The sequence below is a fragment of the Nicotiana tabacum genome, chromosome 8 (genome assembly GCF_000715075.1).
Source record: "Nicotiana tabacum cultivar K326 chromosome 8, ASM71507v2, whole genome shotgun sequence".
Taxonomy (NCBI): Eukaryota; Viridiplantae; Streptophyta; class Magnoliopsida; order Solanales; family Solanaceae; genus Nicotiana; species Nicotiana tabacum.
This window is the reverse complement of record NC_134087.1, coordinates 177,135,336-177,207,424: the sequence shown is the minus strand read 5'-3', so window position 1 is coordinate 177,207,424 and position 72,089 is coordinate 177,135,336. Positions and strand designations below refer to the sequence as shown.

At 39.2% G+C, this 72,089-nt stretch overlaps 1 protein-coding gene and 1 long non-coding RNA gene across 2 annotated transcripts; both read right to left on the bottom strand.

The window, feature by feature from the left end:
* Positions 1 to 32,134: 32,134 nt before the first annotated feature.
* On the bottom strand, positions 32,135 to 44,002 carry LOC142162873 (uncharacterized). The gene is made up of 2 exons (XR_012694362.1): positions 43,295 to 44,002; positions 32,135 to 34,781 (listed from the first exon to the last, which is right to left on the bottom strand). It is a non-coding gene; the product is annotated as an uncharacterized LOC142162873 (long non-coding RNA).
* A 13,780-nt stretch (positions 44,003 to 57,782) lies between these two features.
* On the bottom strand, positions 57,783 to 63,269 carry LOC107812737 (uncharacterized). Its single transcript, XM_016637897.2, has 9 exons — positions 63,206 to 63,269; positions 63,036 to 63,090; positions 61,734 to 61,836; positions 60,877 to 60,972; positions 59,586 to 60,764; positions 59,438 to 59,501; positions 59,088 to 59,227; positions 58,669 to 58,980; positions 57,783 to 58,291 (listed from the first exon to the last, which is right to left on the bottom strand). Exons 2-9 carry the CDS (start codon positions 63,080 to 63,082, stop codon positions 57,992 to 57,994), a joined length of 2,241 nt encoding a protein of 746 aa, XP_016493383.2. The 5' UTR covers positions 63,083 to 63,090; positions 63,206 to 63,269; the 3' UTR covers positions 57,783 to 57,991.
* Between the last annotated feature and the right edge of the window lie 8,820 nt (positions 63,270 to 72,089).

The window sequence follows — 72,089 nt, the reverse complement described above, 5'->3', positions numbered from 1 at the left end:
ATCATTATTCAAAGGGCACCATGGTTCGGAGGCACCACCCTCATAGCCCGAGAACATCATTTCATGGCCTACGAATCCTTTATTGTACGCTTCATGGCCCAAGACTTCATGGTCTAAGGACGTCATCCTAACCGTCCAAAGAAAACCTTCATGGTCCGACGGAAATTTGCATCATGTTTAAATTTGGCACAATATATGCATGTATAGCTTATTTGCAGATAAACCGGCAAGCAATGGCCATTTTGGCAGGAGCGATCCTGCTCTAGTTTCCGGGGCCCTATTAGACCTTAACCATTCACCCCGTCTTAGATATCGCGTCCGTTCTTGAAAGTCCCTATCGGCATACTCCAGCGACGGATTCTGAACTACATATGGCCTGATTCTTGTAAAATCAGGGATATGTAAGCAACTCAAAAGCCAGGGCATGGCCTAAACCTTTTCGAACCATTCGCTCGATCAAAATTGGCCATCATATCTTTACCCGAAAACTCTTTCATCCTTCCCGGGTAAAGAGAGGCAGTTGTTGATACCCAATTTTTCCCTGTATATTTTTATATACGAAATACTTTCAAAATAGCATATGTATACATATATAAGTATGTCCAAATGTTTTTGTGACGACCCAAAGGGGCTCATCACCTGTTTTCTTACCTATTATGTGCTTTCAAGGCCTTGAAAACCTCATGTAGAGTAGCTTCGATTTGCGTGCGCAGTCCAGGCGCATAGCCAGAAAGCTTAAATATGAAATTCTGTGAAAAATGTTAAGTCTTGACTTTAAAACGAATAAATTTGACTTCGGTCAACATTTTGGGTAAACGGACCCGGACCCGTGATTTGACGGTTCCGGAGGGTTCGTAGGAAACTATGGGACTTGGACGTATGCCCAGAATCGGAATCTGAGGTCCCTAGCTCGAGAAATGAATTTTTAAGTGAAATTATTTTCAGAAATTGTTTAAGGAAATTTGAAGTGAAAACTGATTAGAAAGCAACGGTATGAGGCCCGTATTTTGGTTTCGGCGCCCGGTATAGGTCTTATATATGACTTGAGTCATTTCTGTGAAATTTGGTTAAAAACGGGCGTCGTTTGACGTGATCCGGGCCTTAATTGAGAAATTTGATGTTTAAAAGAGTTTTGAGAAATTTTATTGATCTCGAGGTTTAATTTGATGCTCGTGATGTTATTTTGGTCATTGGAGTACATGAATATGTCCGTAGGATCTTTTTGAGGTTGTGTGTATACTTGGGTTGGAGTTTCGAGGGCTCGGGTGAGTTTCGAGTGGGCTCCGAAATGCCTTAGGTTTAGAAACTCAGATGTTGCAGGTTCAGGAAGTTGCAGTCTCTGAACCCTATAGTGCAGTCCGCGAGAAATCGCGTGCGACCACGGAGGGGCCAGCGCGGCCGCGCTCGCCTTTGTGCGGTCTGCGGTGGAGGTTGTGCGACCACAATCACCTTTGTGCGGTCCGCTCAAGATGCTGAACTGCAGGTCTTCAGGGAGGGGCTACCGCGGTCGCGGTCGCCTTTGTGTGGTCCGAGGTGGAGGCTGTGAGGCCGCGGTCCATTTGATGCGGTCCGCACTAGGGGTCTGAGAGGGGTATAAATAAACGGGAATTTCAGTTATTTTTTACTTTTTCAAAACCCCAAAACATAAGAGGCGATTTTTCAAACAACCTTACTTCTCCAAAACGTTGGTAAGTGATCTCTAACTCATTTTCTTCACTCCTTAACATCTTTTAACATGATTTCAACTTCAAATCAAATATTTTCACGGGGGAAATTGGGTGTTTTGGGTAGAACCTAGGTTTTCTAAAATTTGGGGATTTGGACCTCAATTTGAGGTCCGATTTCAAAATAAATTATATCTTTGGATTCGTGGGGAATGGGGAATCGGGTTTTGGTCCGAACCTCAGGTTTCGACCACGTGGGCCTGGGTGGTGATTTCTGCCTTTTGGGTAAAACTTTAGAAAACTCATTTCATGCATTGGGGTTGATTCATTTAGCACTTATTGATGTAATTAAGTAACTTATGACTAGATTCGAGTGGATTGGTGGTGGAATCAAGGGGTAAAGCTATAGTTGAGACTTGAGTGGTGATCAAGGCATCGAGGTAAGTGTTTGGTCTAACCTTAGCTTGAGGGATTATGAGTTGAGTCATACTTGCTACTTGCTTCTTGTTGAGTACGACGTATAGGCATGGTGACGAGTATCTATACGTTGGTGTCAAGCATGACCGTGAGTCTTAAATTGAAAGTTTTTGTGTTCTTAAATGACACTTGGGTGCTTTACTTAATGATCTTCTATGATTGAGCATTTTCAATAATTGAACTGAGTACAAGTTGAGTTGAGGTTGGTTATAGCTGATTCTCCCTTGCCGGGATGACTAACTCAATTTTGTTGTTCCCTTGCCGGGAAAATTATAACATTGTTGTGTTCCCTTGTCAGGAAGTTATTATATTATTTATGTTCCCTTGCCGGGATTTCTTGTGATTGTGTAATGAAATGTAAAAGGGAGTGGGTGGTATGCCTACCACAAGATATAATGAAATGGGAGCGGGTGATATGCCTATTACAAGATATAATGAAATGGGAGCGGGTGGTACGCCTACCACGAGATATAATGAAATGGGATCAGGTGGTACGCCTACCACGAGATATAATGAAATGGAAGCGGGTGGTACGCCTACCACGAGATATAATGAAATGGAAGCGGGTGGTATGCCTACCACGAGATATAATGAAATGGGAGCGGGTGGTACGCCTACCACAAATATAATAAAATGGGAGCGGGTGGTACGCCTACCACAAGATATAATGAAATTGGAGTGGGTGGTACGCCTGTAACAAGATATGAGAAATTGGATCGGGTTGCACGCCTGCAACAAGATGAAACTGAAAGTGAAAGTTGCCTTATTTCTCTTTATCCGTGTTAGAAGTTAAATTGTAGTTTCCTTACTATTCTTTGGTATTCTGTTTTATCTGCTACCCCCAGAGCATGTTTCCCCTTTCCCAGCTTTGATTGCTTATTACCTGTTTACTTTTTCGCCATATAGTATATAACTGCACAAGTTTATATGGAGTCTGGTACTAGCCTCGTCACTACCTCGCCGGGGTTAGGCCAGACACTTACCAGCACATGGGGTCGGTTGTGCTGATACTAAAGTCTGTGCTCTTTTGCACAGATCCAGGTCTTGGATAGCAGCAGTAGCGCGGGAGCTAGCTTTCAGTCCAGTGAGATACCGAGGTAGCCTTGCAAGCGTCCGCAGGCCCGACATCTCCTCTATCTTTATTTCAGTCTGTTATCTCATGTATTCGAGACAAACAGTTTATATTTTTCTTTCAAACGGTTGTATTTAGTACTCTTAGAAGTTCTTGAGTAATGTGACACCAGTTCTTGGGTAGAGGCATATGTTGATTTCCGTATTATTGTTCAGTTTCTTTAATTTAAGTCTTTCGTACATTTATTAAATTCCGTTGTTTTCATGCTATCACTGATAATCGTTAAAAGAAGTGATTTGTTAATAAAGTAAGCTGTTAAGGATTGGCTTGCCTAGCTCACATTACTAGGCACCATCACGACTCCCGAGGGTGGGAAATCCGGGTCGTGACAAGTTGGTATCAGAGCTCTAAGTTACATAGGTCTCACAACTCACGGACAAGCTCAGTAGAGTCTGAGAGATCGGTACAGAGACGTCTGCATTTATCCTTCAGAGGCTACAGAGTTTGGAAAATCTCACATTTGTTCTTTCTTGTCGTGCGGATTTGTTCCACAAATGCTAATTGGATTTCTACTCTGTTCTTTTGCAGATGACGAGAACATGTGCTTTCTCATCTACCGCTCAGCAGCCCGAGCCCCTAACAGTAGCTCCCACTAGGGGCAGGAGGCGAGGCCGTGCTAGAGGCCGAGGTAGGGGCAGATCTCAGCCCCGAGCAGCAGCACCAGTGGCGGAGCCTCAGGTTGATTTTGAGGAGGAGGTTCTGGCCCCAAAAGTTCCGGTGGGCCCAGCTCAGGTCCTAGAGGGGTTTATTGCTACCCCAGTTCTTCAGGACGCTCTGGTCCGATTGGTGGGCCTCATGGAGAGTGTCACCCGAGCAGGTTTGCTTCCTGTAGCCCCAGACACTCCTCAGGCTGGAGAAGGGGCTCAGACTCCTGCTACACGCACTCCGGAGCAGGTAGCTCCTCAGATTCAGACTCCAGCGGTTCATCCAGTTGGAGCAGTTTATCCAGGTGTAGTAGCTCAAACCAGTGATGGAGCGGCTATGTCTGCCAATGCTTTGTGGAGGCTGGATAGGTTCATCAAGCTCTTCACTACTACTTTTAGCAGTGCTTCTTTTAAGGATCCCCAGGATTTTCTATATAGCTGTCACGATGTTCTCAGGAACATAGGTATTGTTGAGACCAATGGGGTCGATTTTGCTTCATTACGCTTGTCTGGATCCGCCAAGACTTGGTGGAGGGATTATTGCTTAGCTAGGCCAGCTGGGTCACCATATTTGACTTTGGAGCAGTTTACAGTATTGTTTTTGGAGAAGCCCCCCCCCCCGTTACTTATAGAGAGGCCTATCGGAGGCAGTTCGAGCGCCTCCAACAGGGTTCCATGACGGTCACCCAGTATGAGACCAAGTTCATCAACTTAGCTCGCCATGCTCTTGTCATACTTCCTACCGAGAGAGAGGGGTGAGGAGGTTTATCAACGATCTTAATTAGCCGATTCGTCTTCAGATGGCTAAGGAGGCCGGGAGTGAGATCACTTTTCAGGAGGCGGCTAATGTGGCCCGCAGAGTTGAGATGGTTCTGTTGCAGGGAGGTGGTCAGGGGTCGGATAAGAGGCCCCGTCATTCAGGCAGATTTAATGGTACCTCGTCTGGAGGTAGAGATTCATACGGTAGAGGCCATCCTCCTATGCCCTTTCAGTCAACTCTTCAGGCTTTTCACGGTGCTTCAGGTGGCCGCGGTCCACCGATTCAGTATTCTGATCAGCAGTCCTTCAGTGCACCACCAGCACCTATTAGTGCACCGCTGCTTTAGAGTTTTCAAGGTCGTCAGCCCCAGCAGCCGAGGGCTTGTTTTACTTGTGGCGACACGAGGCACATTGCTAGGTATTTTCCTCGGGCTTCGAGCAGTTCTCCGCATCAGGGTTCCCGTGCTATTGTTCAGGCACCAAGTGTTCCTCAGCCCGCCCAGCCAGTTAGAGGTGGGTGTAGAGGTGCTAGAGGTGGAGGTAGAGGTCCTAGAGGTGTAGCTCAAGCCGCCAGAGGTGGAGGCCAGTTAGTAGCAGGCCGTCCCAGAGATGTAGTTTAGGGTGGTGGAGCCCACCCCGATGTTACGCTCTTCCAGCTAGGCTTGAGGCTGAGGCTTCAGATGTAGTCATTATAGGTACCATTCTGGTTTGTGATAGAGATGCTTCAGTACTATTTGATCCAGGGTCTACGTATTCGTATGTGTCATCTTATTTTGCACTGTACCTGGTCATGCCTAGTGATTCATTGAGTATTCCTGTTTATGTGTCTACACTGGTGGGTGATTCTATTATGGTCGATCGAGTTCATCATTCTTGTATTGTGGTGATTGGGGGTCTTGAGACCCGTGTTGATTTGTTGCTGTTAGACATGGTCGACTTCGATGTTATATTGGGGATAGACTGGTTATCCCCGTACCACGCCATCTTGGACTGTCACGCCAAGACTGTGACCTTAGCCTTACCGGATTTTCCCTATTTAGAGTGGAGAGGGACTCTTGGTCATTCTACCCACAGTGTTATCTCGTACGTGAAGGCTCAACGTATGGTCGAGAAGGGGTGTTTGTCCTATTTGGCTTATGTTCGTGATTCCAGTGCTGAGGTTCCCTCTATTGATTCGGTGCCCGTGGTTCGTGAGTTTCCTGATGTTTTCCCTTCAGACCTGCCGGGTATGCCACCTGACAGGGATATTGATTTCTGCATCGATTTGGTTCCGGGCACTCAACCTATTTCTATTCCACCATATCGCATGGCCCCGCCAGAGTTGAAAGAGTTGAAGGAGCAGTTGCAAGACTTGCTTGAGAAGGGTTTCATTAGGCCTAGCATTTCGCCATGGGGTGCGTCGGTATTGTTTGTCAAGAAAAAGGATGGTTCAATAAGAATGTGCATTGATTATCGACAGTTGAACAAGGTCACCATCAAGAATAAATATCCACTGCCGAGGATTGATGATTTGTTCGATCAGCTTCAGGGTGCCAAGGTATTTTCAAAGATTGACTTGAGATCTGACTACTATCAGTTGAGGATTAGGGCATCCGATGTCCCTAAGACAGCTTTCCGCACTCAGTATGGGCATTATGAGTTATTGGTTATGTCATTCGGGTTGACAAATGCCCCAGCAACTTTTATGGATTTGATGAACTGAGTGTTCAGGCCTTATTTGGACTCATTCATGATAGTCTTCATTGATGATATTCTGATATATTCCCGCAGCCAGGAGGAGCACGAGCAGCATCTTAGAGTGGTTCTTTAGACCTTGAGGGATAGTCAGTTATATGCAAAGTTCTTTAAGTATGAGTTCTGGTTGAGTTCAGTTGCATTCCTGGGTCATGTCGTATCAGCAGAGGATATTCAGGTTGACCCGAAGAAGATTGAAGCAGTCAAGAACTGGCCTAGACCAGCATCAACTACAGAGATTCAGAGTGTTTTGGGATTGGTAGGCTACTATCGTCGGTTCATGGAGGGGTTCTCATCTATCGCAGCCCCGATGACTAGGTTAACCCAGAAGGGTGCCCAGTTTAGATGGTCGGACGAGTGTGAGGCAAGTTTTCAGAAGCTCAAGACAGCTCTGACTACGACACCGGTATTGGTTTTGCCCACAGGTTCAGGGACTTATACAGACTATTGTGATGCTTCCCGTATTGGGCTTGGTGCAGTGTTGATGCAGGAGGGCAAGGTCATTGCCTATGCTTCGAGGCAGTTGAAGATTCAGGAGAAGAACTATCCAGTGCATGATTTGGAGTTGGTAGCCATTGTTCACACAATGAAGATTTGGAGGCACTATCTGTATGGCGTGTCATGTGAGGTGTTCACTGATCACAAGAGTCTTCAGTACTTGTTCAAGCAAAAGGAGTTGAATTTGTGGTAGAGGAGGTGGTTGGAGCTGTTAAAGGATTATGACATCACTATCTTGTATCACCCGGGAAAGGCCAATGTGGTGGCCAATGCTTTGAGTAGGAAGTCAGCCAGTATGGGCAATTTTGCTTATATTCCGGTCAGTCAGAGGTCGCTTGCTTTGGATGTTCAGGCCTTGGCCAATCGATTCGTGAGGTTGGATATTTCTGAGCCAGGTCGGGTATTAGCTTGTACGGTCGCTCGTTCCTCATTATTGTAGTGTATCCGCGATTGGCAGTTTGATGATCCCCATTTGTGTGTCCTTGGAGACACGGTGCAGCGTGGAGGTGCCAAGCAGGTTACCTTAGGTGATGATGGAGTTTTGAGATTGCAGGGGCAAGTTTGTGTGCCTAATGTGGATGGGCTTCGAGAGTTGATTTTAGAGGAGGCTCATAGTTCCCGGTACTCTATTCATCCGGGCGCCGCGAAGATGTATAAGGATTTGCGGTAATATTATTGGTGGCGTAGAATGAAAAGGATATTGTGGCGTATGTGGCACGGTGTTTGAATTGTCAGCAGGTTAAGTACGAGAATCAGAGGCCCGGTGGATTGTTTAAGAGGATTGAGCTTTTCGAGTGGAAGTGGGAGCGGATCACTATGGACTTCGTTACTGGACTTCCGCTGACTCGGAAGAAGTTCGATGCAGTTTGGGTCATTGTTGATAGGTTGACCAAGTCAGTGCATTTCATTCCTGTGGCGGTCTCCTATTCATCCGAGAGGTTAGCCGAGATCTATATCCGGGAGATTGTTCGCCTTCATAGTGTGCCTATATCTATCATTTCAGACCGTGGTACACAGTTTACATCGCATTTCAGGAGAGCAGTTCAGCGAGAGTTGGGCACCCAGGTTGAGTTTAGTACAACATTTCATCCTCAGACGGACGGGCAGTCCGAGCGGACCATTCAGATATTGGAGGATATGCTCCGAGCTTGTGTTATTGACTTTGGAGGTTCGTGGGATTAGTTTTTGCCTTTAGCAGAGTTTGCCTACAACAACAGTTACCAGTCGAGTATCTAGATGGCTCCTTATGAGGGTTTATATGGTAGGTGTTGTCGATCTCCGGTTGGATGGTTTGAACCAGGAGAGGCTCGGTTGTTGGGTACAGATCTGGTTCAGGAGGCCTTGGACAAGGTCAGGATCATTCAGGATAAACTATGTACAGCCCAGTCCAGGCAAAAGAGCTATGCAGATCGCAAGGTTCGAGATGTGGCTTTTATGGTTAGTGAGCGGGTATTGCTCCGAGTGTCTCCTATGAAGGGCGTGATGAGATTTGGGAAGAAGGGCAAGCTTAGCCCTGGGTTCATTGGTCCGTTTAAGATTCTTGATCGAGAGGGAGAGGTGGCTTATAGACTTGCATTGCCGCCGAGCTTATTAGTCGTGCATCCAGTTTTTCATGTGTCCATGCTTCGGAGGTATCACGGCGATCCATCCCACGTATTAGATTTCAGCACTGTCCAGTTGGATAAGGACTTGTCCTATGAGGAGGAGCCGGTAGCTATTCTAGACGGAAAGTTCGTCAGTTGAGATCCAAGAGTTTCCCTTCTGTTCGTGGTCAGTGGAGAGGTCAGCCTCCTGAGGCATCGACCTGGGAATCCGAGTCTGATATGCGCAGCTGTTATCCTCATTTATTCTCCGACTCAGGTACTTCCTTCTTCTGTCCGTTCGAGGACGAACGGTTGTTTTAGAGGTGGAGAATGTGACGACCCAAAGGGGGTCATCACCTATTTTCTTACCCATTATGTGCTTCCGAGGCCTTGAAAACCTCATATAGAGTAGCCTCGATTTGTGTGCGCAGTCCGGGCGCATAGCCGGAAAGCTTAAATATGAAATTCTGTGAAAAATGTTAAGTCTTGACTTTAAAATGAATAAATTTGACTTCGGTCAACATTTTGGGTAAACGGACCCGGACTCATGATTTGACGGTCCCGGAGGGTCTGTAGGAAAATATGGGACTTGGGCGTATGCCTGGAATCGGAATCTGAGGTCCCCAGCCCGAGAAATGAATTTTTAAGTTAAATTGTTTTCAGAAATTGTTTAAGGAAATTTGAAGTGAAAACTGATTAGAAAGCAATGGTATCGGGCCCGTATTTTGGTTCCGGCGCCCGGTACAAGTCTTATATATGACTTGAGTCATTCTTGTAAAATGTGGTTAAAAACGGGCGTCGTTTGACATGATCCGGACCTTAATTGAGAAATTTGATGTTTAAAAGAGTTTTGAGAATTTTATTGATCTCGAGGTTTAATTCGATGCCCGTGATGTTATTTTGGTCATTTGAGTACATGAATATCCGTAGGATAGATTTGAGGTTGTGTGTATACTTGGGTTGGAGTTTCGAGGGCTCAGGTGAGTTTCGAGTGGGCTCCGGAATGCCTTAGGCTTAGAAACTCAGATGTTGCAGGTTCAGGAAGTTGCAGTCTCTGAACCCTCTAGTGCGGTCCGTACGAAATCGCGTGCGACCGCGGAGGGCCAGCGCGGCCGCGGCCGCCTTTGTGCGGTTCGCGGTGGAGGTTGTGCGGCCGCAGTCGCCTTTGTGCGGTCCGCCCATGGTGCTGAACTGCAGTTCTTTAGGGAGGGGCCAGCGCGGCCGCGGTCACCTTTGTGCGGTCTACGGTGGAGGCTGTGCGGCCGCGGTCCATTTGATGTGGTCCACACTGGGGGTCTGAGAGGGGTATAAATAAATGGGAATTTCAGTTATTTTTCACTTTTTCAAAACCCCAAAACATATGAGGCGATTTTTCAAACAACCTTTCTTCTCCAAAACGTTGGTAAGTGATTTCTAACTCATTTTCTTCACTCCTTAACATCTTTTAACATGATTTCAACTTCAAATCGAAGATTTTCATGGGGGAAATTGGGTGTTTTGGGTAGAACCTAGGTTTTCTAAAATTTGGGGATTTGGACCTCAATTTGAGGTCCGATTTCAAAACAAATTATATATTTGGATTCGTGGGGGAATGGGTAATCGGGATTTGGTCCGAACATCGGGTTTCGACCACGTGGGCCGGGGGGGTGATTTCTGACTTCTAGGTAAAACTTTAGAAAACTCATTTTCATGCATTAGGGTTGATTCATTTTGCACTTATTGATGTAATTAAGTAACTTGTGACTAGATTTGAGCAGATTGGTGGTGGAATCAAGGGGTAAAGCTATAGTTGAGACTTGAGTGGTAATCAAGGCATCGAGGTAAGTGTTTGGTCTAACCCTAGCTTGAGGGATTAGGAGTTGAGTCATACTTGTTACTTGCTTCTTGTTGAGTACGAAGTATAGGCATGGTGACGAGTATTTATACGTTGGTGTCAAGCATGACTGTGAGTCTTAAATTGGAAGTTGTTGTGTTCTTAAATGACACTTGGGTGCTTTACTTAATGATCTTCTATGATTGAGCATTTTCAGTAATTGAACTGAGTACAAGTTGAGTTGAGGTTGGTTATAGCTGATTCTCCCTTGCCGGGATAACTAATTCAATTTTGTTGTTCCCTTGCCGGAAAAATTATAACATTGTTGTGTTCCCTTGCCGGGAAGTTATTATATTATTTATGTTCCCTTGCTGGGATTTCTTGTGATTGTGTGATGAAATGTAAAAGGGAGCGGGTGGTATGCCTACCACAAGATATAATGAAATGGGAGCGGGTGGTACGCCTATCACAAGATATAATGAAATGGGAGCGGGTGGTACGCCTACCACAAGATATAATGAAATGGGAGCGGGTGGTACGCCTATCACGAGATATAATGAAATGGGAGCGGGTGGTACGCCTACCACGAGATATAATGAAATGGGAGCAGGTGGTATGCCTACCACGAGATATAATGAAATGAGAGCGGGTGGTACGCCTACCACGAGATATAATGAAATGGGAGCGGGTGGTACGCCTACCACAAGATATAATGAAATGGGAGCGGGTGGTACGCCTACCACGAGATATAATGAAATGGGAGCGGGTGGTACGCCTACCACAAGATATACTGAAATGGGAGCAGGTGGTACGCCAACCACAAGATATGAGAAATGGGACCGGGTTGTACACCTGCAACAAGATGAAACTGAAAGTGAAAGTTGCCTTATTTCTCTTTATCCGTGTTAGAAGTTAAATTGTAGTTTCCTTACTATTCTTTGGTATTCTGTTTTATCTGCTACCCCCGGAGCATGTTTCCCCTTTCCCAGCTTTGATTGCTTATTACCTATTTACCTTTCCACCATATAGTATATAACTGCACAGATTTATCTGGAGTCTGGTCCTAGCCTCGTCACTACCTCGTCGGGGTTAGGCCAGACACTTACCAGCATATGAGGTCGGTTGTGCTGATACTACACTCTGTGCTCTTTTGCACAGATCCAGGTCTTGGACAACAGCAGTAGTGCGGGAGCCAACCTTCAGTGTAGTGAGACACCGAGGTAGCCTTGCAAGCATTCGCAGGCCCGGCGTCTCCTCCATCTTTATTTCAGTCTGTTATCTCATGTATTCGAGACAAACAATTTATATTTTTCTTTCAAACGGTTGTATTTAGTACTCTTAGAAGTTCGTGAGTAATGTGACACCAGTTTTTGGGTAGAGGCATATGTTGATTTCCATATTATTATTCAGTTTCTTTAATTTAAGTCTTCCGTACATTTATTAAATTCCGTTGTTTTCATGCTATCACTAATAATCGTTAAAAGAAGTGATTTGTTAATGAAGTAAGCTGTTAAGGATTGGCTTGCCTAGCTCATATTAGTAGGCTCCATCACGACTCCCGAGGGTGGGAAATCCGGGTCGTGACAGTTTTATTATTTTTCCTTAATTTTTAAAGATTTTAAAATCAATTTATTGCCCTATTTTATTCCTAAAAAAACCAAAAAATATTCCCAAAATTATTATTTTGGTGATTCATTTATTGGATTCTCATATTTATGCTAAAATATAGCTAGGATAATTTTTGCATACTTTTACAAATCTATTTGGTATTTTTAAAGCTAAATTGCATATAATTGCAATTTTAGTCTCTTTTAGGATTAATTACGTTTATATTCATAAAAATTAGGTCTGGTATTTTTAAATAGTTAACTATGTGTTATAAATCATTTTGGTTCCTTTAATGTATTTCCATAAATTAATTTTTTATTTTTTATAATCAAATAGGAAAAATTGGCCATTTAAATCTTAGCCCAATTGCATTTCAATTATAGACAAATTCTGACCCCAATTAGACCCAATTCAAAAACAATTACTCCGGCCCAAATTCATTCATACCCGACCCCCTAATCCAATTAAACCAACCATACCCGGATCCCCACCTAACCTCTTTAATCCCAGCCGTTGATCACTTAGATCAATGGCTCCCGTCCCTCCTTTCCTAATTTAACCCAAAAGACCCCTCAAAACCCTTTCATTATTCACACTCCGCCGCCTTTGAATCCCCTTCTCTCTCAATCCTCTTTCAAACCCTCTCAAACCCTAGTCGTCGCCCTCAACTACAACCCTAAAACCTCTCAAATCCATGGCTTCCAAGGTCATCGGAGGCCTGTATCCACCTCCCATGGCTTCTACGTGTTCGATTATTATGGTTTCAAGGCTAGATCTTGAAAGAGCTTGGTCCAGACCTTGGTCGATTTCAGTTTATGGCTGTTCTCCGATTGTCTTTGACCTTTCTCCGACCAGCCATGGCTATTCGAGTCTGACTCTTGACTCTTCTGCTTAGATCGATGGTTTTCAAAGCCTTTCTCACCACTTGGGGTTCTTCTGAAACCCTAACCTTTAAGGTTCTCTCGATTTCTGTTAGATCTGTTTCAGATCTATGTCTGCTCTGAACTTTTTAGCACTTTTCTCGAAGTTTCTTTTAAAACTCCACTTTCAAAACTCCTTATCCTTCTGATTAAGGTTCTCTTAAGTTATTTTGAAACCTTTCTTTGATTTCTAATATGTTTTGCTATGTTTGCTCGTATTATTCTTCTGCCTGAGTTTGCATATTAAAACCCCAAATTTCTTTTAACTATTTATTAAATGAATGATTGTTTGCCTGAGTTTTGTCCGATCTGTCTATTTATCCTCTTTTTAAAACCCTTCTATTGTTGAAAATCTTACGGTTTTGGGTCTAAGACTATTCGTTTAAGTGCAGAAGTTCTTTTCGAAATCTCTTATTCCCTTTGTGTGATTCTTCTGATTCTGGGTTTCTATCTTCTCTTTAACTCGCCTATGTTGAAAGCCCTAATTTTTAGGGGGTTCTTTGTTTGGTTTTGTGTATCAGCATGACTGGCCGGTTCTCATTTTTGAGTTTCTGTGATTCTTCGTGACTATCTTGCCTTGATTTGTTTCTACTCAGTTTCTTAGCCTAAAAAACACTTACATTGATTCTACGTGCTTGTGTTCGTCTTGACTGTTCGAAACTTGCCTCTTTCTCATCGAATCAGTATTATTTGACTCTCATGTTTGCTAGGTTTGTATGTCGAGTCTTGACCATCTGTGTCTTACTTTATTTATATGCAAAATATTGACACATGACTTTCTCTTTGATTGATTCTGATTCCCCCCGTTTCTTGGTCTAATTTGAACACTTTCCTTTAGACCTTAGATCCCTACTTTTCTACTCAATCTGATTGATTCCCTTACCTTGGCTGCTTGATCCTTACTGTCTATTTCCCTAATTAGAGTTTTTCTGAACCTAGCCCTAATAGTTTACTTTATGCCTAATATGTTCGAATTATTTCCTTGTCTACACATTGATTTCTTTCCTTATTTGTTACTCGTTCTTACCGTTTGAACTAATTCCCTTAAATTAAGGGAGTACTTGTACTGATTTTGGTTCTAATTGGTTCTGAGTTCCATAATTACTATTCAATTGTAATTCTTGCCTTATTTTACATGGTTTCGAAATACTATATATACATATTCTCTCATTAACACAAACACACGAACACTTTAGTTCTAAACTCACACTTACACTCAAAACACTCTCTCTTGCTTTATTACTTGTATTGTGGCATGTTCAGTCGGCTGAAAGCCAAGACTATATTTCGAAATCCTGCTACTTTTCTTTACTGCACTTTGCTTCTTTGATTGGTATGTTCTAATTAAGTTTTTCAGCACCAATAACAACATGCTTACTTACTAATTTTGCATTCTTGTCTGCCCACTACTTGTATTTAATTCAGTACCATTACTCAGCATGCTGTAATTTTCTTTCTCCTGTTCTGAATCAATGTATTATGAATCCCAAATCCCTACCCCAATGTGATTAATACTTGTGGTTAGTTTGGGGCATGACAGCATTGAACATTACTAAGCATGACCCAAACTTGATCATCCTAGGATCATAACCCCTATGTTTCCCTTATTTGTTGTGTGCTATGGTTGATTTACAAGCATGACAACACTCCTTATTGTTGTGCATGCCCAGAATTAACTCTTGTCTAAGTACATAGGATCCTTGCAATGGATTCCCAATCCCCTGCCCCTTTGTATGAATTTATCAATTCTGTGAAGTGTTAATGACTGCCTCATATCACCCTTTCCCTCTCCTTTATTCCTTCAGTTCTTAGAACTCAGTTTCTGCACTTCTCACTCTCTTCTTAGACTTAAGTTCTGCCCCCTCATGCGAGCCTTGCCTTGGCACCCATGAGCTCCCTCTGAACTTGGACACATGAGGGCTGACATTTCCACACTGCACTTGTCCCTATTCTGTTTATGAAACTTAGGTGTGAGCACTGTCCGGGGTCCTATTGAGGCCCTTAGGGAACTCTGACACACTCAAGGCTGAGAAAGGCTTTGGATCAATGGTATTTTGAGTTGGTTAATCTCATAACTCATAGAGGAAGTCAAGAATCAGGCTTCCTCTGGTTGTAACCTCTTCTTTTACACTTTTCTGATGTAATTCATTATTCGGTTTGTAATAATTTGTAATAAACATTGGGGCTTTGGTTAGTGAAAAGGGTTGGGAAATTATGCATGCTCAAGGATAGAAAACATGCCTATAGGACTGCATTATCTACTTGTTCAATTCACATTTATAAGACATGCCTATGGGACTGCTCTAATTCTGCATATTCACACTACATTTAGAAACCATGTCTATAGGACTCGCTTGTTCAATTCACATCTAGATCACATTCCTATAAGGGATTATCTGAAATTCTGCACATTTGTCAAAATTTAGGTATCATGTCTATAAGGGTCTAAAATTAGTAACATATAGAAATCATGCCTATTGGGATTCCCAAGTAAAAGTCTGGTTCGTTTCTATTCACATTCAATGTTAAATATCATGCCTATAGGGATTAAAATCAGCAATATTAGATACCATCACTTACAGAATCTGAAACTAGTTCAATTTAAAATCAGTTCGATTCTGAACTAGTTTGAAACAACTTTCCGTCTTTATTTAATGAAGTTTAGCAAGCATGCCTATAGGATCTCAAATAATTTGTTTTGAGTTAGTATTGTTTCGCCTCATTCTGAATTAAGTAGATATCATGCATATAGGACCCCGTCTAAACACTTAGGCAAACCTTAGAGTAATAATTGTAGAATTGAATCAGTTTTTTGTTAAACGTTACAACTAGCAGACAGGCCTGATTTGGATTTTTTATCTGAGTTATGTAATAAACTAATCTGCCTCAATAATCAACTTCCCTCGTCTTTATGTGCTTTAATCATACCCAAAAGGTATGTGCAAGTCATGCTAGTTATGTGTTTTGTTTGAGGAGGTATACTCGAGCCTTATGTGTTTATGTGTTTCCCCTTTAATGTGCAGTCTTTTATATATTTTGTATGTCGCCTTAGATTTTTACCTTTGAAGCTTCAAGTCATCCTAATATCCCTCCCCATTAGGATTAGTAGTCCTAAGTGCCTTTAGGACTGATAAGAATGGGACGGGTAATAGCATGCAATAGTGTTCGAGACCAATCCGCGCTTTAGTACCTTAAACGGGGTAGGAAAGGGTAGAAATGGATATGATGACCGGTGCGCTAATGTCATGTGTAGCCCCTCTTTTGAGGAGTGATTACCGCGCATTGCATAGATGTGATCCATATTTTTATCAAACCTAGGACCCCCTTTCTTTATTTCCCCCTTCTTTTTTTGGGCATTGTAACTCCTTATTTAAAGTCAGCTCTTGTACTTGCTCTTTCAAACTTGGTTTACTTTCCGACCATTGTGTATTGAAATCCCCTCTTTTTTTAGCCTTATCTGCTTATATGTTAATTGCACCCCAAATTCACAATAATTGTCTGGCCGGGAACCATACTAGTGGATCCTGAGGGGTGCCTAACACCTTCCTCTTGGGATAATTGAAAGCCCTTACCCAATCTCTGGTTATTCAAACAAACTTAGAATTGAATTTCTAATGGTGTCCTAATGCACCTTAATAATTAGGTGGCGACTCTTCAATTGCAAACCTAGTTCCCAAAAGGAACGAGTTGTCCCACACCAAATGTCCTAAACCCGATTTTGCGAGAAAAGGGGGGTGCGACACTTTGTAGCTATCTTATCTGAACATGTTATTGTACTCTATGTGTAGAGCACTTGAGCTGTGATCCATGTTAAAAGCCATGTCTAGGCTATATGCTTATTCTGTTGGGACCCACTGAGCTCATTTCTGTTGTTGAGTTATCTGCTTACATTGAAATTACATACTCAGTCATACACATTCCTATGCATATCATATCTCAATCTCTGTTACCATTTATTGATACATCATATCATATTGTTGGGCTGATTTCATGACATTGTGAGCCTGAGAGACTAGAGAAATTGATGACTGAGTGAGGCCGAGGGCCTGATTGTGAGGATATTGATTTATGATGGGAGCGGGTTGCACGCCGTAACAGATGTAATTTATTTATGCCATGATTAACTTATTATAGCGCTTGGGCTGAAGGAGCCCTTTCGGAGTCTGTACATATCCTGTAACGACCCGGCCGACCGCTTTAAGAATTAATGCCCCGATCCCTTATTAACTGCTTTTCCCGTGTTTGTTTCTGCTATTTTAATTTGCCGGGATGTTTGGTTTTGCGTTTCGGAGTTTTTTGGGACACTTAGTCCCTAAAACAGAGCTTAAGCTTTAGAATTTAGACCATAGTTGGAGCAGTGTGAAGACAGCCTTGGAATGGAATTCCATCAGTTCTGTTAGCTCCGTTGGGTGATTTCGGACTTAAGGGTGTGTTTGGATTGTGTTTTGGAGGTCTGTAGCTTATTTAGGCTTGAAATGCCGAACATTGAATTTTTGAAGTTTCCGGTTTGATAGTGGGATTTTGATATCGGGGTCTGAATGGGATTCCGGAAGTCGGAGTAGCTTCGTAGTGTTGAATGTGATGTGCTTGCAAAATTTCAGGTCATTCAGGCGAGGTTTGATAGACTTTTTGATCGAAGGCATAATTTGAGAGTTGTTGGAGTTCTTAAGCTTGAATCCGATGTTAATTTGGTGTTTTGATGTTGTTTTTAGCGTTCTGAAGGTTGGAACAAGTTTGAATGATATTTTAGGATTGGTTGGCATGTTTGGTTGAGGTCCCGGGGGCCTCGGGTGTGTTTCGGATGCTCAACAGGTCATTTTTGGAACTTAGGGAATTGCGGAAAAATTGCAGCAAGTCAGTTCTGGTTTCCTTCTTCGCGTTCGCGAGTGGGGTCTCGCATTCGTGAAGAGGAGCTGGCGCTGGTGGAGGTTTTATGCTTCGCATTCGTGAAGGTGTTCCCGCGTTCGCGAGGCAGTGAAGTCTTATACCTACGCGTTCGTGAAGATGGTCTCGCGTTCGCATAGGGGGGAGATGGTCACCGCGTTCGCGATAGGGATATCGCGTTCGTGATGAAGGAACACTGGACCAAGCGAAGTTGTGCTTCGCGAACGCGAGGGTCCTTCCGCGTTCACGAAGAAGGAATTATCTGGGCAGAATATAAAATTTTAAAGTCGAGGGTTTGGCCATTTTTATCAAAACTAGAGCTTGGGAGCTCGGATTTGAGCAAGATTTTGAGGAATTTTCAGAGATTTCGATTGAGTAATGATTCCTAACTCCTTTTTTTTATAACCCATTAATCTAAACATGAATTCATCATCTAATTTCGGATTTGGGGTGAGAAATTGGGAAATTTTTTGGAAAAGTTCTTAGACCTAAATTTTGAGTTTTGATTATGGATTTGACATCGAATTTGGATAATTTTGGTATCATTAGACTCATGAGTGAATGAGGGTTCATAATCCGTAACTTTTTCTCGATTCCAACACGTGGGCCTGGGGGCATTTTGGTTGTTTTTTCTAACTAGTATTAGTACCCGCGTGGATGCGCGGACACTAATCAATGCAAATATTTAAGTTATTTGAATTGTATGTAAATAATCTTAAATTTTACACTTTCTCAGTAAATATAGATAATCATTGGATATTAACTACATGAAAAAAAATTAACCATTTCTTCTATTTTGAAATTTCAATTTCTAAAACTTTACGTATATTATAATAATGATTATCTTTATAATGATGCAAGTGAAGATAATATTCTTAATTTAAAATTCACTTTAATCATCTATCTAAAAATTTAAATGATTCTTTGGCCGGATTTATTTCGATATGACTCCACTTTAAGTTTATCGATATCTCTAGCCCCAGAATTTGAATTTTTAATACCCTATATATACAAAAACTTTGTTCTTTGAATTATTAAATGTTAAATTAGTTGATTATTATTATAAAACGTCGCATATATTGTCTTAAAATTTTCAAGTATTTTTCAACACCATACTTGGCTTAACCTCAATGCAAACTACTCAAATTGCATTCCAATTCAAATTTGAATATCATATCAGTTTGTTGGTAATAGTGATTTTTAAAAACGACACATAATGTTGTCACGACCCGGATTTTCCACCTTCGGGAGTCGTGATGGCGCCTACTAATGGGAGCTAGGCAAGCCAAACCTTAACTACTTGCTGCACTTTCATTTTTGCTTCTTTTAACAAACACAAGTCGATAATATGATAAAAACGGAATTTTAAATAAATAAGCGGAAGTCAACAATTTTATATCTTAAGGCTACGTCTATTACAACTTTTAAAAACCTCAAATACCCCAAAACCTGGTGTCATAGTGTCACAGACTATCTAAGAGTTACTACATACAAGGTCTGAAGAAATACAATACACTATTTCTGAGCAGAGGAAATGAAACATGAAATAGAGATAGAGGGAGACGTCAGGGCCTGCGGACGCCTGCAGGTCTACCTTGGGTCTTCGAGTGGACTGAAGGAAGCCCTCCAGCTACTGTCAGAAAGCTGCTCCTGGATCTGCACATAGTGCAGAGTGTAGTATCAGCACAACCGACCCCATGTGCGGGTAAGTGTCTAGCCTAACCTCGGTGAAGTAGTGACGAGGCTAGGACCAGACTACCAAATAACCCATGTGCAGTTCATATATATATATATATATACAGCGGAAAAGAAATACAGAAATAACCAGTCAATGTGGGAGGGGAAACATGCTGTGGGAGCGACAATAGTTCCGAATAGATAGGCCATCGAGTAAGTAAAGAAACGACATAACTAGAATATCAACAAGGAAGCAGAAATCAACAATTGCACGGCATCACCCTTCGTGCTTTTACTCTCAGCCTCACCAAAGCAGTTATATACTAAAAACGTGCACGGCATCACCCTTCGTGCTTTTACTCTCATCCTCACCAAAACAATCATATAATCAAAATGTGCACGACATCATCCTTCGTGCTTTTACTCTCTTTCCTCAACATATGATCAATAGAATCGGCACGGAATGGTACGTCGTGCGGCACGACATCGCCCTTCGTGCTTTTACACTCTTTCCTCACAATAACAAACAATGCACGGCATCACCCTTCGTGCTTTAACGTTCTTCCTCACCCAACCAACAATCACAAACAAAGGGGCAAGGGAATAAACAAAATAATAATAGAAATTCCAGCAAGGGAACACAATTAAACAATTAAATCCTGGCAAGGGAACAACATCAATAATCTCAACATCCCGGCAAGGGGGATAATTAACAAAGAAACAATATCCCGGCAAGGGAACAATTTTATAATTTTTTCTCAATTTTACTTCATATTTCACTTCACAACTCGAGCCAATGCTCTAGAGATTCAATTATCACTTATTCTTTCACAACTCGAGCCAATGCTCTAGAAGTTCAATTGTCACTTATACTTCACAATTTCACTATACAACTTGAGCCAACGCTCCTCAATGTTCATAGGTCACAATTCTTTCCACAAGCTTTATACAATAATTAGGAATCTTCACCAAGGCATGAATAATACAACAAAATCATGAAAACCACAATATAAGACCCACGGTCATGCTTGATACCAACGTATAAATACTCGTCACCATGACTATACGTCGTACTCGACAAGAAGCAAATAGCAAATAGGACACAACTCCTAATCTCTCAAGCTAAGGTTAGACCAAACACTTACCTCGATGCCTCGAACACAACTCAAATTTCAATTATAGCTTTATCCCTCGATTCCACCACCAATTCGCTCGTATCTAGTTACAAGTTACTTAATTACATCAATAAATGTTAAATGAATCAATTTGAATGCATGAAAATGAGTTTTCTAAAGTTTTACCCAAAAAGTCAAAAATGGACCCCGGGCCCGCTTGGTCCAAACCCGAAATTCGGACCAAAACTCGATTACTCATTTTCCCCCATGAAAATAATTGATTTGAAGTTGAAATCATGATAAAAGATGTTAATGATTGAAGAAAACTAATTAAAAATAACTTACAATTGATTTGGATAAGAAAGGTTATTTGAAAAATCACTTCTTATGTTTTTGGAGTTTTGAAAAGTGAAAAATAACTGAAAAGTCCGTTTAAATATACTCCTCTCAGATCCTCTTGCGGACCGCATAAAAAGGACTGCGGCCGCGGAGCTCCACCGCGGACCGCAAGAAATCGAGCACGGCTGCGGAGGCTTGGCCTTGCTCACCGCGGACCGCACAAATCCCACCGCGGTCGCGGAGTCCCCTCCGCGGACCGCGAGACCTAGCTTCAGAGACCTGCAACTTCTCTGAATCTGCAGCTTTTTGCTCAGTGTAAAAACATCCCGAAACTCACCCGAGCCCTCGGGGCTCCAAACCAAATGTTATACTAACTCAAAAACATCATATGGATCTACTCGTGCGATCACATCATCCAAATAACATGTAAAATCATGAATTAAACCTCAAAACTCAACATTTTCATCAAGAACTCTCAAAGTTCATAACTCTTCAACCGGAAGTCCAACTCACGTCAAATAAATTCCGTTTTTCACAAAATTTCACAGTTATCTTTCAAATACTATAACAAGTTTGTACGGGCTCCGAAACCAAAATACGGGCCCGATAACAATGGTTTCAAACATTAATTCTTTTCTTTATTCCTTAGATAATTCAGTAAAATAATTTCTTTCAAAAATTAATTTCTAAGGATTTGGACCTCGGAATTCATTTCCGGGCATACACTCAAGTCCCATATTTTACTACGGACCTTTCGGGATCGCCGGAACACGGATCCGAGTCCGTTTGCTAAGAATGTTGACCAAAGTCAACCATACTCAAAGTTTTAACTCTAAAATTTTTATTTCTCATATTTTCACATAAAGGCTTTCCGAATATAGGTCCGGACCACGCACATAAATCAAGGTGGGGTAAAAAGAGAGGTTTTTAGGCCTCGGAACACTGAATGCACTTGCAACACAAGTGATGACCTTTTGGGTCATCAAAAATGTAAATTAAAAAAAATATTCTAAGATATCCTTATCTTATAATCTACGTATTTGAGTTGAAAAAATATATATATGAAATCGATGAGATTAACTTTCAATTTTTTTACGCTCAACAAAGATGAAACATAAGAAGAAATTTGTTGTCATCTTTTATTTCTAGTTTTTAGATCTTTCTAACATTTTTTTCAATATTTATTTTTTTTATCTTATTTTTATGTCACTATTATTTTGTGACAAGAAATTAATTTATTTCACTATAAAAGGATGAGTTTTAATAAAAATTGTCTACATATGAACTTTCATTATATTTTTAGTCTTAAATTGAAATTATTTCATATTTTTCTTTTGGCTTTATCTAATCAGCCTAAATAGGTTCTCACCCGACCACTTAAATTAAAAAATTGAATGACGTGTAATTTATATATAATCCATATATAATATGTGTATAATCGTGTGTTGTCGGTATATCATCTATTTATATTAGTTATAAAAAATAAACAATAAATATGGTCGGATATTATATAAATATTCCATAAGATTTTGGTTTTTTGAGTTTATCCATGATATAATTTCTACTATAATAATTTTAAAACTCTCTACTAATATTCAAAAATATCATATCTTTTTATTATCTTTGAAGTAAAAAAAAGTAAAGAGTTTTTCGAAATAATTTATTTACATTTTAAAGAAATATATTTCTTGTCATACCAAAAAAAATTATATACTCTTTGTTACACTTAAAATGTCGCTATAGAAACTATCAATTAGAAACCAATTTCTGTCTTGATAAACAAAAAAAACCTTTCACATAATCTAATGATTCAAAACTAATATTCTTCAACGAAAAAAATATTATACCCTTGCAATATTGGCTTGACTATAGCTAAATGAAGGGGTTTCAGCTTATACCCTTCAATTCCTTGAATGTGCTAAATTAAAATTAATGATAGCAATTGTATAACCAAAGTTTTGTTATTTGTTTGATGTCCATTTATGAAAATTGACTCTTCTAACAAATATTCTTCAAAAAGAAAAAATACTTTTTTTAATATTGACTGATTTTGTGATGTTTCTTTCTCCAGCATGTATGTTTACTTTATTATATATGTAAGTAAACTTTTATTTGGTTTTGTAAACTCTTTTTTGTTATTTGGATAAATATAATCGTGTACGCTATATATTACATTTATTTTTAAAGAAATTCATTTTATTCAAATCTAGTTATAGTGTTTCAAAGAACTATACTTATAGGGTTTTAAATGTGAAAGAGTTTTATAGTTATATGGAGTAGTTTTTTTTTTTTTTTGCTAGAGGCGAAGTAGTATTTAAATAATTAGAAAATATCAAAAGTTCCTAACATGATTGCATATATCATTAACCGAATTAAGTATGATAACATGATAAAAAAGATAAATTTTATTTTAAATTTAAATTCGAATTTTAAAACTTTATATATAAATTCAAAATTATCCTTTAATTCAAATTCTATATATATATATATATATAATTAACAAAAATAGTCAAATATAGAATAAAGTTACCATATATTATTGACATTTATGAGTTTGCCACTTGGCATAACCATAATGTCAATTATATATGGTAATTTTCTTGCTTTAATATATATATATAGATTTCTCGTATTAGCTTAGAATTTATTTTTAGAATCAGTTACTTGAAGTTATATTTACATTATACAATTTAATTGAATAGATTTGAGCCATTTGGAGTCGAGTACTCGTGGCAAAAACGTGGTTTCGGGTTAATTTTGAGCCGGTTCGAGGTAAGTGGTTTGCCTAACCTTGTGGAGGGGAACTCCCCTTAGGATTTGGTATTTGTTGATATTTGAAACGCCTTGTACGTGAGGTGACGAGTGCGTACTCGTGCTAATTATTGAAAAATCATGTGTTCGTTAATTAACTATAATTGTGTTTCTTTTCCTGTTTATACTGCTTGCAATTTAAGCCTACTATTAGCTTAGGGAAAAATGTTTAATTGACTTAAGTGTTTTATTTGCTCAAACTGCCTTATTTGGATTCTGTGCAATATGCTAGGTTAGAAATACCTATTTTACCTTGGTATGAAATTTGAATTGAATTGAGTATCCTTCATGTTACTGCTGTGTTTATTTTGGGACAACGGGGCGGTATAACGGGAGATCCCCCTGCATGTTTACTTTGAGACTACGGATTTGTAATTTGGAAGATCCCCTCTGCACTTTTATATTGGAACTATGGGACTGCACCCGGTAGATTTCCCCGGTACTGGATATTTACATTTGGGATACAGATCGGTATTCCGGGAGATCCCCGCGCATTATGAGTTGGACTACGGAACGACACCCGGGAGATCCACTGGATATTTATATTTGGGACTACAGGACGGTATCCTGGGAGATCCCCAGTTGTTATCTCTGTGTTGAGCTGTATTCCTTTCTCTGATTATTTTGTCTCTGTTGTAGTTGTTGTTGTTCTTTCTATCCTATGTTACTTCTTACTGTTGCACTTAATTATATTGTCTTATCCTATACTGTTATACCTTATTTTTCATTTAAACTCAGTAGGGCCCTGACCTTCCTCGTCACTACTCGACCGAGGTTAGGCTTGACACTTACTAAGTACCGCTGTGGTGTATTCATGCCCTTTCTGCGCATGTTTTTCATGTGCAGATCTAGGTACTTCGACTCAGCCCTACTACTCTTGAGGCGAGGCGATTCTCCATAGACTTCGAGGTATATCTGCTGAGTCCGCAGACCGAGGAGTCCCTTCTCATTCTCCCTTATAGTATTAACCCTTTTGTATTTACTTTTGTTTAGACATTCCGGAGTTAGACACTTGTAGTTATTCAATATCTTGTGATTTCATGAGATTCCAGGTTTTGAAAAATGTTGTTTCAGTTTGAGAGTTTGTATTATATATGCCGAGTGGCATCTTAAACGCTTCATTATGTTATTTTTGCAGTTTTGGCTAGTTTTATTCTGTTGTTTTATGTTTCCGCAATTTGTTAGGCTTACCTAGTCGTATAGACTAGGTGCCGTCACAATAGTTCACGGAGGGCGAACTGGGGTCGTGACAAGTTGGTATCAGAGCTCTAGGTTCATAGGAGTCATGAATCATAAGCCAATTTTTTAGAGTCTCGCGGATCGGTACGGAGACGTCTGTACTTATCTACGAGAGGCTATGTAACTGTTAGGAAAATTCCACTTCATTTGATTTTCTTGTCGTGCGAGATTTTTGATATCACAATTCTAAATTTCTTTCTTCTATTCTCTCATAGATGGTGAGGACACATGCTACCAGAGATGATCAGGCACCCGTGCCCCCTACTAGAGCCGTCAGAGGTCGGGGCCGGGGTAGAGGCCGAGGACGCGCACGTGGTGCAGCCAGAGCACCCGCGCGAGCTGCCACTGAGGTGCCACCAGTAGTTCCAGCCGGAGTTTAGGCACCTGATACGCCTACTGCCACTACTACTCCAGCGCTCTAGGAGACTCTTGCGCAGTTCATGAGCATGTACACCACTCTGGCTCAGGCAGGGTTGTTTCCCCTTGCTGCAGCCACATCTCAGGCCAGGGGAGGAGCATAGACTCCCGCCGCCCACAATCCTAAGCAGCGAGTGCATGTTGATCAGGTCCTAGAGATTATTCTTGTATAGCCTGCAGTCCCAAATCAGCCCGAGGACAGGGCAGCGGCTTCCAAGGATGCGCAGCTGAGGGCTGAGAGGTTCAAGAAGTATAAGCCTCCTATATTTAGTGGTCTAGCATCAGATGATGCTCTGGGATTTCTAGATGAGTGCCACCGTATTCTCCGTACCATGGGTATATTCGGATCGAGCGTGGTTTCCTTCACTACTTTCCAGCTTCGAGGAGCCGCCGATGAGTGGTGGCGTACCTATGAGTTAGACAATCCGGATGAGGCAGCTTCCCTGACTTGGACTCAATTTTCAGATAAGTTCCTGAGAGAGTATGTTCCTCAAAGCCTCAAGAATGCATTGTGCATCGAGTTTGAGCATTTGCGACAGGGTACTATGACTATCTCGGAGTATGCTGTCTGTTACAGTTGCTTGGCTAGACATGCCCCAGCCTTGGTTTCTACTGTTCGCGATAGGGTTTGCCGGTTTATTAGGGGCTTATTCCCAGCATCAGGTCTATCAGGGCTCATGAGTTGGAGATGGATATTTCTTATCAGCAGGTGGTGAGCATTGCTAGGAGGATAGAGGGTATGCATGTTAGGGATAGAGAGGAGAGGGAGGCCAAAAGGTCTCGAAAGTTGGGCCATTATTCTGGTGCCCATGCTCCAACTACAGTTCGTCATGGTAGGGGTTATATGAGTCACCCCGTTCATTCAGCTCTTCCAGCAGCCAGTGGTATACCAGCTCCTCCTAGGCCTCAGGAGCCTTATTTTGCACCTCCAGTATCTAGTGTGCCTCCTATGCGGGGTGCTTTCAGTGGTCAGTCCAGCAGACCTGGCTTGAGCCGGTCAAAGCCTCCACGTCCTCCTATAGCTTGTTTTGAGTGTGGTGACACATGCCATATGGTGAGGGATTGCCCAGACTTAGGAGGGGTGCACCTCCACATACTTCCCAGCCACAACATGCCCCTCAGAGTTCTCAGACTATGATTACAGCTCCAGTTGCTACCCCACCTGCTCAGCCAGCTAGAGGTGGAGGTCGGGGAGGTAGAGGTTGCCCTAATGGGGGATACTAGACCAGATATTATGCCCTTCCTGCCCGTACCGAGGCTGTCGCCTCCGATTCTGTCATCACAGGTATTGTCCTGGTTTGTCATAGAGATACATCGGTTTTATTCGATCCAGGATCCACCTATTCTTATGTGTCTTCTTATATTGCCCCGCTTTGGGTGTACCTTGGGATTCTTTGAGTTCCCCAGTTTATGTTTCTACTCCCGTGGGAGATTCTCTTATTGTGGGCCACGTTTATCGATCGTGTGTGGTTTCTCTTAGTGGTTTTGAGACTAGAGCCGATTTATTATTGCTCAGCATAGTATATTTTGATGTTATCTTGGGCATGGACTGCTTATCGCCCCATTATGCTATTCTTGAATGTCACGCCAAAATCGTGATGATGGCTATGCCAGGTGTACCGCAAGTAGAGTGGAGAGGTACCTTAGATCATACTTCCAGTAAAGTTATTTCATTCCTCAAGGCTCAGCGTATGGTTGAGAAAGGGTATGACGTGTATCTAGCTTATGAGAGAGATGTCAGTATTGATACCCCTACAGTTGATTCAGTCCTAGTAGTACAGGATTTTTCTGATGTGTTTCCAGCTGACCTTCCGGGCATGCCGCCCGATAGAGATATTGATTTTGGCATTGATCTATTACCGGGCACTCAGCTCATTTCTATTCCTTTGTATCGTATGACCCCTCCTGAGTTGAAGGAGTTGAAGGATCAGTTACAGGAATTACTTGATAAGGGTTTTATTCGGCCCAGTGTATCACCTTGAGGTGCTCCTATCTTGTTTGTGAAGAAAAATGATGGTTCTATGCATATGTGCATTGATTATCGCTAGTTGAACAAAGTTACAGTGAAGAACCGGTATACTTTGCCTCGTATTGATAATTTGTTTGACCAGTTATAGGGTGCACGAGTGTTTTCTAAGATTGACTTGCATTCAGGTTGCCATCAGTTGAAGATTCGGGAGCCAGATATCCCAAAGACTGCTTTCAAGACTCGGTATGGTCATTACGAGTTCCTTATTATGTCATCTGGGCAGACCAATGCTCCAGCAGCCTTCATGCATTTGATGCACAGTGTGTTTCGACCATATTTTGACTCATTCGTCATTGTCTTTATTGATGACATTCTGGTATACTCCCGGAGTTGGGAAGGTCATGAACAACACCTGAGGACAGTGCTTCAGACTTTAAGGGAAAATAAGTTACATGCAAAGTTCTCGAAATGTGAGTTTTGGTTGGATTCCGTGGCATTCTTGGGCCACATGGTTTCGAGTGAGGGTATTCAGGTGGATCTAAAGAAAGTGGAAGCAGTGCAGAGATCTGCAATTTTCTTGGCTTGGCGGGTTATTACCGTCAATTTGTTGAGGAGTTTTCATCCATTGCAGCCCCTATGACCAGGCTGACCCAGAAGGGTGCTCTGTTCCAGTGGACGGAAGAGTGTGAGGCGAGCTTTCAGAAGCTCAACACAACTTTGACAACAGCCCCAGTTTTGATATTGCCTATAGGTTCGGGGTCTTATACTGTCTATTGTGATGCCTTGAGGATTGCCCTTGGAGTGGTATTGATGCAGGTCGGTAGGATGGTTGTCTATGCGTCCAGACAGTTGAAGGTACATGAGAAGAATTATCCTGTCCATGATCTTGAGTTAGCTGCCATTGTCCACGCCTTGAAGATCTGGTGTCAGTATTTGTACGATGTGCCTTGTGAGATTTATACTGATCATCGGAGTTTGCAGCATCTGTTCAAGCAGAAGGATCTTAATTTGCGCCAAAAGAGGTGGTTGGAGCTGCTGAAAGACTATGATATCACTATTCTGTATCACTCGGACAAGGACAATGTGGTGGCCGATGCTTTGAGTCGCAGGGCGGAGAGTTTGGGGAGTTTGGCTTATTTACCAGCAGCGGAGAGGCCCATGGAGATGGATGTTTAGGCCTTAGCCAGCCAGTTTGTGAGATTGGATTTTCAGAGCCCAGTCGGGTTCTAGCTTGTGTGGTTTCCTGGTCTTCCTTGTTTGATCGTATCCGGGAGCGTCAGTTTGACGACCCTCATTTGCTTGTCCTCAAGGACAAGGTTCTGCACGGTGATGCCAGAGATGTGACTATTGGTAATGACGGGGTATTGAGGGTGCAGGGTCGGATTTGTGTACCCAATGTTGATGGGCTTCGGGAGTTGATTCTATAGGAGGCCCATAGTTCGCGGTATTCCATTCATTCGGGTGCCGTGAAAATGAACCAGGATTTGAGGCAGCACTATTGGTAGAGGCGGATGAAGAAAGATATAGTTAGGTTTGTAGCTCAGTGCCTCAATTGTCAGTAGGTGAAGTATGACCACCAGAGACCGGGTGGGTTGCTTCAGCAGATAGAGATTCCGGAGTAGAAGTGGGAGTGGATCACCATGGACTTCGTAGTTGCGCTCCCACGGACTTTGAGAAAGTTCGATGCCATTTGGGTGATTGTGGATCGGCTGACTAAGTTCGCACACTTCATTCCTGTGTGTACTACCTATTCTTCGGAGCGTCTGGCAGAGATTTATATCCGGGCAATTGTTTGTCTGCATGGTATTCCAGTTTCCATCATTTCAGACAGAGGTAATCAGTTCACATCACGGTTCTAGAGGGTCGTACAACATGAGTTGGGTACTCGGGTGGAGTTGAGTACAACATTTCACCCTCAGACGGACAGATAGTCCGAGCGCACTATTCAGATTCTTGAGGATATGCTTTGTGCGTGTGTGATTGAGTTTGGAGGGTCTTGGGATCAGTTCTTGCCATTGGAGGAGTTTGCCTACAACAACAGCTATCAGTCCAGCATTCAGATGGCACCGTACGAGGCTTTATATGGTAGGCGGTGTGGATCCCCTGTGGGTTGTTTGAGCCGGGTGAGGCTAGATTATTGGGCACAGACTTGGTTCAGGATGCTTTGGAGAAGGTCAAGGTGATTCAGGATAGACTCCGTACAGCCCAGTCCAGACAGAAGAGTTACGCGAACTGGAAGGTTCATGATGTTTCCTATATGGTTGGAGAGTGGGTTCTGCTTCGGGTTTCGCCTATGAAGGGGGTTATGAGATTTGGGAAGAAAGGAAAGTTGAGTCCGAGGTTTATCCTTTTGAGATATTGAGACGTGTTAGGGAGGTTGCTTATGAGCTTGCCTTACCTCCCAACTTGACATAGTTCACCCGGTATTTCATGTTTCGATGCTCCGGAAGTATCACGGTGATCCGTCGCACGTGTTGGATTTCAGTTCAGTCTAGTTGGACAAGGATCTATCCTGCGTTGAGGAGCTAGTGGCAATATTGGACAGGTAGGTTCGAAAGATGAGGTCAAAGAACATTGCATCAGTGAAGGTTCAGTGGCGAGGTTAGCCGGTCGAGGAGGCGACCTGGGAGACTGAGCAGGATATGTGCAGCAGTTACCCTCATCTTTTCACTACTTCAGGTATGTCTCTGTGCTCGTTCGAGGACAAACGAATATTTAAGTGTAGGAAGATGTAATGATCCGACCGGCCGTTTTAAGAATTAACGCCCCGTTCCCCTATTAGCTACTTTCCTTGTGTTTGTTTCTGCTATTTTGATTTGCCGGGATGTTTGGTTTTGAATTTTGGAGTGTTTTGGGACACTTAGTCCCTAAAATAGAGCTTAAGCTTTAGAATTTGGTCCGTAGTTGGAGCAGTGTGAAGACGGCCTTGGAATAGAATTCTGTCGGTTTCGTTAGCTCTTTTGGGTGATTTCAGGCTTAGGGTCGAGTTCGAATTGTGCTTTGGAGGTCCGTAGCTTATTTAGGCTTGAAATGCCGAAAGTTGAATTTTTGATGTTTCCGGTTCGATAGTGGGATTTTGATATCGGGGTCGGAATGGGATTCCAGAAGTTGGAGTAGCTCCATAGTGTTGAACGTGACGTGCTTGCAAAATTTCAGGTCATTCGGGTGAGGTTTGATAGACTTTTTAATCGAAAGCGAAATTTGAGAGCTTTTGGAGTTCTTAGGCTTGAATCGGATGTTAATTTGGTGTTGTTGTTTTGAGCGTTCTGAATGTTGGAACAAGTTTGAATGATATTTTAGGATTGGTTGGCATGTTTGGTTGAGGTCCCGGGGGCCTCGGGTGTGTTTGGGATGCTCAACGGGTCATTTTTGCTTAGAAAATTGTAGAAAAATTACAGCAGGTTAGTTCTGGTTTCCTTCTTCGCGTTCACGAGTGGGGTCTCGCGTTCGCGAAGAGGAGCTGGGGCTGGTGGAGGTTTTATGCTTCGCATTCACGAAGGTGTTCCCGCGTTCGCGAGGCAGTGAGGTCTTATACCTACATATTCGCAAAGATGGTCTCGCGTTCGCGTAAGAGGGGAGGGAGATGGTCACCGCGTTCACGATAGGGACATCGCGTTCGCGATGAAGGAAGACTGGACCAAGCGAAATTGTGCTTCGCGAACGCGAGGGTCCTTTTGCGTTCGCGAAGAAGAAACTATCTAGGCAGAATATAAAATTTCAAAGTCGAGGGTTTGGCCATTTTAATCAAAACTAGAGCTTGGGAGATCGGATTTGAGCGAGATTTTGAGGGATTTTCAGAGATTTCGATTGGGTAATGATTCCTAACTCCTTTTTACTTATAACTCATTAATCGAAAAATGAATTCATCATCTAATTTCGGATTTGGGGTGAGAAATTGAGGGGAAAAATGGAAAAGTTCTTAGACCTAAATTTTGAGTTTTGATTGGGGATTTGACATCGAATTTGGATAATTTTGGTATGGTTAAACTCGTGAGTGAATAAGGGTTCATAACCGTAACTTTTACCCGATTCCAAAATGTGGGCCCGGGGGTATTTTGGTTATTTTTCCTAATTTCACGTATTAGCTTAGAATTTATTTGCGGGATCAGTTACTTGAAGTTACATTTACATTATGCAATTGAATTGAATAGATTTGAGCCATTTGGAGTCGAGTACTCGTGGCAAGAACGTGGTTTCGGTTTAATTTCTGTCACACCTCCTTTTTTCTACTCCGAAAGGGTATAAGGGAGTTTTTTCCAATTTAAGTGACAGTCGAAACGAGATTTATTTATTTATTCAGAGTCGCCACTTGGGATAATTTATGGTGTCCCAAGTCACCAGTTTAAATCCTGAATCGAGGAAAGATTGACTCTGTTTTACAGTCCGCGAACACAGAAAACTGGGTAAGGAATTCTGTTAACCCGGGAGAAGGTGTTAGGCATTCCCAGATTCCGTAGTTTTAGCACGGTCGCTCAACTGTTATAATTGGCCTATTATCTGATTTTAATACATGTTTAGACGTATGTGCATTTACACTTTTTAGCCGCCTTTAGTATTCTTATGAAAATTCAAGGTTATTTAAAGCACATTGTAAGCCACGCTACATGAAATGCGCCCGCGGTTCACGACACGCTTTATTTAACCTTATTGGAAATTGAAGTCAGGTCACATGAAATACACACCCTGGTTTGGATTTATGTATCGTGACCATGCCACGGGAACCGTACACATAGTCACAATGATTTATTAAACATAAATAATAATAAAAAAAGGCAACTACTTTTGTGTCACAAGTTTAAGAATTCAAAATTTGAGCACATAAGAACTAATAATGAGAAATCTGCAACGATGTAATAGAAGAACCAAAATAATTAATTAAGTATTTCACCAAACCAAGATCACGTGAAAACAAAAGAAACAAATTTTCACCTAACCTACTTCACATGGATTTATTCGTTCTCAATATACAAACATCTGTCAAACTAAATTCCAAACAAAATAAATCTACCAAGCACATTCAAACATTATAAAGAAATAATAGAGCATGGTATTTATTTATTGAATAAGAAAAAGGTGAGAAAAATGAACCTCTCATTAAACACGTCTTCTTTGATATTGCATTATAGGACTTCAGAACAAAGAACCAACAACACTGCCTCTGCGACAATACAAACGCCAAGGCAACAAAAACCGCGAACAAGAAAGCTCTGTTTCCCCGATCTCCTATGTGTATGTGTATGTGTGTGTGCGCGTGATTTTCAGGCTGGTTTCCGACGAGTTTGGTGGCTGTCTACGGCGAATTCGAGTTTCGCTGGTTTTCTGGCGACTTGGAGAAGACGACTGAAGGTGTTGGTTACTGTATGAGGGAGGGTGGTGGCGGAGTGGTGGTCTATTTGTGTATAGGTGATGGGTGTGAAGAAGAAGATGAAAAAGGGTCTTTTATGGGTGTTCTCTTGGTGTTCTTGCGGTTGGTTTTTGATCGAAAGTAACGAAGAAGATGAACTGATGGGGGAGAGAGGTCTGTGTGTTGAACGGTCGATCTCTAAGGTCTGTCCGGGTTGTGGTGTTCTCCTCCTTGGCGTGTTTTTTAGCTGATTGTAGGCGTTAGGTCTAGCTTTCTTCTATAGGTTTAGGACTTTAGGGTTATATTTAGGTTAAGGGTTATGGGTCTAGGAATTATGGGCTTGGGAATTATGGGCTAGGTCCAAAAATTAGGCTTAAAAATGGGTCGCTTGAGCCCAAATTTATTCTTTCCCCGCGAACGAGACTAAAAATACAATCTCCTTTATTAATTAATCCTGGGTAAGCAAAATAACTATTAAAATAAGACTAACAGTAAAAACAAAACTATTTTTGGGCATTTTTCATGATTAAAAATAACTATAAAACATTAATGAAACTATTTTTTTGTAATTTTCATTTTCTTGTAATAAAATAAAGTAAACGAGTAAAAATTAGTTGGAAATAGCTCTATTAGGCTAAATGAAATATTTATGTGCTAAAATATGAAAAATCTTGGGAAGGGTCAAAAATCACATGTCTACAGCTGCCCCACTTTGACTGAAAATACGAAGTATTTTCAGACAAAGAACGACTAGACAGGTTTTTTGACCCCAACCCTTATTTAGGGAGACCAAAACTAATAAAAAGGGGAATGTGACCGAGCTCTGGTATCTGAGCTGCATACATATCCTTGGCTATAAAGGAATCAAGCCACGTGTAGTTCAAAGGTGAGTGAGATGATGGAGTATACCAAGATGGGGAGCTGGTCGAGGTGCCGTTCCGTCGAGGTTCCGATCCGCGGTCTTGATGTTACATCAAAAATCAAAACATGAAAAAACTAGCTAAACCTATCAACTACGAGTTACAAGATTCATATCTATAAGTCTTCTGAAGCTTGATCTTGAGTCTTGAGTGGTTCTTCATGCAGACTTTAGATTTGAACCTTGACGCTTGCTAGTTGCAGGTGTTATTTCATCCTTCTTCAGCTTTTCGGATCAAGACCAGGCATACAGTGCTTGTGACCTCGGCCATGTCTTGAGCAGCCCACATCTTTCATGAACTTCTGCATTTGGATTAACTTCTTGCCTTTCTCTTTTTTTTCTTTATTGTGACTAACTTCTGTTGATTCGCATTCTTGCTGTGAGCTTCTTTTGTTGCTGACTTGAATTGTATTTTGAAGTGAATTCTCTTATTCTCCAGGTAGGCGCCTGATTGCCAATACTCGACATATCTTCCTTCGAAACTTGCTGCTTTCCCTTTGTTCTCCAGGTGGGCTCCTGATTGTTGTCTTCCTTTGAACATTGTTGTTTCCTTTTGTTCTCCAGGTGGGCTCCTGATTACCAATATTTGCGCTGCTTTTCCTTGAAACTTGAACTGCTTCCCTTTGTTCTTCAGGTGGGCTCCTGATTGTTGTACTCCTTTGAACCTTGCTGCTTTCCCTTTGTTCTTCAGGTGGGCTCCTGATTGGTGTCTTCCTTTGAACCTTGCTACTTTCCTTCGTTCTCCAGGTGGGCTCCTGATTACCAACACTTGCGCTGCTTTTCCTCGAAACTTGAATTGTTTTCCTTCGTTCTCCAGGTGGGCTCCTGATTGCTGAACTCCTTTGAACCTTGCTGCTCCCCTTTGTTCTTCAGGTGAGTTCCTGATTGTTGTCTTCCTTTGAGCCTTGTTGCTTCCCTTTGTTCTTCAGGTGGGCTCCTGATTGTTGTCTTCCTTTGAGCCTTGCTGCTTCCCTTTGTTCTTCAGGTGGGCTCCTGATTGTTGTCTTCCTTTGAACATTGTTGCTTCCCTCTGTTCTCCAGGTGGGCTCCTGATTACCAATATGCATTATTTTTTCCTCGGAACTTGAACTGCTTTCCTTTGTTCTCCAGGTGGGTGCCTGATTTCTAACTCGAACTAACTCCTCTGAAACTGCTGCTTTCCCTTTGTTCTCCATGTGGGTGCCTGATTGCCGAACTCGAACTGACTCCTCTGAGACTGCTGCTTTTCTTTGAACCTGATTACAACAAAACAGACAAATAAAAGAAATTTATCTGCCCCAGTTTGATATTGGGAACATCTGTGAGTAGAACAAATTCTAAACTAAAATCTTTTATCCTGAAAATTTCGAACCAAACCTTATCTCAAAAGTGAAAAGCTTAGATGCCAAATTACACTTCCCAAAAGTAGCCCTCTCGTCTGACCTTGTCATTTGCGAGGGCTCAAAACTTACCAAATCCTGTTATTCAGGAAGGTACTGGAATTCCCTAACGAGCCTGTCTGGTACCTGCTTTCCTAACGGAGGGTTTCCCCGGAACAAACAAAATTTCCTACCTTTATTTCAATCAAAGAAAACTTGTGAATTTAAACATGGTGGTTGGTTTGTGGCCTTGAACATTGATGGCGATTGCTCCTTCACATCCCATGGTAACTTCGATTTCAACTCGAAAAACCTTGCCTGTTTATTGACTGACCACTTTCTCTGTCACCTTTATCACGGAAAATACCCTTGATCCGTTCAAACCCAATACCATTCATCTGTTGCATTGTGCTCATGCATTGACATATAATGAACCTTTTTGTTTCACATGAAACCCAAAGCACGTTGATTTTTACCAACTCGATGCGCTTGCTGTTCTTTCCTGGCCTTGGCCTTGAGGTCTATTTCTCCTTCAGTTGCCATGATAGCTTTGATTTCCACTTGGAAGAATTTGCTTGTTATTGATTAACCACTTTCTCGGTCAACCTTATCGCAGAAAATACCACTGATTCATTCAAACCCAAGCCCTCTATCTATTGCATTGTGCTCATGAATTGACATATACCGAACCTTCGTATTTCACATGAATCCCAAAACACGTTGATGGTTGCCAACTCAGTGTGCATGCTGTTCTTTCCTAACTTATGCCATTTTGATGTGCTAGCCAGATCCCGTCTTGTGCAATTGGAAAGCTGGTGGCAAATTTTGAAGCCATTTCTCACTTGTTCTGACCAAACAGACTCGGGAAGAGGAAGTAAACAAGGCAAAAGGAATAGAGTAAAGGACAATAGAAAGAGATGATTCCTAAAAAGAAAACTACAAAGTAGAAACTTATCAGATATGGATACCAACTCTAATGACCATGACATGCACATCTGGATTAAGTGGCCTAATCTGTCAAGCAAGTCTGATGTTCAACTCTTGTTATACCCCTAAACCGCAAAACTGGGCTTCAATGTTTTGATTATCCAATCTGATTCACGATCCTTATTCGACTTGTAGTGCCCGAAGGGTTTTCACCATCAAACCTCTCTCCTTTTGTTATTTCTCTCAACTCACCATCGTCTTATAGTGCCTGTGAAGGTTTTCACCAATAAGACTCTCTCATTTTGTTCTTTTCTATTATTCCTTCTGATTCCGCAGATGACAAGGCATTACCCATAGTAAAACATCATATGCCCCTGGCATGTCTAGCTCGGCACTCTCAAAGATTATCCAGGAAGTCTTTATTGGATCGTAATATGGCTTTTGGACAGGGTTAGAAAGAAAGGGTATCATAAAGGCTCAAAATAACTAAGACAACGGGTTAATTTATTTATAACTTTTGGAATCCATTCTAAAAACTTTGCCCCAAATTCTAAAGCAAGGGAATTTGATTCTTTTCTTTTTGAGATGGAGTTTCTGCCCACTCTTGACTTCGTGGGATCATGAAATATTTTTCTTTTTGAGATGGAGTTTCTGCCCACTCTTGACTTCGTGGGATCATGAAATATTTTATTTGGTGCAACCGAACCGTGAGGCTGCCTACGTATCTTGTGGTGACAAGAATCAGGTCGAACGTAGTTCACAAGACTACTTTTGTTACTATTTTCCTTTTCTTTTTTCCTTTTTTATCTTTTTTTCTTATTTTTTTTTATTTTTCCCTTTTTTTCTTTTTTTTTTTATCTCTATTTTTTTTTAATCTTCCTTTTGGAATGAACTTCTAAATAAGCCTATGGGGACATGATTTTTTTTTCGTATGACTCTAACTTGATTCCAAAAGAGGGAAGGTCAAAGAAATCAGTACATGCTCAAAAGGGTATCGAATGGTATAAGTGTTTTGGTAGCTAAAAGAGGGCCTCTCAATCCCTGAAAATGCCAAGTACAACACATGCAACTTGAAATGAAAAAGGAATAGCACGCACAACGTTTCTTTTATAGCTTTGACATTGATATCAGTGATATGCTTTCCATTTTTTTTAGTGTCTTGTCAAGTACAGAACCCTCGTTGGGTGATCCCCTCTTCACAGTGGATATCATCCGTCAATTTGGAGACAACTTTCTTGACTTTATCTTGTAACTTGAGATGCACTTGAACGCAAAGTTGTTTGCTTCAAACTGTCTGGAATGCACTCTCCTTTAACAAATTCTTGTTACCCCATTAACTTTCCCAATTATCTGCCCCAGTTTCACACAGTTCAGGCTTCAAATGATCTCGAAATGCCTTTACTTATTTCCCTCAAATGTCCCTATCATCTTTACAATTATTTTATTGCTTCATGATTAAACTAACCTTTAAGACCAGGCCTAAAATTATGCGTTCATGTCATGTCACCAGAACCATCATGAAGAGAACTATAAAAGGAGAAGAGAACTAAACGGAAATAACTAGAAATAACAGAAAACAAAAAATTGTATTAGACAAACGGTGAAGGAATTTGAACAACAAAACAAGCACTAAACTTGGATTACAACCCTGGAACAACCCTGGAACAAACGAGTTACTACGACTAAACAAACCAGACAAAATAAAAGGATAGAAGGGTTTGATCCACAAGACAATATCCGGATTACAACCCTGAAATAAACCGGATAACAGAAATGACAACAAAATAAACCACCAATACTCCTCCCTGGCTAACCAAGAAAGGAGCATCTTTCCAATCACCAAGCTCAACATCTTAGCCACTGAATTCTACATCAACAATACTAGGACCTTCACAAGTCTTCATCACATTGTTCTTAACAAATTGCTTTTGGGTTCCCTTTGCCGGCTCGTTCTTAAGATCAACCTATGATAGCGCTGAAAACTTTGCAGCGCGTGGACCTCCGAGGATATCAGAAGAATTCTCATATTCCTTTTCAAAACAAACCATACTCACCATATGCGTCTCATTACGAACAGGCGATGGACTTTGGCTAGTGTCGGCTGCATTTAGATTTTGCACGACAATGTCACATGCATCAATAAGCTTCTGAATTGCATTTTTCAGGTGCCAACACTTTTCTGTACTGTGACCCGGGGCATCGGAGCAATATGCGCACCTTTGAGAAAAATCAAACTTCTTTGGCAAAGGGTTTGGCATTTTTATCTGAATCGGCTTCAACATGTCCAATTGCCTCAACCTTTGGAATAAACTCGCATATGATTCTCCAATAGGGGTGGAAGCATTTTCTTTTTTCAGCAGTCTTTTCAGTTTGTATTCTGGCCTCAGTTGGAACCTTTTGCGGGCAGGTGGCTGATATACTTGAGGAGGTGGGTAAGACATTTGGGGAAGTGGTGCGGGCCATCACGGGCCTCGTGGGTGGAGCATATGGTGGTGCATTGTGGATAGGGTACTGGGAAAGTGATGTACAACTTTGGGGGTTACGTGGAGAGAAGTAGCATTGGGGAGGATCATCTGGTGCACAAGGAGATCCATGGGGTCGATGTCGAGGCTGAAAGCGTTGAACAGGAATGCCCAACGGATCATCTTTTCTATTTCTCTTTCTTTCACTCAAACTTACTGGGATATTCTGAATGTCTTCCGTAGCATCTTTCAATGCCGAATAACTCCTGATTTTGCCTGACTTGATTCCCTCTTCTACTATCTCCCCCATTTTTACCACATCATTGAAAGGTTTACCCAAGGTCGGAATCAAATGACTGAAGTAGGTGGCCCCTAAGCTTGTAGGAAAAGCTCAACCATTTCTTCTTTACCAATCAGGGGGCTGACTCGAGCGGCTTGCTCCCTCCATCTGAGCCCAAACTCCCTAAAGCTTTCCTCCGGCTTCTTTTCAATTTTAGATAGGAAGGAGCGGTCTGGGTAATGTCTAATTTGTATTGAAAGTATCGAACAAAATCTTGAGTCATGTCGCCCAATGTATGCCACTTACCGATATCTTGATGATTATGCCATTCCAAAGCTGCCCCAATCAAGCTCTCACTGAAATACGCCATCAACAAATTATCTTTCTCGCCAACACTTCTCATTTCACTGCAATAAACCCTCAAATGGGCTACCGGATCTCCACACCCATCATACAAGTTAAACTTTGACACTTTAAACCCTGCGGGCAGGCGAACGTCATGGAACATACACAATTCTTTGTAAGACATGTTAACCTGGTCTCCCATCCCTTGCATGCTTTTTAGCTTTCTGGATATCTCATCCCGCCTTTCTTTTCTTGTTGACCTCTCATTTTCTACATGAAGCTCGTTCCGAGGGTTCTGATTGTATGAGTCAGGAACCTTGTGGGCAACCTCTGAGGGGTAATATTGGGCATCGTGAGCCTTGAGTGAGTGTTCATTGTTGGGGATAGTGGATAAGACAGGAGGGCAATTTTTGGGAAAGGTAATTTGGAAGATGAGTGATAGAGCTACTAGGGTGGTTAGGAAAGCCATGATAAACGGGTGGATCTGGAGAGTATGGGGGATCATCTAGCACTGTGTCCGGAGTTTGGGTAAGGGCAGCATCTAGGAAGCTAGGTGGTGGCGGGGGTGGTGCATTCCCAGTCATCCAGGCCTGATACATATCCATCATGTGTTGTCTTAACATCCTTACCTCATCAGCCAAACCGGTGTCCTATTCAACCAATTGCTTTTGGGCACCCGTATCAACCAACTCAGTTCTTTTGTTGTCTGTCATTACCTTTCGACCTTATGTTGTAGAGAAGAGTTACCACTTTAACAACCACAAACCAACCACCTTTCTGCTATGAAGATGAAGGCATCACGTTAGCGTTGGGGCATTTAACATAAGATAATCTCAATTTATGTGCAATGCACCTAGCCCCAGTTATCGGTTCTAAAATGACTTCGAGGGTACGAAGGTCAGTCGGCGTCATCCCAATTTGTTCATTTCAATCCTTTCTTTTCTTTGCTTTTCTAGCACTTGCTTGTTCATTTTCTTTCCTCTTTTTTTTCTAATTATCACTCTTTTCTTTCCTCTCATTTCTCACGTCCCATAATTTTACCTCTTTTTTTCCTCTTTTTTAATCCTAATAATAAAAAAAATAATTCGATCGAAACCTATGTAGGTTGCATACGTATCATGACGCCGCATGAATCAGATCTTTGCGTAGTTCTGGAAGAACGAAAATAAAGTAAACAAACTAACGTTCTCATTTTTCTTTTTCTTTTTTTGTTTATTACTTTAATGACTACTCTTATGAGAAAAGAGAAATAAAAGAAAGCAAATCCTTTTTTTCTTTTGAATTTTCTAGACTGAATATTCTATAACATATTCTAAACTCAAACTTAACAGATTTTTTTCTTTTGAAACCAATACTCTATTAAGGAAGAATCCTAGAAGAGAAATATTTTTTTGACTTTTTTTAGGAAGGAAATCTAAAAAATAAACCAAAGAAAAACTATTTTGAATTTTCGTTTGATATCCTGAGTAAAGGTTTCGAAACAGGGAATGAACAAGATAAAAAAATATTTTTGGATTTCAATTTTTTTTTAATTACCTAAGGGAGAAACTCTGAAAATAAACCAAGGAAAAAGTATGTTGTCGTTTTTTTCTTCTATATACAATATCCTAAAGTTCTAGTGAAAATAAAAGAATTTGGTTCATTTTTTCGTTAATTTCCCAAAGAAGCACCTCAAAAGAAAATCTTTTTGAATTTTGGAATTAGTATCTTAAAGAAAACTTTTAAAGAGGTATTAAAAGAAAATTTTCTCCTTTTTTTTGAACTTTTAGTCTTAATAACTAAAGGAAGTATAAAAGTAATTTTTATTTCTAGATGTTAATTTCCTAAGGAAAACCACAAGAGATTTTTTTTGAACTTCTAGAGTTAGTATTCTAAAGAAAACATCTAACAGAAATATAAAAATGCAATATCTATTTTTTTGGATTTTGAGTTACAACACACTTTTTCAAATATAAAGTAGGAAGTACAATCACAAAAGACTCGACATTACTGCACAAAACTAGAAAGTAAAAGACGACATAAAATGAAGAACAAACTCAAAACATAAAAAAATAAAAAAAATAAAAAAATCTCCTTAAGCAACTCTTGCATGAGCGATATTTCTGGATGGTCCTAAGGCGCCTGTCATGCCCAAACTTCGGTAAGTAAATCCACACATGTATGAGAAATTAAGACCAAATAAAGTTAAAGACCTAGAACGCTATGTGAGACAATAACCCTTCCTGTTTGACACATTCAAGACCTGATTGTGACTATTTTTCTAAATTTAACCTATGTGGCTAAAAGTGGCTAAAAATGCAAAATTTGGCTAAGATCCCGCAAAGCCAAGTCCTAAGATTTACTAGGAAGACCGGACCCTATGTGGGTTGCCTACGTATCACGCCCTGAAAGACGAGAATCAGGTATGCGTAGTTCAGGCAAATTGGATACGGGCAAGAAATAAAAATAACAACTAATTCAGAGAAGAAAAAAAAATTTGTCTTTTGTTTTGAAAAAAATGATGAAACATGTAAACATCTTTTTGGATTTTTTTTTATTTTTTTAAAAAAATGACGGGAAAAATGCAAACTCCTTTTTTTTTATTTTCAATTTTTGGTGTTTTTTTTAAAAGGTGTGCAAGAAAATTGTAACTGGGCCCCGCTTGCTTCATTTTTATACTACAACCTCTTTCCATTTGCCCTCAATTATCATTGGTCCGCCAAATTACCCTTTTACCCTTGAAGAAATGCAACATGTAGCACATAGGATGCATCAAGATGGTCTGTTCTTTTGGGTACACCTGTCCTAGACGAACCCAACCCTTGTGTTGAGTCCCCAAAGTCAGATGCGCGTGATACAAACAAGCGTTCCTACTAGGGATCCGGCATGAGGCTATGTTATTCTAAGTTTAAAAACCTAGGTTTATTTGTTCTAGACCTGGCTTACCCGAGCGAACAGCTCGGACCGAGGGGGCAGCGTACCGGGAATACAGAAGCTTCACCGGCTTTGCAACTTGTCTGAACCTCGTTCTAAAATTGGAAGGACTCTAACAGAAGAGAAGTCACACGAAGTGCACACTTCCTAGATGATTTAGAAGACTCAGAGAGAGGAGGAATTCGTAGCAATTTATATACAGTTCAACAATATCAAAGCAGTAAAAAGCAATATTTAGCACATTAGGCCATAATATGTGAATAAAACCAGATAATAAATAAAGCCAAATATAACAATTATTCTAAGCTAAAATTCTTGAACCCTGAACCAGAGATTCTGGGTTCGATCCCCAGCAGAGTCGTCAGAGCTGTCACACCTCCTTTTTCCTACCCTGAGAGGATATAAGGGAGTTTTTTCCAATTTAAGTGACAATCGAAACGAGATTTATTTATTTATTCAGAGTCGCCACTTGGGATAATTTATGGTGTCCCAAGTCACCGGTTTAAATCTCGAATCGAGGAAAGATTGACTCTGTTTTACAGTTCGCGAACACAGAAATACGGGTAAGGAATTCTGTTAACCTAGGAGAAGGTGTTAGGCATTCCCGAATTCCTTGGTTTTAGCACGGTTGCTCAACTGTTATTATTGGCCTATTATCTGATTTTAATACTCCCTCCGTTTCAATTTATGTGAACTTATTTCCTTTTTAGTCCGTGCCAAAAAGAATGACCTCTTTCCTTATTTGGAAACAAATTACCTTTATACAATGATTTATAGCCACGCAAAATATATGTGCCTCATTTTACATCACAAGATCCAAAGTCTTCTCTCTTTTCTTAAACTCCGTGCCCAGTTAAATGAGTTCACATAAATTGAAACGAAGGGAGTACATGTTTAGACCTATGTGCATTTACACTTTTTAGCCGCCTTAAATATTTTTATGAAAATTCAAGGTTATTTAAAACACATCGTAAGCCACGCTACATGAAATGCACCCGTGGTTCACGACACGCTTTATTTAACCTTATTGGAAATTGAAGTCGGGTCACATGAAATGCAAACCCGAGTTTGGATTTATGTATCGTAACCATGCCACGAGAACTATACACATAGTCACAATGATTTATTAAACATAAATAAAAAAAAGGCAACTACTTTTGTGTCACAAGTTTAAGAATTCAAAATTTGAGCACATAAGAACTAATACTGAGAAATCTGCAATGATGTAATAGAAGAACCAAAATAATTAATTAAGTATTTCACCAAACCAAGATCACGTGAAAACAAAAGAAACAAATTTTCACCTAACCTACTTCACATGGATTTATTCGTTCTCAATATACGAACATCTGTCAAACTAAATTCCAAACAAAATAAATCTACCAAGCACATTAAAACAATATAAAGAAATAATATAGCATGGTATTTATTTATTGAATAAGAAAAAGGTGAGAAAACGGAACCTCTCATTGAACACATCTTCTTTGATATTGCATTATAGGACTTCAAAACAAAGAACCAACAACATTGACTCTGCGACAATACAAACGCCAAGGCAACAAAAACCGCGAACAAGAAAGCTTTGTTTCCCCGATCTCCTATGTGTATGTGTGCGTGCGCGTGATTTTCAGGCTGGTTTCCAACGAGTTTGGTGGCTGTCTACGGCAAATTCGAGTTTCGCTGGTTTTCTGGCGACTTGGAGAAGACGACCGAAGGTGTTGGTTACTGTATGAGGGAGGGTGGTGGCGGAGTGGTGGTCTATTTGTGTATAGGTGATGGGTGTGAAGAAGAAGATGAAAAGGGTCTTTTATGGGTGTTCTCTTGGTGTTCTTGCGGTTGGTTTTTGATCGAGAGTAACGAAGAAGATGAACTGATGGGGGAGAGAGGTCTGTGTGTTGAACGGTCGATCTCTAAGGTCTGTCCGGGTTGTGGTGTTCTCCTCCTTGATTGTGAAGGAGAGTCCTTTTTCAGTGTTCTACGGGTCTCAATTTTTGTAGAGTGTATAGGTCTGCGTAGGTCTTGTGTATTTTCAGCTCTTTATAGGTCTAGCTCCTTAGGCGTGTTTTTTAGCTGATTGTACGTGTTAGGTCTAGCTTTCTTTTATAGGTTTAGGATTTTAGGGTTATATTTAGGTTAAGGGTTATGGGTCTAGGAATTATGGGCTTGAGAATTATGGGCTAGGTTCAAAAATTAGGTCTAATAATGGGTCGCTTGAGCCAAAATTTATTTTTTCCCCGCGAACAAGACTAAAAATACGATCTTCTTTATTAATTAATCTTACGTAAGCAAAATAACTATTAAAATAAGACTAACAGTTAAAACAAAACTATTTTTGGGTATTTTTCAAGATTAAAAATGACTATAAAATATTAATGAAACTATTTTTTTGTAATTTTCATTTTCTTGTAATAAAATAAAGTAAAAGAGTAAAAATTAGTTGAAATAGCTATATTAGGCCTAAATTAAATATTTACGTGCTAAAGTATGAAAAATCCTGTGAGGGTCAAAAATTACATGTCTACAATTTCGAGCCGGTTCGAGGTAAGTGGTTTGCCTAACCTTGTGTGGGGGAACTCCCCTTAGGATTTGGTATTGTTGATATTTGAAATGCCTTGTACGTGAGGTGACGAGTGCGTACTCGTGCTAATTGTTGAAAAATCATGTTTTCGTTAATTAACTATAATTGTGTTTCTTTTCCTGTTTATACTACTTGCAATTTAAGCCAATTGTTAGCTTAGGGAAGCATGTCTAATTGACTTAATTGCTTTATTTGGTCACACTGCCTTATTTGGATTCTGTGCAGCATGCTAGGTTAGAAAAATACCTGTTTTACCTTGGTATGAAATTTGAATTGAATTGAGTGTCTTTCGTGTTGCTGCTGTGTGTTTATTTTGGGATTACGGTACGGTATCCCGGGAGATCCCCCTGCATGTTTACTTTGGGATTACGAATTTGTATTTCGGGAGATCCCCCTGCACTTTTATATTGGAACTACGGGACTGCACCCGGTAGATTCCCTCGGTACTGGATATTTACATTTGGGACTACAGATTGGTATTCCGGGAGATCCCCACGCATTATGAGTTGGACTACGGGACGGCACCCGGGAGATCCACTGGATATTTATATTTGGGACTACAGGACGGTATCGTGGGAGATACCCAGTTGTTATCTCTGTGTTGAGTTGTATTCCTTTTTGTCATTATTTTGTCTCTGTTGTAGTTATTGTTGTTCTTTCTATCCTGTGTTACTTCTTACTGTTGCACTTAATTATACTATCTTATCCTATACTGTTATACCTTATTTTTCATTAAAATTCAGTAGGACTCTGACCTTCCTCGTCACTACTAGACCGAGGTTAAGCTTGGCACTTACTGAGTACCGTTGTGGTGTACTTATGCCCTTTCTGCGCATGTTTTTCATGTGCAGATCCAGGTACTTCGACTCATCCCTACTACCCTTGAGGCAGGGCAATTCTCTAGAGACTTCGAGGTATATCTGCCGTGTCTGCAGACCGAGGAGTCCATTTCCATTCTCCCTTATAGTATCAGCCCTTATGTATTTACTTTTGTTTAGATATTTCGGAGTTAGACACTTGTAGTTATTCAATAGCTTGTGATTTCATGAGATTCCGGGTTTTGGGAAATTTTGTTTCAGTTCGAGAGTTTGTATTGTATATGCCGAGCAGCATCTTAAACGCTTCATTATGTTATTTTTGCAGTGTTGGCTATTTTTATTCTGTTATTTTTTGTTTTCGCAATTTGGTAGGCTTACCTAGTCGTAGAGACTAGGTGCCGTCACGATAGTTTACGGATGGAGAACTGGAGTCGTGACACATCCCCAGTGAGCACATGTACCTATTGAGTGCGAGTGCCGAGAGCGAGTGCCGAGTGATTGGGAAGATTGAGTGACTGTAAGGATTGGGTGACTGTGAGGATTGAGTGATTGGGAGGACTAAGTGACTGGGAGGACTGAGTGAATTGATACTCTGGGAGTATGCATATGATATTATCGCTGAGTTGCATTGCATTCGACATACACATTGACATGTAGGCATAGAGATGTATTTTCCTCATGCCATTTGAAAATGAAACATTTACCTGTTAAAAGCTTTTGGGAAAAATCACAATTTTACAAATCTACTCATATTTTGGTGATTTCGGTAAAAGAATTGGGTTTTCACTGATATACTTGGAAAGCATGCCTATTTTTCCGGAACTGTGAACGAGTTGAGCATCTTATATCTGAGTATTTTTTTTCTTGTACCATTATTATTATTTTGTTATGAACTATTGTTGGCTATTAGTGTTGGACTCTGACCTTTGTTCCAGCTCGTCACTACTTTCAACCTAAGGTTAGGTTTGTTACTTATTGAGTACATGAAATCGGTTGTACTCATACTATACTTTTGCACCTTGCGTGCAGATTTGGATGTTGACATTGCTGTGTTTAACGGGAGCTAGCATTGAAGACGTACCTGCGTTCTGGTTATATTTGCCTCTTGTTCATGGTAGCTCTAGACTTACGAAAAATCTGTTTATGTATAATTCAGACAGATGATGTATTTATTTTACACTAGCTTTGTAAACTCTAAATCATAGAAGCTCATGATTTGTACTATCAGTCCTTGGAAAATTCTTTGTATAAAAGCAGTTGTATTATCATTCTTTTCTTAATAATTTTCATTAAATTAGATAGCTGTTACTTGGCTTACCTAGCGGGTCGGGTTAGGTATCATCACGACTAGTTGGATTTTGGGTTGTGACAGTATATTTCTCGAAGGAATGAACCAGACCTCTATGATACCCTGTGAGTATATGACATATACCATGTGGGTATCATAGAGGACTAATGAGTTCTTTTTGAAGGAATGAACCTTTCTATTTATATACAGTAATTATATATATATATATATATATATATATATATATATTAGTTATCTTTTTATATAATATAGTAAAAAAAAAGGGAGTCAAAAAGGTGTGCAGAATTTGATTATAAAAAACAGAAAATGGAGAAAAAATGATTTGAAAACAATAACAAATAAAAAGGAGAAAAAAATAAAAGGAAAGAAAGAGAGAGAAAACATGTATAATGTTATAAATATATTATATTATGGATATTCATTTAGTACTCCGTTGTAAATAAGCTTCCTGAAGAAGCTTATCCATATGGGACTCCACCGTAAATATGTTTATCTATTTAGTACTATATTGGAAATAAGCTTCCTGAAGAAGCTTATCACTTCGGTACCCGGTTATGGATAAACATTACCCCCAGTAGAAGTTTATCCATATCGGGTATAATAAGCTTATCTTTTCAGTACCCAGTTATGGATAAACATTACCCCCGGTAGAAGATTATCCATACCGGGTATAATAAGCTTATCCATTCAGTACTCCGTTATGGATAAATATTGCTCTCAGTAGAAGATTATCCATATCTGGTACAGCAGCAGCTTACACAGCAGCTTGTAGCAGCTTACACAACAGCTTGTAGTAGCTTACACTGCAACTTGTAGTAGCAGCTTACACAGCAGCTTGTAGTAGCAGCTTCCTTTCTTCTATAAATAGAAGAGATTTCAGTTCATTATGTACATCAGTTTGAATTCGAATAATATATCAGTTTCTCTCTATACTTGTCTTTACTTTATAGTCTTTATTTCATAACACGTTATCAGCACGAAGCTCTACCATCTCGAGCAAATATTTTGAAAGTATCTGAGGTAAGAACTTTCTTTTCCTAAATAATGTCAAATCTTTCTAAACTTGAATTTGTAGCCCTGGATATATCGGGCAAAAGCTACATGTCTTGGGTGCTTGATGCTGAAATTCATCTTGATGCGATGGGTCTGGCAGACACCATCAAAGACAAAAATCAGGCATCAAACCAAGACCGTGCCAAAGCAATGATATTCCTACGCCATCACCTTGATGAGGGCCTGAAAATGGAATATCTTACTGTTAAAGATCCAGTCATACTGTGGAATAATTTGAAATATAGATATGACCACCTGAAGATAGTCGTTCTTCCACAAGCACGATATGATTGGACTCATCTAAGGCTACAAGATTTTAAATCTATCAGTGAGTATAATTCTGTTATGTTCAGAATTATTTCCCAATTGAAGTTATGTGGTGATAATATTGCTGATCATGATATGTTGGAGAAAACTTTCACCACTTTTCATGCCTCGAATATGCTCCTATAGCAGCAATATCGAGAGATGAGATTTAAAAAGTATTCTGAACTTATCTCACATTTTCTTATAGCAGAGAAACATAATGGGCTATTAATGAAAAATCATGAAAGCCGACCTATTGGTTCATGTCCATTCCCTGAAGTGAATGAGACGAACTTCCACCAAGCTAAACGTGGAAGAGGTCGTGGTCCTAGTCGTGGTCATGGACGTGGTCGGGGACGAAACCCCAATCATGGTAATAGTAATGCACCAAAGAAGCCTCCTCACCACCAGCAGTGGAAAAGGAAGGAACAAAAGCATGAAGCGGTGCAAGCGCCAAATGTAAAAAATGCATGCTATAGATGTGGAGGAAAAGGGCACTGGTCACGTACTTGTCGTACGCCAAAGCACCTGGTTGAGCTTTATCAAGCCTCTCTGAAGAAGACAGAGAAAAATGCTAAAGCAAATTTAATTTTTGAAGATAATTTAGACTTCATGCATTTGGATGTAGCTGATTACTTTGCACTCCCAGAAGGAGAAACAAGTCATGTAATCGGTGGTGAATCTGTAGAAATGTAAATATTTTAATTTTTGTTATTTGTAATAGATAGTATGGTTATGTAATTGTTGTACATAAAGAAAAATTATGATTTGATAATGATGTTTACTATAATATATCTTATTTATGTCATTTTAAAGAATATGGATAATATTATTAGATCAACTTAAACTCTAGCAGAGTTTGCAAGAAATATACAACCACCAGAAGTAGTTATATTTCATATATCTCATTGTAATTATATTTTGTTAACCACCAGAAGTGGTATATGTCTATGATCACCAGAAGTGATAATTTAGGCTTTCTATAGTTACAATTGAAGATAAGCTACATAAATATTCTCTATATTAAATGCACGCCTCGATTTGCTCCTGAAGTAGTAAATATTTTAAAAGAGGTCGAGGCATCACAATTTGATGTGATTAATGCGCATTCAGATAATTATGTTCGGTTTCCTGAAGGATGAGAACTTTTGATAATATTAATCCATTCCCTGAAGTGAATGTGACAATACTAATAAGTCGGGTAAATATGAACGCGCTCTTGATGTGAATACATTACAATTCAGCTCCAGAAGAGTTAATATAATTGAGAGAATATATACTCAATATTTCGTATTTTAAATTTGCTCTTGAAGAAGTAACACAGTTGAAATTGCCTCCTGAAGTGGAAAAATATTATGAAGAAGAGTTTTCGTGTGCTTAAACAATTGTTTTACATTGTTTATTCGATTGTGATTTTCTCTCATGACACCAGCAGTGTCTGAGCAATATTTGATAGTACAAAATGTATCAATAACTCCTGAAGAGCTAAATGTTTGCCTAAAGAATACATGACACCAGTAGTTCCAGATAAATATTAGATTGTGGATAATAAATTAAGGCTCTCGAAGAGCTTATATACAAATATGTCATTCATATTATATGATTATGGTCAAAACATATGTTGTAGTAAACCTGAAGTTTACTAATACAAATGGCTATCATATTGAGACTACAAATGATTGGAAGATTGATAATCTTCATGTTTCCACAATCATAGGGGGTAAAATAATATGTATGTGAGAAGTTACCTGCCTTATTCTTTAATTTGTACTATATCATGTATCACAGTAAATCAGAAATTTACTAAAGCAAAAGTTTATGCCATAGTAAACCAGAAGTTTACTAAGAGATAACACATGACATGATAAACTTGAAGTTTTCATTTGCCATTTTTAAATGAGCTATTTGAGAATTCAGATAAGCATATACTAAAGAACTAGAAGATTCTTCAGGAATTCTCATGTGTTGCTTGTTCTCATAATGAATTGATTATACCAGCTAAAGTTGGGACTAAGACCCCTGATTCTGAAATATATAAAAGGTGAATATGGGCCCGTTCACCTATCATGTGAACCACTTATAGGTGCATATATGAGATGGTTACATGTGTAATTATTGTCAACCTGCAGTTTGGCATTTGGAATTGCTTTTCTCGATTAAGAGCATAATTTTCAGATTATGAAATCAAGACAGTTCATCTTGATAATGCTGGTTTATATCCAAGCTGGTTTAGCATTGAATACCTCCTATTAATGTCTAAACCATTGCTTATGAGAACAAAGCTTCATGTGTTGGTCTAAGATTTTCTAAATTGCATATAGCAGCATTTGTATGCATCAGATCAACAATATATGATAAGTCCTCCCTTCACAATTGGTTTAGGATCAGAAACCAAATATTTTTACTATCTTTTGTTGTGTAGTATATGATTAATTTCTCTACCATAATACACAAAGATATGTTTCCCAAAGATGATTGGGGATATATGTTAGTTTTTCTAACATTTGGGGGATGGAATAAGCAGTTGAAAAATATGCTATATGAATCGAATTATCATGATCCTCACTTAGAAGATAATTCAAGTCGAATGTCAGAAGCATTTGCTGATCTAAAATTAAATATCATATTTCAGCTGCAAATGCTCCTATTAAAATTAAAGTCTCTGAAGGATAGAGTTTACTGTACGCATGAAGCGTGGTAGACCAATCGGTTCCAAAGGTAACAATCCTTGAAAAATAGTAGGAGCTAATGATCAAAATGATCATAATGAGGAGGAAATATGCTCTAGAAGAGCCCACGACATAACATTTCATGAAACTCCCGAAAAAGTTCAGGTACCTGAAAATAAAGAAAGTGATGAGATCTCCACAAGTTATGTCGCTTCGGAACTGACACAAAATGATCGTCGACGATACATTTAATACAATATAGTGCACAATATTGTAAACGATTGTGAGGATCGGACTAGCAGTCCAGACACTTGAAGATGTCGTACCATTTAGATACAAGTCTTAACCTATATGACTTATTTGGCTAAATCTATATGAAGATCCTTGAAGGATTGAAAATGCCCGAAGCATATAATTCAAAGTCTTGAGAAATGTACTCGATCAAATTATAAAGATCTTTGTACGGTTTAAAGCAATCTGGGCGCATGTGGTATAATCACCTTAGTGAATATTTGCTGAAAGAAGGTTACATAAATGATGTTATTTGTCCATGTATTTTTATAAAGAAAATGACATCAGAATTTGTTATACTTGCTATTTATGTTGATGACATAAATCTTGTTGGAACTCCAGAAGAGATTCAAAAGGCAATTGAATATCTTAAGAAAGAATTTGAGATGAAAGATCTTGGAAAGACAAAACTTTGTCTTGGTCTGCAAATTGAATATTTAGCAGATGGGATCTTTATCCATCAATCTGCCTATACAGAAAGGGTCTTAAAACGCTTTTACATGGACAAAGCGCACCAATTGAATACACCAATGGTTGTTCGATCACTTGAAGTAAATAAGGATTTGTTCCGACCTCCAGAAGAGGACGAGGAACTCCTTGGTCCTGAAATACTCTATCTCGGTGTAGATGGTGCACTTATTTATCTTGCTAATGCTAACAAAAGTGGTGCAGATCATATTGGTAATGCAGGTTATTTATCTGATACCCATAAAGTTCGATTTCAAACCGGCAAGCAGGGAATGCATATGATTGAGATCAGTGATTCATTCGAGAAACATGTGGGTTGGAATGTGATAAAAGACCCACAATATTATACGGAGACAATGTTTCATGCATAGCACTATTAAAGGGAGGATTTATAAAAGGAGATAGAACGAAGCACATTTCACCAAAATTGTTCTACACACACGATCTTCAGAAAAGTGGTGACATTGATGTGCAACAAATCCGTTCAAGTAATAATCCAGCAGATTTATTCACTACATCTTTACCAACTTCAACTTTTGAGAAGATGGTATACAAGATTGTAATGCGGAGACTCAAATATTTGAAACAAGGTTTTCATCAGGGGGAGTAAAATACGCGATGCACTCTTTTTCCCTTACTAAGGTTTTTCCCATGGGGTTTTCCTTATAAGGTTTTTAATGAGGCACCTAGCAATGCGTATTACTAAATATGTGTACTCTTTTTCCTTCACTGGTATTTTTTTCCCCACGTGGTTTTTCCTAGTAAGGTTTTAATGAGGCACATTATCTTTTAATGAACAACCAAGGGGGAGTGTTATAAATATATTATATTATGGATGTTCATTTAGTACTCCGTTATAAATAAGCTTCCTGAAGAAGCTTATCCATATGGGACTCCACCGTAAATATGTTTATCTATTTAGTACTATATTGGAAATAAGCTTCCTGAAGAAGCTTATCACTTCGGTACCCGGTTATGGATAAACATTACCCCCAATAGAAGTTTATCCATATCGGGTATAATAAGCTTATCTTTTCAGTACCCAGTTATGGATAAACATTACCCCCGGTAGAAGATTATCCATACCGGATATAATAAGCTTATCCATTCAGTACTCCGTTATGGATAAATATTGCTTTCAGCAGAAGATTATCCATATCTGGTACAGCAGCAGCTTACACAGCAACTTGTAGTAGCAGCTTACACAACAGCTTATAGTAGCTTACACTGCAGCTTGTAGTAGCAGCTTACACAACAGCTTGTAGTAGCAGCTTACAGAGCAGCTTCCTTTCTTCTATAAATAGAAGAGATTTCAGTTCATTATGTACATCAGTTTGAATTCGAATAATATATCAGTTTCTCTCTATACTTGTCTTTACTTTATAGTCTTTATTTCATAACATATAATTGTGAGCACGTGATTTTTGTTTACGCGATAATCACTCCAAAAGAAATCAAAAAAATAATAACAAATGGTCTTGCTGTACAATTTTTGGAATTTACGTGGCATTTTTGGTAGTTATTTGTGGTCTTCTCCGTTTTTATTTAGTCTTATCAAACAAAAATATAAAAAAACATATGTCGTGTGTAATTAAACCATAATTCGGTTATTAAAAGGAAAATCACAAAATATGCATCTTTTATTCTATTTGTTGCCATGGTGTGATTTTACCTATTTAAATATTTTAATATGTGTGTGATAATTGTGTTAAGTGTTAATTAATGGGTGTTTAATTTTACTTTAATTAGGTATTGTGTTTTAAATTAGAAAATAAAAGAAAAGAGTGCAAATTGGTTTAAAAATCGGATTGGGCCAGTTTTCTTTAAGAAAATTCGAGGCCCAAAAGCAGCCCAAGGCAGCCGGTCCAAGAGACCCATCTCCCAGGCCACCAAACGACGTAGTTTGACACCAAAACTACGTCGTTTCAAGAACCACCCATCTCAGCCGTTCAAACCAAGTTGATCTGACGGCCCTCGTCCCATCTCCCTTACCCATTACCTGACCCGACCCATTCCACCCAAAGACCAACCCGGTCTCACTTAACCAAACGATGTCATTTCCTTTAAGTGAGAGATCCAGGCCGTTGATCTCGACTGATCTAACGGCCAAGATCAAACCATCCACCCCGTATATAATCCCTCATCCCGTACCCCCACGCCCCCTAAGCCAGACCCCCCCCCCCTTTAGGTCGTCTCCCACACCAGACCCAAACCCCATGAAACCCTAGCGCCTCCCCCCTTTCCCTTCATCGTGAACCCGGCGGCAACGACGCCGGCGACCACCATCTTAACACCCCTAGTACACCTCAACCCCCTGAACAAGGATCTGCTACCCCCTTGCCTCGAATCATTCCCCCTTGCCTCGAATCTTCATTTGAAGGTTCGAACAAAACCCCGATCTACACCAACCTACCCCAGATTCACACCAGGCACTCCCCTGACCTCCTTCGTGACCAAACCAGGCTTGGTTTGGTCCGAATCTAACCAGAAAAACCTGAACCCCTAATCTGAGCCCCATGAACCCTAGAAATCCAGAAATCAGGATTTTTGTCCTAATTAGCAGAGGTTTGAGGGTCTAATAGACCTTAGTCAAAGTGTTCTCTGTTGAGAACACTTGATTAAGGTCCGTTCGACCTCAAAAGGTCGATTCTGAGTTTGGGTCCGTTTCACCTAGTACTTGAGGTATTCTTTTGTTTCTTTCCGTTTGATCCATTGTTGTTTGTTTGTTTGTTGTTCGTTCGTTGTTTAGAATGATTTTATTTCCAATGTCTTCGTTTTGTTATTCTTTTCTCTGAATCAGACCTTTTATTTGATCGAATTATTCCTGTTCGTTTGTTCAAGTATATAACAAGCTGTGTAATCGATTCGATAAGTTTCGTCGATTAATTAAGTTTCCTTTTAGCCCCTATTTTGTCAATACCATTGAAATCACAAGTCTGCCTGTTTGGTTCTGATTGTTTGTTACCAGTCATATGTTGTACATTACGTAGTCGATTAATTAAGTTTCGTCGATTAATTGTTTGTAGTTTATTTGTTCCATTCAAACTATTTGGTGCCAGTTTTGTTGACATTCCCTGATTCTGAGCTTCCTGTTAGCTTGATTCTGCTGAATATATGTGCACATGAATTCATACTAGTTTCAAACTGAACCTAAGCTGAGTTTTTGATTGTTGACCCTGTTTGTGCACATAAGATAGAGATTACTAGCCTTGTTGATTCACTTTAGATTCAGGAAATCAGAAAGCATGGCAATTTGTAGTTCTTTAATGAATTAGGGTTAATTGGACAGCAAGTGCTGTCAGGATTATTCCTGCTGCCCATGTTTGCTTAGTTTAATAAAATGATAAACCATTTTAATAATGAAAAAGAGGCTGTCAGGGGAATCTCATGGGAAGGGTTTTTATTTTAATCCTTGAGTGGAAAAACAGGAGGAGAACATGGGAGGGAGTTCAGTGGATTTTAACAGGCTGTTTGAATGGGCTGATGCTAGGATAAATAGAGGAGGATTCCATTAGTTAAAGGGGAGGGGGGCAGACAGTAGAGAGTTAAAAAGGGAGAGAGTTCTGAAAATCAGAGAGAGTTCTGAAAATCAAAAAGAGTTCTGAAAAAATCAGAAAGAAGAAAAACAGAAATAGACATAGATAGATACACAAAATATACAGGGATACAGAGATACACAAGCTAAAAAGACTGAAAAACAGAAGAGAAGAAAGAGTGAGTGAGGGTTGAGTTGGAAGAAGTAGATAGAGTTCACATAGCATCGAAGGGAGGCTTTGAAAATAGTTGATAGCGAAAGCAACAAAACACTACTTCAGTGAGTTCTGGTTTAGTGTCAAGTCCTAGTAGCTGATATTGGTCTGCTCAACTGATTTCAATTTGTTGGAACCTATTGGCTATCTATTGGTCCAGTTTTGGTCTAAATTCAAGTTCAGTTGATTCTGTTTGGTTTGTTTAGTTGCTGTCGGGTTTCACAAATCACTTCGAGCCTCCTTTAAATATATTTCTGGGGTATTTGGTGCTGTTGGAACTGCTGCCTTTGTTGTTGCCTGTGTACTGCTCCTGCTTTGCTGACTTCTTTTCTCTTCAATTGTAAACGTTTCCAGGTACACACTTCTGAAACTATGGGTTGATGTAAGCTTGAATTGGAAGTTGAGTTGAAATAAACAAAGAAATGAAACGTTCATCTGCTTTCACAAGATCTGTGTTTAAGATGTAGCAATAGGATTAAAATGATTCAATTAGTTCGTATTTGCTTGGGCTCATTCTAATCGTAATTGTTTTGTATAAATTGGGGCATACCCGAACCAATGTGGACTGTTAAGTAGTATGTCGTTATATTGATTAGATGTGTACCATGTGTTTAGCAATTTAGTTTAACTTAGCTGACGATGATGGCATAACGCATAATCTAATAGGTGTCTGTATGTACCCTGTCGGATCTTTGGACTGTTTAAATTTGTTATGGCCCGGTTCAGTTTGACTTTAAGAAATATGTATCTCACATAAAATTTTCATATTGTGTTAGTTAAGACCAACTGATTAGCGATATACGTCAGCTCTCTTGTTGGATTCCTTGCTTCAATACAGTCTCAATAACGTAAAGTAGTAATTAATACTGGCATTGGCCCGTCATTTAAACAAAGCGGCTATTAATAGAATCAGTAGGTTTACATTTTTGGGAGCACGAATCGATGTAACAATTTAAGAGCATTAATCTAATAAGCATGAATTTAGCAAGAAGGTCATCAATAATCTAATAGATTTGCGGATAAGCATCAATAATTAAGGGTAATTTTGGTTGTAAATAGTCCCAGGTAATTATTGGTTTGTGGAGTTAGCCCAGTTCTAGGTAATTAATCTTATTCGAATGTATCATCTTGTCAACCTCGATCTTGCTTAAAATTTCAATCTTTGTAATATTCTTTTCCATTAACACTTGTATTGATCTAGCCATTAATATGTCACGTTTCTTTAGCATGCAATGAACTAGGATTTTTTCCCCCTTTTTTAGAGACGAGTTTAAATAGAAATGTAGTCATTTTAGGATATCCTTAAAAATAAATGAATTGCGCCTCGCCAAATAAAATGCACAAACTGCGGGCCTTCATAAATGTACATATTAAAAATACTTAGAATTTGGGATGAGCCGTTTAGCGAATTTCACGGTCTTCCTCAAAGATAATAACGCGTTAGACTCTTTAGGTGCGACTTAATTAAATTACATTTTTAAATTCGGGTGCGCATTTATCTGACCCAAATTCAAATCTCAACGGAGTCGAAATGTGTTAACAACTATGGATGCATTAATTGTGACGTGGTTCGAGATGCATTTTCACGACGTTGCAATTCTATAAAAGTAAATGATAATAATAAAAGCGGTTTAAACTTAATAAAAGCACATAAGTCACAACATGTATTTAAATCAGATATTTAGCCATTATAACAATTTAAGCGACCGTGCTAGAACCACGGGATTCGAGGGTGCCTAACACCTTCCCTCGGGTCAACAGAATTTCTTACTTAGAATTTCTGGTTCGCAGACTTCATTTGGAAAGTCGAAAATTTCCTCAATTTGGGATTCAAGATAAACTGGTGACTTGGGACACCAAAAGCCAAACCTTTCCCAAGTGACGACTCTGAATTAAATAAATAATCTCATTTCGAATATTGTCACTTAAATTGGAAAAACTCCCTCGCGCATTTAACCCTTCGGGGCGGGCGCGCAAAAAGGAGGTGTTACAATAATGTATAAGTTGTTCTAGTAACTGATTTAGAGATAAAAATAATATATATATATATATATATATATATATATTATATTAGTTTATTTTAAAAAAATTGAACGAATATTTACTATATCAATATCTTTTTTTATTGTATAAAAAAAGAAAGCAAAAACAATGAATGCAATTAGATTATTGAGAAAAAAAGAGTTAAATGAAATTATAAAAGGAACAAGAAATAAAAATATAAACAAAGGAAGAAAAAAAAGACAAAAATATACGAAAAGGAGCCAAATTGAGAATGGAATAGAATATAGCGAAAAAATAAATAAAGAATAATATGATTTGAAAAAAAAAATGAACAAAGAAGGAGAAAAAACGAAAAAAAGGAAACGGAGAAGAGAAAGAAAAGAAGAACAAAGAGAAATAAAAAAGAAAAGGAGAAAAAGAGACAAATTACCCATAAAAGCTATAATGGGTAGGAAGAGTAATTACTTTGATGGGATAAAAGTAAATGGGTAAGCAATGGTACTTATAGCCTATCAGTTGGACGGCAGGGGATGTTTGTGCCAAAGTATTAACGACGGACAAATTCGCTCGCTTTCGTATACTTCAAGGGAATATTTGGACCTTTCCATTTTATATTTAATGTCCCTAGACAACGCCAGAAACAAAAGAAAGAACGGTTGAAACTTGAGTACGCTATAAAAGTGTATCAACAACCATGAGCTAAAAGCTTAACAAAAAAGTAATTTGATCGATTAGTTGTATAAACTGTCATAACAGCCATATACAAAATATCACCCAAAAACATGGAGACTCGGCTGCATGATGCAAGTTCAAAACTAGTTTGTCAACATAAGGTATAACAATGTTTTCTTTTTTAACTGTGGTGTCCGGGCCAGCTTACGCGTACCTCTACTAATATCTTCAGTCTATATATGGTCAGCAGCTCTCTATGTTAACTGGTGGCGCTACTCCAGTTGGCGCCTTTTGTGCCAAGGGAAGAAATTTGTCACAATCCTTTGCGCCAATCTTTGTAAATGCATCTACAAGTGTCTGGATGAATCCAGCCAACATGGCCTTAAAACTTTGAGAGCAACTTTTTTCGTCGCCTTCAACAGCATCCAGAACACATCCTCTAACAAGGCTACCTACTTGAGCACCATCTGTATATGCTTTACATGCCACAAGAATATCGTGACAACTTTGAAAGTAATGCCCGACAACAAAATCCTCAAAATGCTGCAACAAGAGAGCCGGAAACCAAATTAGTAGTAGTTGATTTAAGACCAAAGGCACAAGACAACTAGTATTTTATCAAGAAAATCAAGTTGCGTGGTCACTGAGCTTTACCCATTATAACTACACCTTGATTGGTAAGTTGTCGTTATAGTGGTAAAGTCTTTACACTTTATTGTCATAGTGAATAAAACTCAGTTGGCTTAATGTGACAAAATAATTTTGTAATTTTACCTTTTTAGTGACTAAAATTCAGTCACTTTACTGTTATAGCTGGTAAAGTTCAGTGATCATATTTAAAATTAACTCCAAGAAAATAATGTCATAAAGCATAATTGAAAAGCTTATATAGTAATAGATGGTCATGAACAAACATATACCTGTGGTGGTCGCCTCATACAGTAAACCATTGTTTTGAGATGTAAAATGAAAATGCTCTCATTATATTGTACTGAGCAATTTTCCCCCATGGCTGATCCACTCATCTTTGCATATCCAGGCTCATTGAAATAGGGCTTTGCATTCAAAATTAGCCCTTGTATGGAAACCAAAACTTGTAGCATAGTTGATTCACCAGGGATCCATTTCTCCTTCGCTCTCCCGCCCCATGTGTTGAGAAGGCTCAGGCACACTTTTCCACATTCATACAAGTTCGGATTGATACGAAGACCAAAAGAATGATAGTGTACATGCTGGCAAAAATAGTTAGGAAGGTGTTAGACTTTAGGTAGAAAAAGGGGAAATTATAATATTTTCACATCACAGATAAAATAAGATATCTTGATAGGTAGACACATACTGGTGGAACATTGGGATAGTTGCTAGGGAAGAACACATCAAAGAAGAAAAGGCCATCATGGTACGGAGTTCCATCAGCTCCAATAATCACTGCCCTCAACAGATCCATTCTTGTTTCATACACCCGGACAAATATGGTATCTGCTCATGAAAAGGCGCTCAAGTGAGTGTCGTTACAAAAAATATACAACAGGCAAGTTTTTTATCTCTAATTCACATTATCGCTGAGCTCCTCAGGCATTAATTACTTAGACAAATTTATGAGAATGTAATTCAATGGCTTGATGACAAAAACAATCATCACAGATCAGGTAGAAATGCTATGGAAGACAGAAAATTTGCTCATATTACCAGGCAGATCTTTCTCCAGTATCTTCCATTCCTCCTGTATTCTCTTGGCGCAACTCTTAGAGGCCTACAGCAAAGTGACAAATATTTAGTAATAAGATGAAGCACAAGTAATCAAAACTATCAACCACATGTTTTCAGTTACGCCAACCTGGTTGTCAAGGGATGCAAGTCCAGAAAAGAAATGGTCCGAATGATCTTGAACAGTATCAAATTTTTTGAAGAGACGGAAATTCTTCAGACTTTCACCTAAATCTCTACGTTGTCCCTCACCAGAAACTGATCCAGACTGAATTGATGAACTCTCTGTAGTAGCTACACTCTCGTGCAGACCCTGTGTCCAGAGTGCATGATCCATTTCCTGAGGGAAATAGTACGTAGGACCTGGTGCGAGAACAGATCCCGAATAAATCTGTTGCTGAGGGAAATACTGTTGCTGAGGGAAATAGTTCATAGCACCTTCTGTGAAAATAACCCCTGGATGAACCTGTTGCAGAGGGAGAGAGTTCATACCACCTTGTGGGAGCATAAATGCCGGATGCACCTGTTGCATAGGGAGAGAGTTCATACCACCTGGTGCGAGCATAGACCCTGAAGAAGCTGGAGCAGTTGTCATATTAAAGGGTAAATTTGTCCAACCAGGCATTTGTGGAGGTACAAATTGAACTTCAGGGAAATGAGATACACCAGGTATAGATTGAGCATGCCAACTGTCAGAGGCAGTTCCCTCGAAAAAACGGAATTTCCTTTTAAAAGAAGATCCTTGAGCATTAAAAGATTTTCCTGCCCCAAGTGCTAGGTTTGTAGAACAACTTTGTTCTTTACAACTTGTCTCTTGTGACTTTCCTTTGGCAGAAAGTCTGCTCTTGCAAAAAGCAGGTCCCAGAGACGACGAAGATAGCTCAAATGGCGTAGGCTGACTAACAGGAGTTGAGACATACCATGAAGTGGACTGGTGCCTTAGTACCTTAGGGGCTTCTTTTCCAAAAGGAAAACTCATAGCTTTCGAAGCGGACGATGTGGTTGTAGTTGTTGGCGCCATTTTAGCTTCAGCAGGACTGGACATCCACGGGATTGGAACCTCAACACCAGGTGGAATATCCATATGATCAAAATGTGATTGCATATTGGCATACTCCTTAAGCGCTGGGTCATCAAAATACATGTCTGTATGCACATCATCTCCATAATATAGGTCGGCGCCAAAATCATCTCCAATGATTAGACCATCTGATTCTGAAGGGCAGTGCTTCTTCGAAGACTGAACTTGATCTACTGATCCACTATCTGCTGAACCACCACGGCCAAGGGAAAGTTCAAGCAAAATTTCCTGCGAAAGAGGAGAATCCACAAATTAGCCCCTGAACAGAACACACATAAAACATAGAGGTAGCCAGTACTTTGCCAAGATCCTTGTAATAACTACTGGCAATTCTAGTTACCTTTCCTTTGCTACTAGATTCAGTATTCCCATCAATAAACATTGCATCACTATGACCTCCTTCCATGTCAACATCTATTATTTCACGGTGAATAAACTACAAAATGAACACGATTCATCAGCATTAGTACCATGTCCTACAATAAAATGTTTACCCGTGAAATCTATAACCTCCAGAAAAATAAACAATAAAGATTCAAATCAAAACATCTACACAACTCCTGTATACATAACTGAAAAGATATAGAAAAATGTCTGGCACATAGCTTGCTGTATATGTTTTTTTCACTACCTTTGCCACTGAACCAAATGCTAGTGGCGACATTGCATGCTATATGTAAAGCAATGAAGAGGATGATTCATGACTGTTGAAAGATAGGTTTAAAATATTGTTAGTATCAACAACATGCATTAGTTTTTAGGTGAAAAAAGAAACTTCTGCTTCTCGTTTGATTCAAATTCAAGCCCCATAATTTGTTTATCTGTTTGATGGAAATATACTCGTACACCATTTTCAGGCAATTTTTTGGGAAACCTGATTCCAGCCTAAGTATTAATGTTTGCATTTTCTCAAACTCTTGCAAAGATACAACAAGTTAGCTTTCTTTTGGTAGATTGTGTGCATATTTCCCTGTTTAAAGGGAATGCTAAGTGAAAACCAACAGCATCAAGATTTTCTCTCCACACCTTCATCAAACTCAACTTGACTTCAGTATTTCCAAAAAGAAGAGACACACGACTTTTTGCACTACATAATCAAACTTTTTATCGTCATCAAGAAATTATATGCTTCTAATAAAGCAAATTACATGCCAAAGCCAAAGCTTTAAGAAGCAACCGAACAACAGAAATTGATACCTCCTTTTGATTAACAGACTCTGATTTTGAACTCCAACTGATAGAGGGCGAGACATCCACCATCTGCCCATCGATTGAACTCCCACTAGGAAACACTCTTTTCCTGTGCATTAATACCAACAAAATCAAACAGACACACACAACGAAAACAAAACAAAAAATAAAAGAAATAAAATCAAATGGATATGTGTTTCACTTAGAATTCAGGGAAACACTCTTTTTCTGTGCATTAAAACTATCAGAATCACACAGACATAAACCATGAAAACACAAAAAAAATGAAATGAAAATCAAAAGGGTCTGTGTTTTACTTAAACCTCTGGAGAAACACTCTTTTCCCATGTGCATTAATAACATCAGACCCACATAGAGAAAACAAAAATACTTAAAAAAGAATAACATTAAGTGGGTCTGAGTTGCTTTTAGTTCAGGTGAAAGACTCTCTTTGATGTGATTTATTATCAGAATCACACACGCACAAAAAAATTAAATGAAAAACATCATAGGTCTGTGTGTGCATAAATACCATCATAATAACAAAAGAAACCAAAAATAGATGAAAAACATCAAATGAGGAAAGGTGAAACACTCTTTTCATATGCATTTGTACCATCCAATTCACACATACCCAGATAAAAAAAGGTAAAAAAAATAACAGAAAAACATCAAATGTGTATGTGTTTTATTACTCAGAGTTCAGATGAAACACCATCAGATTAAAAAAAAAAATTAACATAAAGAAAGTAGAAAAGTACTTAAAAAAACATCACATGGGTTTGTGTTAACTGTTATACTCGGAATTCTGGTGAAAGATACACTTTCTCATGTGTATTAAAATCATTAGAAAATCAACATTAAGACCCACACAAAGAAAATCAAAGATTAAAAAAGCAAAAAAAAAAAAAAAAAAGACATGATCAAATGGGTCTCAAATTTGAATTTTTCTTTGTATCAACATTTTCAGAATCAAGACGACCACATAAAGAGAAAACAAAAAATGACAGATAGTCTGTGTTTTACTAAGAATTCTCTTTTTTTATGTATCAACATTATCAGAATCACAACAAACCACATAAAAAATCAAAAAGAAAAAAAAAAAGATTAAATAAGTTTGTACTTTTTGGAATCCACTTTTTTATATGCATGATTAACATCATCAGAATCACAAGAACTCAGATATAAAACCCCAAAAAGAAATCATCATATGGGTAATGCGTTTCACTCATAAAATTCATCTACCACAAATCAAACTGTAAAAACCCAGATAAGAAAACGAATAGAAAGACAGTAAATGAGAGTTACTTTGAATTCTGGGACATGTATAGAGAAAGTGACGGCGGAGACTCCATTGAATTGACTGTTAGAAAAAAAGAAAAGAAACACAGCTAGGGCTAAGTAATGAGAAAGTGATCAGTTTCTTAAATGAAAATCTGTTTATATAGAGAGTTCCGTTTTTGGGTAGTGAATCTTACACAGAAACAAACTCTGCCGATATACAAATTTAGTGTTTACTGTTATTTCCTTTCTCCAACGTGTCTTCCCCCTTTTGACACGCCTTCGCGCCTTGTTTAGAGTACAACGTCTTATGTCATTGCTAGAATGCCCCTGCATTTCCTGTTTATTACGATATCACCACTGTGGGTCCCAGTTTTTTGTTCCATACATGGGTCCTAGCTGGCTTTATCAGCCTCTTAGGAGTTAGGAGGACAAGAATAGATAATTCTTTTTTGGAAAAATATAGAACTATGTCTATTTATAAGTAGCTTATATAAAAATTGGTCAATTTATTGAATATAAACCAATTAGTTATTTGTAGCAAAAAAAAAGGTTAAATCTTTGCTTTCTTTTGAGTGAACGTTATTAGAAATTTAGAATAAATTGGGTACAACTTAATAAGTTTGAATATCAGTTTTGGGATGATTTGACAGAGTTTTGAGGTGGTTTGAATTGAAAATTCGAAATAGAAGATGAAACACGAAGAAAATGATATGTGTATCATATTATGTATCATTTGTGTATCATATTCGTATCAAATGTGTTTCACATGTATATCCATGTATAAATGTGTTCTTGATACATGTGTCGCAGAAGAAATTTTTCAGCTCGATTTTAACTACGAATTTTAATACCAAATCAGTCCAAATTACCTCCAATCTTCCTCAAAATTTGTATGACTCATTTATATATTTCATTGAATTTCAACCATACCCATTGAATATGATTCCTTTTTCTTTAGATTTTGAAATCTTTTATATATATATATATATATATATATATATATATATATATATATATATATATATATATCTTTTTGTACTTCATGTAACGACTCGATCGGTTGTTTTGAGCTATAGCACATCGTTCGGCGGTTTGAGGCCTTGAGTAGCTTCAATTCATGTTTTGTGACTTGTACGTGTGGTCGAAATTGAATTTCTGAAAGTTCGGGGTTGATTTGGAAGAAAAATTCTCAATTCGGAAGCTTTAAGTTGGAAGAGTTGACCAAGGTTTGACTTTTGATTAAGTGGTCTCAAAATCAGAATTTGAAGGTTCCAATAGGTTAGTATGATGATTTCGGACTTGCGCATATGTTCGGGTCGAATATCAGATGGTCCAGGAGCGTATCAGCGCTTAAGGTGGAAATTAAAGTTGGCATTTGAAGATTTTAGAAATTTCTAAGTTTGATATGAAATGGACTTTGGCGATTTCGATGTCCGTTTGGAATTTCGAGGCGTAGAATAGGTTCGCATCATGATTCACGACTTGTATGTAAAGTTTGGCATCATTTCAGAATATTTAAGTATGATTTGGATGCGTTCGTCGAAGTTTAAAAGTTTTAAAAAAGGTTTTGATCATTGATTCGTAGTTTTGATGTTGTTTGGTATGATTTGAGGCATCGAGCAAGTTCGTATTATATTTTGGGACTTGTTGGTGTGATTGGACGGAGTGTCGGGGGCTTCGGGTGTGTTTCGGTATGGTTCCGGACCATTTTTTTGTTTTGTGATTATTGGTTTCTAGTGTCAGGGGAGTTCATCCTGATCATATAAGTAGGCTCATGATCGCGTAGTGTTGATTGTGAGCTAGGTAAAGTTGTTCTTTGGGATTGTGTGTGGTGGCTCGCGATCGCGGAGTTTGTGAAGATGGTTCATCATGTCCACGTGGAAAGGATGGTGAACGCGAACGTGAAGTGTTGGCATTGCATCCTGGTTTAGAGGTTAGCTCTTTGCGGTTGCGTGGGTAAGTTCGTGATCGCGGAAGGAATGGATGAGGTGCAGGTTTGGTCTACGTGTTCACGGAGAGAAGATCGCGTTCGCGATGGTAGGTCCGGGTGTGCTGCGCGATCGCGTTACCTGCCTCACGTTCTCATAGTGAGACTTCTGGGCGAGCTTAGTTTAGCCTTCACGATTGTGATGGTCTTTCCGCGATCGCGATGAGGAAGGACTTAGGCAGAACATGGATTTAATTTGGGACTTAACTCATTTCTCCCATTTTTCACTTGGGTTGGCCGACTTTGGGAGCTCTTGGAGGGGAGATTTTCATCTATTGCAAGGTAAATAATTGTCATTTATTGTGAATTAAATACTTGGATGATATATAGATTTTAATATGGAATTTGATAGAAATTGTAGAATTTTTGGAAGAAAACCTATAAATGGTATTTTTGAATTTTGACCACGAAATAGGACATGAAATTAGAAATAAATTATATATTTGAGTTTGTGGTGTTATGGGTAATGATTATCTTCAAGAATTTTTGAAATCAGGGCACATGGACCCCAGGGTTGACTTTGTTGACTTTTCGAGAGGAGTTGAGAATTTTGTATAGTTGATTGATTATGGGCGTTGAAGCATATTTTTATAGGTTTGCATGTTGTTTGACTAGTTTCAGATAGATGGGCATCGCCTTGAGGTGTTAGAGAGGCATTGGGGCCGGTTATAGAACTTCGGAGCGAGGTAAGTCTCCTGTCTAACCTTGTGAGTGGAAAACCACCCCGTAGGTATCAAATTTTTTATGTGCTACAAGTTGTGAGTGCTATGCATGCGCGAGGTGGCGAGAGTTCGTACGTAGCTAAAGATGTTTAGGTTTGGGTAAACTTAGGACTATATCATGTAATATTTGAATTATTTGAAATCAATTTGCTAGCTTATTTAATTGAATTTATAATTAAAACTGTTTTAGGAATATATTAGGCCGAGCTCTATCACCTTGAGTTATTTGGCAAGATATTTGATAAACGGTAAAAGTTATATTCACTTTATGCTCCTGTACTTGTGTTGAAGCACGTGACTCATAATTTAATAAGTTTCCTCCTTTCCTGTGGATTGGGTCGAACGCCTCGGCAATTTATTGAGATGCGTCTCTGGTGCGCGCTGGTCGACCCTTGGTAGTGTACCCAATACTCTGGATCAGGCCGTACGACCTCGGCATAATCATGCGTTATACCGCTAGTAGTCCGAAAATTCATGAGATTCCCCTTCTATTGAGGTCTGGCATTTTATATGGTGTTCCTTATCCGTTTGAGATTGCACCTGCTATTTCTGATCTGTTGAGATTGACTATGAGATTTGAGAGATTTAAAAGAAATATTGGGATTATGTTGGTTACGGTTTTTATCTCACTGTTGTGCTTCATATCTGTTTATGAGTTATCATATTAATTTATTGGACCATTAGTAAGTGTCGATGTTGACTCTCTCGTCACTACTTCTCCGGTGTTAGGCTAGATACTTACTAGGTACGCGTAGATTTACGTACTTATGCTACACTTCTGCACTAAATGTGCATGATCTGATAGGTTCATTTTGTAGCCATCTTGGCGCGTAGCTGCAACTACTAAGGGGACCCTATGGTGAGCTACTTCATATGCTATGCACCGCATCCCACATAGTCTCTGGTTGTAATTTCTTGTTTTAATGATGAAGTTAATGTGGAAGCGGAACGACATCTCGCGGAAGCTGTGAGTTAATTCATGGTTGAATTTCTTTGTCAATTTCATCTTTTCCCGTTCTAACGGTGTTTTTGGCATTACCAGCTTGAGTTGAACCGAAGTATACCAGATTGTCACGTCCTTAGTTGTTAACTAAGTACACGTGCGACACTTGACAACTCGCTCTTTATCTTGCATAACTTGCTCACGTACTTGCTATGCCAAGTTAGCCTTACTATACTCAAGATCACTAAGAGAATGGAAGAAAGAACATGAGAGAATTGTTAAAGGAAGCTTTGTATTAAAGAGAACTTGAATTGTTTGCTTGGTTGATGAATTATAAATGAATGGCCCCCTTTATATACTAGTCTCCTAGGGGCTAGTATGTAAATATTAATTATTATACAAGTCCTTGATATTTACAAGATAAGGGCTTTCTCTATAATTCTCTACAAGCCTAGAAGATTCCAAGGACTTTCTTAGCAAATCCATAAGGATCTAGGTACTTCCTAAGGAAATGTCCATACCTCTCTAGAATCTTCTCACAAATGCTAGCCTTCTTCTTATGTAAGCTTCCACATGGCATTAATATATGCCAAATGGCGCCTATGTGGCATGATGACATGGTGGGTCATCACACTCTCCCCCACCCAATATTGCGACGACCGCGGCGCAATGCTGCTGCATAAACTATCGGATCTTATCTTTGAATTTCCACAAGTCTTCATATCATTCCCACGTGGCCTCCTCTCGTGATTACCCTTTCCAATGGACGAGGAACATAGCAGTGGCTTTTTGCCCTTGTTTTCGCCTGGCCTGGTAATCTATGATAGCCTCAATCTCCCAATCATGCGAGGCGGTGATAGTCATTGGTGCTCGACTTGATTGACCCCTACTTGGATCATCCTTATCTTCATGAAATGGTTTAAGCATGCTGGCATGAAAGACAGGGTAGATCTTAAGATACGATGGCATGTCAAGCTTGTATGAGATCATGCCTACCTTGGCGACGATCTTAAATGGCCCCTTGTACTTGCGAATTAGATTCCGATGCATGCGCCGTAGTGCCTTGAACTATCTTGGGTTAAACTTCACCATGACCATGTCCCCAACTCTATAGTCTGTGGGACGCCGCTTGTAAGCACGTGATTTTTGCCCTATGAGAATTGCTCCCAAAATTTCAAAATAAAATAATTTTTCCTTTGTTTGTAATTTTGTAGATTTTGTAGTATTTTTCTGTTATTGTTTACATTTGTCTGTGCATGTTTATTTTTTGTTTAAATAAAAAAAATATATATAAAAAATAAAGCCTCTGCATTTAGGAATTAATCTTGCATTTTTTGAATTAATTAATCATTGGTTTATATAAAATGAAAAATACAAAAAGAATACATCTAGGATTCAATTTTATAATTTTTAGGGTTAAATCATAAATTATTCGGCAATAATTGGAAAATCATAAAAAAATATATGTATTTTATTTTTATGTTTAACTGTGTGATTTTGTACTTAATCTAAGTTAATTTGGTTTTTAGAATTTAATTTAGGATTTTCAGGTTTTGGAAAAATTAGTCTAAAAAGGGAAAGAAAAAAAAAATGAAAAGAAACTCGGACCAGGCCAAGTTCCATAGGCCCAATACCACACCCCCAACCAGGCCCAAATCGACGCCCTTTTACCAGGTCCAATTAGGCTGGCAATACGACCGTCCAAACGACGTTGTTTTTATCATGCTCAATCTGGGCCGTTGATCTCAATCCATCAACGGCCAAGATCATCTCTCCCTTACCTGTTCCTATACCCGCCCCGACCCTGTTACTACCAAACGACCCCATTTTGGTCAACAAATCAATTGTGGCCGTTGGATTCCCATCATCCAACGGCTGAAATCAATCGATTAAACTCTAACCTATCAAACCCCTCCCAATCCCCTACCCCTCTTATTTCCAAACCCCCCAGTCGTCTCTTTCAGAGACGAACCAAACGACCTACCAAACCCTAGCCGCCCTCGTTCCCTTCGCCTGAAAACCCGGCGGCCTGAGGACCGATGACCCTCAAATTCACACCCCTGAACCTTCTAACCACCCTCAACACAAATCCCTACCCCTTTAACTTCGAATCATCCCGGTTTGTTTCGAATCTTCAATCAAAGATTCGAGCAAAACCCTAAACCTACCCAACCAGTCCCAAGTTCACACCCTAGCTCCATCTGACCTCTCTCATTCCCAAACCACCCCTACTTTGGCTCGAATCTTGCTAGAACTGGTCGAATTTTAAATCGATTGAAGAACCCTAGAGAGCCAAAACCTGGAACCTGTCCGAGTAAAGGGGAAATTTGAGGTTCTTAATCAACTTTAGTCGAGTGTTTTCAGTCGAGAACAATCGATTGAGGTCCGTTTGGACCTCAAAAGTTCGAGTCAAAGTTTAAAATGGGAACCGTTTGGAGTTTAGCCTGTAATTGTGAGGTATTTTTCTTCTTTTTCTTCTCTATTTTTGTTGTTGTTTATCTGCTTAAGCTTCATTGTATTTCATCATCTTTTCGATTTATTTCTCTCTTCTCTTTCAGACCTTTTACTTAGTCCAGTTTGCTTCTGTTGATTAGCATATGCTACAAATTGTTGAGTCGATTAAATAGTTTCGTTAATTGGTCCGTTCATGTCTATAGTTCAGTTGTTCTCTTCAAGTTATTGGATGTTGTTTTATCTTCTGACCTTTGTATTCTCAGCCTCAGGGCTCATAGCTAGTATACTTGTTGTTCCAGCATTTTTTTCGAGGTTAATTTGGAGTTATATTTGTTCCCAATATAGATAGCTTATCCTCATGCATCTGTGTGAATCAATTTTTTGACCTTAATAGTCCAGTCTGACTATTGCCCTAAATCATTGAATCCCCATCTTGATTGAAATGTTGTTAGATTTGATCTGAGTTCAATTGGCGATTAAGTTTAATGATTCGAATCTACTTGTTTATTCTGTTAAGTTTGTTCTGATATAAATCTGGCCTTGTTGAATTGTCCTAATGTTGTTGATTGAGAGTTAGTACATTAGTCAATTGATAGGCTTAAATTGGTTATAGCTGAGGTTTCATACAGGTTTAAAAGGATTGGGATAAGACAGTAATTTCAGGGATATCATGAGGGTAATGTGGGGAGTTTAAAAGTTTGGCAAATGGTCTTGCTAGTGAGCTATCAGTAAAGTACTTAATTAACCGTTAATCTAATGTGTTAGTGGGGAACAAAACATAATGGTATGTGGAGGCTTAAAAGGAATTGATTAAAATATAGCATGCCCATACCAATTGAATTAAATAATGGCAAGGAACATATAATAGTAGGGAATGCACTTGCTGATTTTAGGGACTGAAATAGGCATTAATGATTAGTCATAGTTAATTTCGTGTTAAAGACCTTTGTGAATCCGTTTAGCATAGTATAAGATAAAACCTGGAGTGGCTGTTTTGTTTCATTCAGGTAATTTAAATATGACGGAGCTTTTACTGTTTCATTACCTTAATTAACTTGTCAAAATCTCAGCCAGTAGTCCAGCTCCCTGAGGATCATAAACAGTTTTAAAATTCTCTGCTTCAAGTTTCAGAGATCACTTTTGAGAGTCTTTAATCAGTTAGAGAGGGTCTTGAAAATCAGTTTCTAAAGCTTAAAGACTGGAGAGCTTGGTCAGTGTTTGAACAATATTTTGAGGAGTTCAGAGAGTTTTTTGAGAGTTCTTTTGAACGGCAGTCAGTTTTGGAACTAATTTCGAAAGCTTAAAGTTAGTTTTCTGAGAGTTTAAAAGATAAGTTTTGTAGTAGAATCTTGGCTTGACTCAAGCTCGGTTGAGTTTGTTTGTGGCTGTTTGGAACTTCAAATTGCTGTTGTGAACTGTTGTTGTATTGCTGCTCGTATTACTGTTGTTGCTGATCTTTCTTCTACTTTATTTCTATTCCAATTCCAGGTACACAGCTTGACTTCAATAATTGTGAAGCTGAAATATAAATGATGAACTTGTAATTGAAGCCTGAAGACCTTAATTTAATTCAGTTTCTGATTTGTATATTTGAACGTTTTTGTTCGTTAAGGATGTTTAGACTCTTGTTTATAGTTGCGTTGGCTGAACAGAACTGGGCTATGCAATAACTGGATTATAGACTATTATAGCTTAGTTTTCTTGGATTGGTTTTCCCAGTAAATCGCCAATTGTAGTTAATTTCTTGTTAGCTGATTCTTGCACCTGTTGAGTACTGATTGTCGCCAAATTCATGGTACATAGTAGTTCATGACTAGTCATAGTTAATTTCGTGTTAAAGACCTTTGTGAATCCGTTTAGCGTAGTATAAGATAAAACCTGGAGTGGCTGTTTTGTTTCATTCAGGTAATTTAAATATGACCAGGCTGTATAGGGATTGTAGTAGATTGCCAAAATTTCCCTGGATGGTTTACTACGGCTGTATAGTGTGACTTGATTTCAGTAGTTCTTTTAGAACCTTAGTTAAAAAGCCTTCCTTGAATGTTTAATTTCAGTAGTTATAAAATAGGCTTGAATGGTTTTTAATCTCAATGTGTCATTCAGCAGTTCTATTAGGAAATCGTGAATCATTAAAGTGGTTAGTGTTAGTTTATTTTTTTTCATGACAGTTCTTAAGCATTGATTCGTTTCAATAATTGTAAAAACAAGTTCAAATAGCTCCGGATTTCATATAGTTCACTTCCGTATCCCAATAGTTTAAAATACCAAGTTAATCGAGTACTAGTTCAGTACTGATAATGTAAATAAAGTACTGTTTGGGTCTGGGCCATCAGATGATTCGTTTGGAGCTGATTGGGCTGCCCAGATTCGTGTTGTGATGTTCCCATCCAAGCTCGAACCCCGGGCTCGTTAGGCTGCAAACGTCCTTATAGGCCCAATGTTGGAGGCAACCTTTCTCATAGTAAGGTTGTTGACGTATTAATTAATTAGGGCCTTTTCTTTATTTTTTAGAGACAAAATAAAAATAGCAAATCATAGTCGCTTTTAGGTTTGCCTTTTAAATAATAAATGAGACGAGCCTCGCCAAACAAAAATACATAAATTGTGGGGCCCTTAATAAATGGTTAAAAATAAAACATTTAGAATTAGGGATGGGCTGTTTAGTGAATTTCACGGCCCTCCCCAAAGATAATAACGCGCTAGTCATTAGACGCGTTTTTAATTAATTTACTTTCTTAAACTCGGGTGCACATTTATGTGACCCAAATCCAAATCTCAACGGAGTCGAAATGTGTCAATAACCACGGGTGCATTGATATGACGTGGTTCGAGATGTGTTTTCACGACGTTGCAATTCTCGTAAAAAATAATAATAATAAAAGCGATAAAAGTTAAAATTTGCACATAGGTTCAACATGTATTAAAATCAGATAAATAAGCCGAATATGACATTTGAGCGACCGTGCTAGAAC

Excerpts from the sequence above, each read along its gene's own strand:
- LOC107812737 (XM_016637897.2), bottom strand. The coding sequence starts at position 63,082 with ATGGAGTCTCCGCCGTCACTTTCTCTATACATGTCCCAGAATTCAAA. Across the intron at positions 60,765-60,876 it reads AATCTAGTAGCAAAGGAAAG|GAAATTTTGCTTGAACTTTC; the intron begins GTAACTAGAATT and ends CCTCTTTCGCAG. Across the intron at positions 58,981-59,087 it reads ACTATCCCAATGTTCCACCA|CATGTACACTATCATTCTTT; the intron begins GTATGTGTCTAC and ends TATTTTTGCCAG.